This window comes from Podarcis melisellensis, assembly GCF_964234715.1.
Source record: "Podarcis melisellensis genome assembly, chromosome: 6".
Lineage (NCBI taxonomy): Eukaryota > Metazoa > Chordata > Lepidosauria > Squamata > Lacertidae > Podarcis > Podarcis melisellensis.
Genome location: NC_138538.1, coordinates 96,483,866 through 96,555,071, shown reverse-complemented (window position 1 = coordinate 96,555,071; position 71,206 = coordinate 96,483,866). Strand labels below are relative to the sequence as shown.

Genomic DNA, 71,206 nt, shown 5'->3' with positions numbered 1-71,206 from the left:
AGATTGGAAAAATGAGGAACTGATGGATCTAGACACATCAAATAAGTGTTTCAGTTAAACATGTTGTAAATTTAAACAGGGAAATCTGGAAGGGAAAAACAGGACTCCACAGTGCCATATAGGTACAGGTAAAGGTACCCCTGCCCGTACGGGCCAGTCTTGCCAGACTCTAGGGTTGTGCGCTCATCTCACTCTAGAGGCCGGGAGCCAGCGCTGTCCGCAGACACTTCCGGGTCACGTCGCCAGCGTGACAAGCTGCATCTGGCGATCCAGCGCAGCACACGGAACGCCGTTTACCTTCCCGCTGGTAAGCGGTCCCTATTTAGCTACTTGCACTTAGGAGTGCTTTCAAACTGCTAGGTTGGCAGGTGCTGGGACCGAACGACGGGAGCGCACCCCGCCGCGGGGATTCGAACCGCCGACCATGCGATCGGCAAGTCCTAGGCGCTGAGGTTTTACCCACAGCGCCACCCGCGTCCCTATGTCCCTACAGTGCCATATAAATGCATATAAATCACTTTTTCTTTACCAATCTAGCTGAGTCCTAAGAGAACCTTCCATTCCTAGCTGTTGGTATTCCACAGCTATGACACAATACGGGGTGCTTTCATTACCTTGGTAGCACAGTGGCCGTTTTTTGTTAGTACAACGTTCATCATTCCATTTTCCAGATTCCACAGGCCTTTTAATGTATATCTCAACACAGTCCTCTCCAGACCGTCTGTTGTTGGGTTCCCGAGAAGCCCAGTTTTCTGCTTCCTTTGTCAGGATCTTGCCCGTTCCAACCCAGGTCCAAACATTCTTCATCTTCCGGATCCCAATCCAGTAGTACGTGCGGTAGTATGGAATGGTAGCATTGAGATAGGCAATTTCTTCTTTGTTTTGGATTGCTACCAGGTCAGTATAGTGCTGCTGGCAATATCTTCTTGCCATGTCCCAGTTGCTCGGGGGCATCTGCCCATAGTGGTAAGTCCAGGCACCCACAGAAGAAAATATCCCTGCCAGAGCAACAAGGAGCATTAGAAAAAGGCTGCAATTGCAGACAAGCATCCTGAGCACACAAATGGTGATCAATACAGCTGCCCTGTTCTTATTAGAAGCACTAGATAAAAAGTGGAAGCCCCAAGGTCTACCAACAGTAGAAGAATGGCAGATGAAAATGATGGACTTTTTGGAGCTAGCAGACATAACCGGAAGAGTCCGCGACCAGAAAGAGGAGGAACACCACGAAGAATGGAAGAAATTTAATGATTATTTAGTTAAATCTGTTAAGTTAAACTAATTGGAAATAGCTTCCAGATACTTAATGGGCTTAGGATTGTATTCATGTTAACTGATAAAATGTGTATCTGAAGAAGTGTGCATGCACACGAAAGCTCATACCAAGAACTAACTTAGTTGGTCTTTAAGGTGCTACTGGAAGGAATTTTTTTTGTTTTGATAAAATAATGTGTTTAATACCATAAGGAGAAGATTTAAAGATCTTAATGTTCAATTTAAAGTGTATAAAAATTGGGTTTTGGAAAACCGTTATAAGGATCTGCAATGAAATTCAACTAAGGGGAAACGAGGAAGTCGCTTTACAAAGTTAATAACTGTTATTTTCAATAAGGCTATGATTTATGTTTGATATGTTTGTTCGTTTTGTGTTTTTGTTTGTCGTTAATATTGTAAAAACAATTAGAAAAAATTGGAAAAAAGAAAAAAAAATAGAAGCACTAGATAACTTAAAATTAGCAGCCACAGAGGACAAGGCATTCTGCAGAACAGACTCCATGCTCAAAAGGAAGAGGTGGCACTTTTGAACTGATCCTAACAGTTGAAAATCAAACAGAAATTAAAGAGGTGCAATTGAAGGAGGGAGCAGCTAGCCTAGTAGGAGAGACATATTTGGAGTGTAACAAGGACCTTCTACTGGTGGAGGGAATTGTTAATCTTTTCTCCTGGAAACCCCATTAAGAACTGCTTTGGACAAAGAACTTAGCAAAATTACATTAGTCAATAAGTATTTTCTTCAAAAGGGTTTACATGGGCTAGATTGGAACTTCTTACGGTTTTGTGCCACCTGCAATATTTTCCTGTTGTGACTATACCAGGAGATTCTTCTTGGCGTGGTCTTACAGGGCACTTGTTTTAATGGGATTGCCAATGAAGCATTCTAGTTTCCATTTGGAATGGTGAGAACAGCAGAATCCAAGCAGCCTCAAACATATTTCTGCTTGCACAACTCTTCCCATCCCCAGCGTTGCTTCATATCCTTCCTTGGCAAGGTCAAAGCAATAGCAAAATGACATTTTTTCCCCAGTAAAATTTCATAAATACTTACCACAACTAATGATAGTAAACAGCAGCATGTGGTCATCTGTTCCTGTAGACCACAATCTTCTGCTGGTTACACCCTGTTTGAGGATACAGATTTGCTGTTAAAGTGACAACGTGCATACAACTTTAAATGCAAATTCATAAGCCTCCTTATACAATCCAGCCAAAATTGCCTTTCAAGGCTCAAACTATATTAGCAACTGTGCTGTGCAGATGCTTTTGAAAGTCTGTGAGGTGCTACTGTGGCTCAGGAGGGCTTTGCTGATGCAAAGGATTAAGGCAGTTCTCCTCAACCTTTTCCAACTCCGGCCCCTTCCTGCCCCCCCACCCCTGTCAACAGGGGCTATTTAAATGTTCCATATGTAAATAGAACATTTTTTATTTATTTATTTTATAATTTATACAACATACAATTACATAAAAATTTATACTTTTATGTGTTTCTCTCTCAATGTTGCCCCTGTGCCTGATGACCAGAAACAAGTGCTGTGAATGCTGCTGGCGCTGATGTTTCTTTGCAAGGAGTGATCATAGAGTTACAGAGCAACAGAGCAGCCAAAGTAACTTTCTGTCAAGAAAAACACCATTTTTGGATAAAGAGTACAATACAGTGGTACCTCGGGTTAATTCGTTCTGGAGGTCCATTCTTAACCTGAAACTGTTCTTAACCTGAAGCACCACTTTAGCTAATGGGGCCTCCTGCTGCTGCCGCGCTGCCGGAGCACAATTTCTGTTCTCATCCTGAAGCAAAGTTCTTAACCTGAGGTACTATTTCTGGATTGAGCTTACCCCAAACCCAAGAGAGCATTCACTCGTAAAGGCACAGAAGCAGTCAGATGCCAGGTGCCAGAGTGCCTGCTTGAAGAGCGAGGTCCCCTGTGCTACTCCACACAAGTAGGCCAAGCTCAGGCAGCCCAGATGGCCTCCCGCTGTGGTCAGGCTGAGGCTCTGGGGCACATGGCCAAAAGCCTTCAGTTCCTTTTCTTCTACCAGTCAACTGCTATGTTGGTTAGTTGGTGCTTTGATTGCCTTGGATTTGACCTCAGACCATTATTGCATCTCGTCTCTTCTGTTGCCTTTAGACTGTTCCTGGAACCTGCCTTTTTGGACTGTGACCTCACCTGGCCTTTCGGGTTGCCTGTGTATGTGGATTTGGAACTGCTGGCTTGGTTGTAAGTCACTTTGGGTTGCCCTGGGCAAGATAAAGCGACTAATTAATTAATTAATTAATTAATGTACTATCTGAAGCAGGGCTGCTATATACAACTTGGTTACTGTCCAATTCAATGGGAAATGTATGAGCATGGATTCTATGTGTTTCAGTGGGACTTATGAAGGGGACTTTACCATCAGCTCATACCCAAAAAATATTTCTTATATATATGAATATGAAGTGAATAGGGACGCTGTGGGTTAAACCACAGAGCCTAGGGCTTGCCGATCAGAAGATTGGCAGTTCAAATCCCTGCGATGGGGTGACCTCCCGTTGCTCGGTCCCTGCTCCTGCCAACCTAGCAGTTCGAAAGCATGTCAAATTGCAAGTAGATAAATAGGTACCACTCCAGCGGGAAGGTAAATGGCGTTTCCATGCACTGCTCTGGTTCGCCAGAAGTGGCTTAGTCATGCTGGCCACATGACCAGGAAGCTGTACGCCAGCTCCCTCAGCCAATAAAGTGAGATGAGCACCACAACCCCAGAGTCGGCCATGACTGGACCTAATGGTCAGGGGTCCCATTACCTTTACTATATGAAGTAATATACCGTACATAATTTCTTTTATTCATACAAATCATAATGTAAGATTTTTAGATGATGGCTTCAGCTGCAACTGCATACTAAAACATAGACAAAATTAGCCATTTGCATGTAATTTTAATTGTTGCTAATAAAATCTCAATAGGTTTTTCCTTGTTTAACTTAAATCAGAATTGGTTCTGGCATGTCATTTCCACAAACTGTATATTCTATGCACTTAATCCAGTAAAAATCAGGCTGTCCTATTAAAATTTGACACCCAAATTAGGCATAAATAAACTGGCCAACTCCTTTTAAAGCAATTTAGCTGTGACCTTTATACTGTAGTAGTGTATTATTTGAATGCAGTTTTTCTGAAGAACAACCTTTGTATTAAAAAACACCACACTATATTTTTACTGGAATTTTCAATACAGGAGAAAACTGGCATACATGGCAACAGGTCATCAAAAAAGTAAAAAACAGATTAAATCCATTGAAATAAAGTATGTATAAGGAATAACAAAAAAGGAATTCAGTATATGCTAAATAAAATAATAAGGAGTTTACCTTGTCGTAATTATGCCAAGCAAATCATTAGATTTAGTAAACTGAATTACAACTTTTGCAACTTCCCCATCGGGTTCTTCATTTGTGGACGTGATCCCTGAATTGTATGTACAGCACTAGACTTCTAAATCATAGTCCCACAATTTCTGCTCCGAGGGCTTTGGCATGCTGAAGCAACATTATTATTGTGAACAATGTTCATTCACTGTTCATTCAATTCCCCACCCCCCCACCCCCAACCTTCCCCCAATTTTCCTTGTTTGGACTTGGGGGCTTCACAGCTCCCAGCCCCATTCACAGTTTCTGAGTTTTTCACATTTTTTTCCACATTCACTTCTGCACCCAATCACCCTGCCTATAAGAGACTAGTTGTAGGCACGCTTCCGGGGGGGGGGGGGTTCCTTTTGCCTTGAGGTCATGGTCACCAGTGGAGAAGCCACTCTCCCCAACACTTTTGTGTTCCATTACTACACCAAAGATAGAGGTAATCTACAGAGGAAGCTCAGAGCATACTCAGCTGTCCCTTATTCCTCAATTCTATGGATTTGCCCCATATCCATGAAGAAACTGCACCTACCACGTTTAATGCTGACCCTTCTGGTTTCTCCTTTCTGTGCTCCTTCGTATGTGGATAGGCATGAGGATTAAACACCTCCTTCCTCCCCGCAGCCTTCTTGTGCCAGGCGAACACTTCCTCTAAAGCAGACTGAAGCTGATTGCATCCTTTTCCTATTGCCTGCTTTCACTGTGCTGTCCTGTCACAACCACATGCGTTAACTCCTTGTCAGCTGTTGGTTTGGGCATGTAGCAGTGCCCTTCTTGGATGCTGGGATACGGCAACAAAAATAGTAGCGCCGCAGCAGAAGCAGCAAGAAACTGGAAGTAGTAAGGGGCATCTATTTCAGGTGGCAAGATTGAATCCCCCCCAAAAAAAGCAAATGTACTTCTTGCTAGTAGAGTGGGCACCATCCAAAATCAGATTTGGGGTGAAATATATGTGTTGAAATAGGTGCCCCCAAGAAAAATAGGTGCTGCTACACAACCATGCCTCTACCACCACCCCACTGCCACTTGCCCACCCAGCCACTCACACTTTTGCTGCTTCCTCCAGCATTGCTGCTGCTGCTTCCTGTGGCTGTAGGCATGGCCTCCCAGAGGTGCTTTGTTGTGACCGTTTTTACAATCGCCATATCGCCTTCCAGGAAGGTGCCTGATAATTGTAAATAGGTCATGCCAAAGTGCCTCTGTTCTGGTGGGTAAAAAGGTAAAGGGACCCCTGATAATTAAGTCCAATAGCAAACGACTCTACGGTTGCAGCACTCATCTTGCTTTACTGGCTGAGGGAGCCGATGTTTGTCTGCAGACAGTTTTTCTGGGTCATGTGGCCAGCATAACTAAGCCACTTCTGGCAAAACCAGAGCAGTGCACGGAAGCGGCGTTTACCTTCCCGCCGGAACGGTACCTATTTATCTATTTGCACTTTGACATGCTTTCAAACTGCTAGGTTGGCAGGAGCTGGGACTGAACAATGGGAGCTCAACCCGTTGCGGGGATTTGACCTTCTGATCGGCAAGCCCTAGGGTCAGTGGTTTAGACCATCCATGTCCTGTGTTCTGGTGGGACCTTTTTACAATAGTCAGGCACCTTCTTGGAAGGCAATTTGGCAATTGTAAGGGTAGTGCAAAGCGCCTCCAGGAGGCCGTGCCTGCAGCCATGGGAAGTGGCAGAGGAAGCGGCAAAGGTGCAGGTGGGGAGGGAGTGGGTGGGCGGGCAAGAGACAGTGGTGGCAAGATTGGGGGGGGGAGAGATGGCGGTGCAGCGTACTAGTGCGTTAAAAAAAAGCACTGCTTTAAATGGCGCATGCAAAGATACATGTGCCTGCATTGCTTCAGACAATTTTGTCTGCTCCCTTTTGTGCTGCAAGCTGTATTTTTTCTGCCACCTTAATACTGGTCCCACAGGAGGGTGAGTGCCACCAGCACTATACCAGTGGAACACAGCACAAACACCCTCCAGTGTCCAGAGAAAACCTCTTAATTCCATTTTTATTTTATTCTTTGGTAGACTTATAAAAAGGAAAAGAACACACCAATAAATAAATTTTTGAAAGGGGAAATGTTAGGCATGGAGGCATAAAGCATTAAAAAAAGAAAGAAATCAAGCCTCCTTGCTCTCTCCTTTTCTTCCTGCCCAGGGCAGGCCTGCCCTCTGCCTCCTACTCACCTGCTGCCCTCCAGCGGCTGCTATGAGCTGCTCAGCAACAACAGCTGTGGAGAGAGCGTGGCGAGGCAACAGGGTGCTCCCTCGCAGCCGCAGTCGCCGCTGCCACTTGGGACCAGCACCAGCTCCTCCTCCTCCCTGAGCTCAGTGGTGGCAGCACTTACAGAGGAAATGGGGACATTCTGGGAAGAACTCAGAAGCCAGGGTGGCTTTTTTAATTCCAGGACTGTCCCTGGAGAGTCATGACACTTGGAGGGTATGATGTCATATGCTACAAAAGAAGGCCCAAGGAACCCACCTCCTGGAGTCTCTCCAGCCTGGACACCAAATATGTGGCTGTATTAAACCAAGTCTAAAACAAAACACACCACATTTATACACAGCAGCTGGGTTGCATGGATGTTTACCATGGCACATTTATTAACACGGAGATGCATGCCCTAAACAATTTTGGGGAGGGGCAGTGGAATGAGCTGGCGAGCTGTCCCTGGTGCAAGTCCACTGCATATTTGGAGAGTCATATATTTCTCTGATGCATTTGCTCTCAAGGTGGAGCGAACTGTTTTCTGTGGAGAAGTATTTGGTCACCTGAGCTCTGCTGTCATCTACAGTCAGGTTTACTACAGCAGCTAGAATGAAACATGAGTCTTCCTGGCTTTTTCTTTTTCCTATATGTGTCTTTGATTTAATCCACTCCCCCCAAATTTACGCTGCTCGTTCCAATGACAACAGAAGAAACACACACTTCAGCTCTCATTTCCAAAACACTCGTCCCGCCATAGATAGGTCCACCAGCAAACAAAAGGAGGAAGCTCCTTTTCAATCCAGGAGTCCAGAAATGTAAGTAGGCCTTGTGCCAGATTGAATCCAAGCACATTAAGAGAGAAAATATATAATGGTTACTACATGTTTCCAAGTAAGCTACAATAAGGACCATCAGGGGCATTAAAAACAACCAGAAAACAGCACAAACATGTTCCCATATAACTAGTTACCTTAGCAGTACAAGTTGTGCCTCTTCACCTGAACTGATGGCCGGCTATTTCAGGGCTCCCCATTTTAGCAGATTCTTCGTTTAATCCCTTCTCTTTCTTCCTCTTTATAAACTTTATTTAAACAATAAAAACCAGTGGTTGCATTATTTCAGGGGTCTGAGGGTGAGTGCTCATTTGCTGATAAGCACAAATAATGCTCACATTTTCAGTTAAGTACTCACTTTTGGTAACCAGTCTACTGTGGTGTGTCTACTTCTCCAATAAAACAACTCTGTTGACTCAGTTTGCAACCTAGTAGAAGCTTTTGGCCTCTTTATGGCCTCTGACATTCTTAAGGCCTCATGGCCTTGCCCATTCCGTACTAGACAAAAGTGCTAGAACTGGGTCAGGGCAATGATAGTAGAAACAGTGCCTGAAATTGTCCCCAAATCCTCTATCCAGAAAGTCTGGACTTTGGGGCATTCTGATCACAAAAGTAATAGGATTCCAAACATGCCAACATTGGGAGGACTACTGCTAGTTCATCCTGTCAAATCTCCAGGATTTATAGTACAAATGGTGCACCAATTTAAATGTGTCTCTACTTTTGCCAAGGTAGTCTTAAAATGTTGTCTTCTGCCAAAGACTCTCTTCCAGTTGTAGGCTTCTATTGAGCATTTAATATCTGCTTCCCATGGGGTCCAACATTTTTGTTATTTTTGCTTTCCTTCGTGACTCTGGGATCACCCATCCTCTATTGATGCTATTATACAAGCCTTCCCTAACTCTACTCCTCCCATGCCCTCCAAACTGGTTCAAGGAAGAGGTTGGGTGAACCCTTGGAAGAGCAACGCTGAGGGGAGGGGAGTGCAGATCATTCTATCAGACAAGCAGAAATACTTGTGTTGACAGAGCAATCTGTCACTGAATTCCTCCCTAATAAAACAGCTAAACAGAATTCCACAATCTGGGAGCCACCACGTGAAAGTTCCTATCTCTCATGCTCACCATCTGGGTTGATTTCACAAGTTGATAGAAGGCAAGGCCTCTGAGGCACATCTTAATTCCTGGGCAGTTTTGTATGGGATCAAGTAGACTTTCTTTTTTTATATAATATTTTTATTGATTTTCCAACACATATTAAACACAATACAATACACTATACAAAGACAAACAAACACATAAACACACACAGATATAATTTCAAAACCTTCTTTTCGTAAACATTGCTTCTCCGACTTCCCCATACCTCTCCTTTCTGCATCCCTATTTCCAAATTTCTTTCAGCAAATCCTCACTTAATTTAACTAATTACTCTTTTCCCCCCTTCTCTCTTACCTAATCATTTACAGCTGTAATCCTCTTTTTTCTCTAACCTCGACATTTTAGCACTCATTAATTTTATAATCATTCTTAAGATAAACTTTAAATTTCTTCCAATCTTCCTCCACCGTCTCTTTTCCTTGGTCACGGATTCTGCCAGTCATCTCGGCCAGCCCCATGTAGTTGATCACCTTCGTCTGCCATTCTTCCAGAGTGGGTAGTTCTTGTGTCTTCCAATACTTTGCTATAAGTACCCTTGCTGCTGTAGTAGCATACATAAAAAAAGTCCTATCTCTCTTTGACACCAATTGGCCGACCATGCCCAGGAGAAAAGCCTCTGGTTTCTTATGAAAGGTACATTTAAGTACCTTCTTCATTTCATTATAGATCATTTCCCAGAAGGCCTTAATCCTCGGGCATGTCCACCAAAGGTGATAGAAGGTACCTTCAGTTTCATTACATTTCCAACATTTGTTATTGGGCAAGTGATAAATTTTTGCAAGCTTGACTGGGGTCATGTACCACCTGTAAATCATTTTCATGATATTCTCTCTTAAGGCATTACTTGCCGTAAACTTTATACCGGTGGTCCATAACTGTTCCCAGTCAGCAAACATAATATTATGACCAATGTCTTGTGCCCACTTAATCATTGCTGATTTAACTGTTTCTTCTTGTGTATTCCATTTCAGCAACAAATTATACATTCTTGACAAATTCTTAGTATTGGAATCTAACAATTCTGTTTCTAGTTTTGATCTCTCCACCTGGAAGCCAATTTTCCTGTCTTGTTTATATACCTCCATTATTTGATAATAATGGAGCCAATCTCGTACTTTAAACTTCAGTTTCTCATAACTCTGTAATTTCACTTTTTCACCCTCTTGTTCTAAGATTTCACAGTATTTTGGCCATTTAGATTCCATATTAAGTTTTTTCGCCTCCTTGGCTTCCATTGGCAGGATCAAGTAGACTTTCAAGTAACTCTGTCCCAAACTATACTAGATAATACTAAGATATGGAAAGAAGCCAGTAATGTTGAAACATTTAATAGTGTATATTAGTGGATTAATATATATTACTTTATTTTTAGATGAGGCATGCTATTAACTCACTAATAAGTGAATACTACCTCTAAGAAAAAAATTAGGTAGTATTTGACACATAAAAGATTGCATTGTATATAATTATATCCAGGAGCAGAATACAGATTTTGGAAGTTCAGATATGTGAGGACAGATATAGCACACATTTTCTGGGAAAGTGTTTTGGAAAATATTAATGAAATGACGGGATATAATTTAACCTATGACCTGCTTGTTACTTTATTTGGATATGTGAAGGCTGAAATTCCCCAAACGGATATGATTATTCATTTATTAATGGCTGCTGGAATTTCAAATGGAAACTTTTGGGGAAAATGGCTGATGGAGGTCTGGGATCTGTAGTCCTCTAGTCCCTGTAACAGACTTTGATAGGTAAGTCATTGCTGAAGGCAATATTGGTGACATAATTTAATAATTTTAAAAAAGGGTGGATCCTGCGTAGGGGGGTGTAAGTTTGCCAACACCATTTTCCAAAATGGCCACCATATGGTTTAACATATATCTTTGGGGTGTAACTTTTGGCGTGTTTAAATAAACACTAGTACAACACAAGGTGAAATCAACATTGCACTCTTCTATCTGTGCAAGCCTTCCAGCTTGCCAGATAGAGTGATACCCCCGGTCTTGCCCCAAGAACCATTCTGGGGGTTCTCCTGACTGCTCCAGATCCGGGGGGAGGAGAGGGGGACACAAGCAGAAGTCATTGCATTTGTTGTTGTTGTTGTTGGTTGTTGTTGTTGTTTGTTGTTGTTATGCCACTCATCTGATTGGGTTGCCCTACCCACTCTGGCTGGCTCCCAACAAAAATAGTAAAAACACAATACAACACCACACACTAAAAACTTCTCTGAACAGGGCTGCCTTCAGATGTCTGTTAAAAATCACAAACTGTCCAGTTGAAATCTGCTGGGATTACCCAAAAGGCCTGCTGCTTGGTTCCCTATAACCTCACCTTTCTCAGTGAGGGAACCACCAGAAGGACCTTCGAGCTGGATCTCAGTGTCAGTGCTGGACGATGGAGGTGGAGACACTCCTTCAGGTATACAGGGCTGGAGCCATTTAGGGCTTTAAAGGTTAGCACCAACACTTTGAATTGTGCTCAGAAACCTACCTGGAGCCAGTGTAGATCTTTTAGGATTAATGTTACATGGTCCTGGTGGCCGGTCCCAGTCACCATTCTGGCAACCACATTCTGAATTACTTGTAGTTTCCGAGTCACCTTCAAAGGTAGCCACAGAGAGCGCGTTGCAGTTGTCCAAGCAGAAGATAACCAGAGCATGTACCGTACTGGCAAGACAAGGCTCAGGTAGGTAGGGTCTCAGCCTGCATACCAGGTGGAGCTGGTAGACACAGAATTAACTTCCACCTCCATGGACAGTTGTGAGTCCAAAATGACTCCCAGGCTACGCACCTGGTCTTTCAAGGGCACAGTTACTCCATTCAGGACCCCACACCTGCCCACCCTCTGTTCTCCAGAAACAGTACTTCTGTCTTGTCAGGATACAACTTCAATCCATTTGCCTCCATCCATCCTCCAACCACTGATGGGACTGGTAAGGTGAATTCCATCCATTATAGTTTATTATTGTAATATAATAATGCCAACAGTGGCCAAAACGTTAAAAAAAATTACTGTATCTCCAGGAGAGTATCCTCTACAAGATGGCAGTGAATTGTAAATGGCTGAACACTTTACACAGAAGACACTGCCAAGGGTGTGGGCATATGCCAATAACACCCACCAATGGCATGCAGCCCCAGAAGGCTACCTATAATGGGATGTGACATTTGGGCTGAAAAAAGTTCCCTATTCCTGATTTGCAGCATGTTGAACCCAAACAAACACTGGACCATAATGGACACTGTGGGGAAGCTGCATTTTACTTTTGATAGCCCAGTGCTCATTTTACGGTGCACACTTCCAGTTCCTTATTCTTTTCTTCGTATTGCTACATGCCACCCCCCCCCACCCCCCAGTATCGGAGTGGTGCAAGATTCCAAGCATTGTAGGCACTTACCCAGAAGACAGTTTGGTCTCCTCAGAAGCAGAGAAAGTGGAGACTGTGGTGTCTTTAGGATATATGGTTTATTTATACATATATACACCCCTGAGCCTACATAAGGACTTGCTTCTTCCCAGGGGGGGCAAAAATCATGCTTCTCCAGCTCAAACACACACAGCTCTGCCTATTGTGCTTCTCACTGCAAGCCAGATGAGGGAGGGGCCCACCCACCATTTGCCCTCTGGCACAAGCCACTTACCTTAAAAACCAAGACTTAGGGGCCATTAACTCGCATGAAGCTGGCCTGGCTTTTCCAACAAGTGAATTCTCCATTAGATTTTAACCTTTGCTGGATCCAGAAATTAGAAGGGACTCAGGCATACAGCACCCCCCCTCCTCAAAAAACCCACATCACAATATTATTGGCATGGGGCACCATGCTTGACCATATTCCTGTGCTCAAACAAAGCACATAATTCACTGCCATTTTGTAAAGGACACTCTCCTGGGGGTATAAGTATGTGGATGAAACTGAGCTCTGTCTTGGAAGCCTATGGGATTTAAATTCCCACTTTTAACAGTTTAAAAGGGTTGCAGCGATCCCTTTGTGTGCTCGCACTGACTTGAATGGGACAGCATGTGTATAAGAATTCAGACTGAGCACACTTGTATTTGTAATTGGTGGAGCTTACAGTCTGAAGCATCCACAGTTTGAACCATGCGTGTCCTCTTAAAAGTAAGTTCCACTGGGGCAGCTCAAGCCAGCCCCACCCTTTCCCTCTATTCCATCAGCAGTGCACATACATAAGAGTTGCAGGGGTGGGGGAGTCCAGGTAAGCCCCACCCCACATAATCAATCACAAAATGTGGCACACATGCACCATTTGAGTGGCAATGCCCATCAATTTTGTAAGGGCCCTGGGCCCCTCAAACAGTTTGGGGGAGCTGAAGGGACCCCAGCCCCTAGGAATTGGCTCCTATGTCCTCTCTGCAACCCTGTGAGGTGACTGAGCCTGAGAGGAGATAGTGATTGGCTCAGGGTAACCAAGTATGCTTCATGCCCAATTCTGGATCTCCCCAGCCCTAGTCTCATGCTCCACTGGGACAAGTGTCAGAACCTCCAAGTGTCCCTATTTTCCAGAGACGTCCCTGATTTAGAGAAGTCGTGCTGGTTTCTGATTTGACCCTGGAATGTCCCGCTTTTCTTTTGTTGTTGTTGTTTACTTTGGCCACCTCATGAGAAGAGAAGACTCCCTGGAAAAGACTCTGATGTTGGGAAAGATGGAGGGCACAAGGAGAAGGGGATGACATAGGATGAGATGGTTGGATAGTGTTCTCGAAGCTACCAGCATGAGTTTGACCAAACTGCGGGAGACAGTGGAAGGCAGGAGTGCCTGGCGTGCTCTGGTTCATGGGGTCACACTTTTCCTGAGGATGTCCCTATTTTCATTGGAGAAATATGAAGTGTCTCTTCTGAAAATGTCCTTATATTGCCTTCTCTGTTAAGCATTTTGTCGCTGCAACTATGACAATTAGAATGTTCCTCCTTTTTCAAGAGTCTACAGCATGCACTGGATTACAATATGGAAGCAAACATGTTCAGCCCTGACATGGTCTGGCCTTGCAATAAACTAGTATATATAATAGAAAAGAGTAGTATGGATCTGGATTTCAAGGTCATGGGAACAAAGTTTGTTATCATTGTACTGCAAGGTTTGCAGAATCATCGCTGCACTGACGGGCTTCCTGTGTGGTTTGCAATACTCTGTTACACCCTGTCCTGCTGCACCACACAAATCACATTTCCTATCCTGAATTTGTGGAGCCCCTTCCCCTGCCATCAGCACAGCTGCCCCACGTCTCCATCCAATCCCAAAGGGAACTCAGCGGGAAGACAAAGGTTTACCTTAAGCACTAAGGCATGGGAGAAGCCAATTTACCTTCCTGAATCACATTGTTCTCCTGGGAACAAAGTAGCAGTTCTCCTGGAACTTTGAGGAATTGAAACTGCAGTATTTGAGCACATGCAACATGTGGGGAACTGCACACATTTCAAGGGACTGAATTTCAAAAAAATGCCTTCCTTGGTTCACGTTGGTGTAACAAGGGAACGATGGGCTTCCTGACACCAGTCCTCTTTGCAACACTAATGTGGAGGCAGTGGGGCAGAGAGCAATCCAGCCTGGGAGTCCAGCATCAGATGCCTTCTCCCAGCCACCAGGGAAACTTCTGCAGCCCTTGTCCTACTGGTGTTGGTAATGGAGATGGAGAGCCAGTATGGTGTTGTGGTTAAGAGCAGTGGACTCGTAATCTGGTGAACCGGGTTCGCTTCCCTGCTCCTCCACCTGCAGCTGCTGGGTGACCTTGGGCCAATCACACTTCTCTGAAGTCTCTCAGCCCCACTCACCTCACAGAGTGTTTGTTGTGGGGGAGGAAGGGAAAGGAGAAGCTTAGCCACTTTAAGACTCCTTTGGGTAGTGATAAAGCTGGATATCAAATCCAAACTACTCTTCTTCTTCTTCCAAGTGGATTTGCTGGACCTGCTCTGGCCAGACCCATGTACAGATTGGAACACAAGTTCCCTACAGAACGCACAGCCCAGATGGAGCCCTGGGGGCGGCCGTGTTTCTTCAGTGCAAAGGGACCACGTATTCTTCGATGCCATCAACCCCAGGAGAACCTTCCGCATTCTTTACATGGCATGCCCAGCAGGTGCCACAGCCCTCAGGCAACCTCACAGTTCCTTTCCGAAATTTGCTTCCTCATATGGATCTTTTTTAAAGGATTTTTCCAGATTTCTTCACAGAAACAGGATGAGATGGAGTCTGGCCCTGACCCATGTGGAAACAGGACAGACTAGAATTTCATGGATATCTATATGCCAAGTTGGGTAGGACTGAAAAGCTGGTGTGCCTGGGCATATTCAGGACATGCGCAGCCTGGGCTGGAAGGAGGCATGGATCTCATGGCACCATGCCCCCAAACCAGGGAGAAAACCCAGCGGCTGCCCCAGGCGGAATAAGCCATTCAAGCAGGACTGTGCCGCGGGTTCTCATCATCCACCAAGGTCGCCACATCCAGGGTTTAGTGTGGGGTCCTTGTCTTCTTCCACCTTTTCTCCTCCAGTCCTTGAGCTGGTCTGGTGAATTCACACACAATGGGAGGGAAATATTTACAGGAAGAAAAAACTGGGAAAGCAGAGAGGAAGAAGTCCAAGGGAGATGCCAGACAGAGGACAGGGTGCTCTCTGTGTGTGCCTTTCTCTCACACAAAAACATTTAGTATTTTACCGTGAGTTTTTCTTTGTTTTCACAGGAGATTTATTGGTCATTTCCAGCAAATGTCTTGCCTCCTCTACTGTCCATCCAAACATGTCTAAATGGCACACAATGATCCCTAATATCTGTAATTTCTCTCCCTCGGGGAGACTGGCAAAACTGAACGCAGAACCAGCATTCAGTCCACTGGTATGTATTTATATCTTTTAGGTTACAATGCCAGGACAAAGCCCAGCTGACACCAGCTTTTTTGGTGAAATGAACCTCCAGCAAGGGAAAGGGAAATAAGGCTGTGGTGTTTAAGTGTCGCCATCTAGCGGCTAAGAGAAGCTTGGCATTTGGACACAGCTGCTTGCTTCCCTCCCAGAACTCCTAGAAATATTTTCCAGGGTGGGGTGAGGATATGATGGGTTTTGTTATGCGGCTTGCCTTGGGTAGCTGTTTTTTGTTTTTGCTTTAATGCAAATAGCTGGTGTGAGGAAGGGGGCCAAGCTGGATTGGGACCATGGTGTGTGGGGGGGGAGGGTTTGTTTGTTGGTTTACATCTTGCCCCCCCCCCCCGATGAACACAGAGCCCTTCTGGGCTTGCTCTTCCCAGTGGGAGGGCCGTGTGCCAAGGGAGGGCCAGCATGGCCCCCCCCCTCCCCCATGCACACTCTTTCTCATATAAACGATTTTCTGCTTGTTAAAATCACATTTTCCCCCTGCTTCAGGGGGAATAATTTTCCTCTTAGCCAGCCTTTTAAATCTTGAGGATATAAAGCAATTGCTAATAATTAAGGGAAGAAAAGGCTGTCAGATAATTTATGGGGGTGTGCAGAGGGAAGGAGTTAACCTACCTACCTTTATTTACCAGTTGCTTCTGAGTTCATCCCATAGTATAAAAAATAATGTAATATAAAAAGAAAAAAGACAGTCACACTTCAGTGTAGGCTTCATTATGTGGCCCCAGAATGGGATGCTCATCCACATCGAAAGAAGTGGGTTTCCAGTGGCACGAGGTCAGTGCATCTAGCTGTTAATCAGAATGCTGGCGGTTCAAGGCCCCCAGGGGCAGCTGTGGGCAGGAGTCTAGCATTGCGGGGGGGGGGGCTGGACCAGATGGCCCTCAGGGTCCCTTCAAACTCTGTGATTCGAAGTGTTGATTGATATCACAAAGGAGATATTTCCAAAGTGGAGTGAAGGTCCCAGTCAGATGCAGCTCCTGGGGTTTGGTATTTTTAACTGATATGTTGTATTGGGTTTTTTTATAGTGGTTGTAAATCTCTTATTTGTAAGACGTTACTCTTACTCGTAAATTAATTAAGCAAACAAACCACTATGTTTCAATGCAGCTGCCATCCACTGAAAGCAGGAAAAAAAACACAAAAGGGGAATGTATTAAATCACCAGCGGATTTGGAGCCATGATCCCCGGCACCAGATGTCTTACACCATGAAGAACTATGGCAGCTTGAAGATGGAGAGATTCAGACTGCAGACTGTTTTAAGAGAAACAAAGAGAGATGGAACTGTAAGGTAGGTTGAGCTGAGAGTGAGCCAGCAAGTTACAGGCCTGATGGCCAAAAAGACACATGGAATATCTCCATAACTTTGTTTTTCCTGGTGTAGAAGAGTCTGAACTGATTGGATCTGTGATGCTGGAGGGGGGTTGCTTAACCCTTTCCTCAATCAGTATCTCACACATCTGGAAGAAAAGATATGGTTCCCACCAATCTTATCCCATACATTGAGGAAAGCAGGTCAGGAAGGATGATATTTACAAATGGCCTGTGGGCAGGGCTGGCTCAGCCATTAGGCAGACTCAGGGGTGCAGAAGCCCTCAAGGCCGCAGCCCTTTGGGCATCCTGTTCCCTCTGGTGGAGAAGCGCCACCACCACCAGCTGAAATTATGCAAGATATCATGTGATCTCACCCAGAATTCGGGCTGATGCTGGCACCACATCTTTGCCAGTGGCAGACACAGGATGGCGGGTGAAGAACCTGCGCTGGTGGCAGCAGATATGGTGACAGTGGCAGTGGCAGCAGCACAGGGCAAGGTGGAACAAAAAGGGCAAGCAGCAAAAAGGGCAAGCAGCAAAAAGGGATGTTGTGCTCCTGCCCTTGGGGAAGGGGTTAACCACTCTTCAGCCCACTGCTCCAATCAGATCTGAAGGAGCCTGCAGTGGGAATGTAGTCAAGGCAAAGAGAATTAAGCCACGCCCCACCTGTGTTGAGTTCCATGGGGACTGTAATCCCAGCCATGTTGGCAGAGTCTTTCAAGCTCCCAGTCATTTCAACGGAAGCGAACTTCCAGTAAAACTGTGCCCACGATTTTCAGGAAAAGAACCAGAGATGTCTGGGAAGAAAGATTGAGAAAGTAGCAGGTTGTATCCAATTAATTTTTACTCAGAGTAGACCCATTGAAATTAACGAGCATGACTAAGTTAGGTCCATAAATTTCAATGCTTCTATTCTGAGTGAAACATGGTTGAGTTGGGCCTTATAATTACATATACAAAGACGCTTCTATGTATCCAAGCTATTTTCTGCAGCCAAATATCTCCCATTTCTCAATGTTGTGGGACTGTTTACAAAGGAGAATAACTAATTGTTGGAGTGGAGAATTTCCATTACACAGTAACTGCAGGAAACCCAGTGGCTAGATTTTGATGTTTTTTACGTATTGTTGCAAGCCACTTTCCTTACAAGGTCACATATTTTGGCTGGCACATTGTTCTACTTTCACCAGACCGTGTAAGGAGAAAATAAATACGCTAGAGATACAGGAATTTTGTCAGGAGTGGCACCCCACCTTATCACCTTGGTTTCTTCATTTCTTTCAACCCAGGCAGTTGGAGCAAGGCTGCAGATTTGCATCTCTTGGCTTAAGAAGGGTGGCGAAGGCTTCTGAGGTCAAAATTTCCATGGAAAGGGGTGACTCACAGAAAGGGATATTCTGAAACAGGGATTGACAGATCATGTGGGATCTCTCCTTTGTTTCCCCCCTAGAACTCCAGGATTCTTACGTGGTCTAGGGAAAGCAGGCAACCCACAGTGATTGCCCTGTTCACAGAAATCTGATAGGAAATGCATAACAATATGTGTTTCATGCACAGGACCTCAGTCACTGATGAGGAATTATTTTTTCCCATTGATTACAGCAGGGATGGGGAACCTCCATCCCATAGGCCTATGATCATTGGCTTGTGGAGCCATTTTGGCCAAGCCATGGCTCACATGCCCTATGCCTGACACAATACCTGACCTCAGGTGTGGGGCAGGTGAAGATGCAGCTGGGCCAAAGGGGGATTGTAGCCAGTGGGGGGCACCAACAAAGCCCTGTGCGCAGTGCTTTCCAAGCACCAAGAATCAACAGGACTTCAGCAGTTCCATGTCTGGTGCTTTGCAATTCCTGGTGGTCAGCTGATCAAGGTTGCTTTATCCCCTTGAATATTTTGGTTGCCCTTTTAAAAACTTCTCTCAACTCTAGAAATATTTCAACAGGTTCCACATCAATTGGGGTGTTAAGTAAATTTTTGCTTGGATGCCTCAAGTAATGCTTATAAAATAAATGGGCAGCATGCAGTTAAAATGCATGAAACTAATGGCCACCAAAGACCTAAGAGCCAAAATTCATGTGACAATAAGTTGAAGAGTCACCATACCAGGCACATTTGGACATCTGGGTCCCCCTGCTCCGGAGCCCTGTTTGAAAACCACAACAATAGAGCTGTGTTTTGGTTGGTTGCTGACTTGATCGCCACTTGATTCCCACCACTTCCTTTAACTCCAGACCAGGCCCAGATCTTGACCCAGGTCTGTTAACCCAGCCATTGGATACACACGAGCCCCCAAATCCCTAACTGGTTCTAGAAGCCACCTCTTCACCCCACCTCTCACTGCAGCCTTGAATAAAAATGTCAGTTTTATGACCACTGTCATATGACTTATTTCCTCTTAGAAAATTGAAGCAAGAATATGGTTGTTTATGTGAGCTGAGCCAAAGAGCTGTGTGACGCTTTGCAGTGGTGGTGGGATTATTTCGTTTCAGACATCAGAGGATGGATGGGTGTTTTGCTTGTGTGGGACACTGCTGTTTCTTTTCCCACTTGGTTCTTGACAGAGGGAGCATGTTTATGTCCCTGCGTTGTTAGCTGAGTGGATGGAATGCGCCCTTCTTGGAAGCTTGGTGTGCCTGATCTCCCACGAGTAAGATATTCCTACTCCGTCTCCATCTTCCCTAACCTGCACTCTTTTGACCTCAACTCCCACTAGGGCCGACTCTGCCATTAGAAGCCCCCAAGGCAGCCCCCCACGGGTGCCTTGCCTGCCCCACAGCCTCTACCAGTGGTGAAGAAATGGCACAAACATTGGCACAGATTTCGAGTGAGGTCACGTCCATCTTGCCTGAAATTGACTCCTCCAGCCACAGCCGATGCGGCAGGGTGTGTGGTGGCAGCAGCGGCAATAGAGCATGTGGTGGAGGCAGAGGTGGCAGCAAACAGGTATGGTAGTGGCAGCGGGAATGTCAGCAGAGCAGCATTTCCCATTCCGCCTCAAGCAGTGAAACTGGAGGTGCCACCCCTAATTCCCATCACCCCTAAATATTGTGGTACGGATGGGAGTTGTAGGCCAAAACCTCAGGAGAGACCAGGTTGGGGCATCTCCTTCTGGCTTATCCCAAGTTGCAAGGCTTAGGTTCTGCACTGATGTTCAGCCTTCGCTTTAGGACCCTCTTCACCAAAAAATATGCCTAGAATGTACTGAGCATGGACTGATGTACCTGATCAACATCCCAAGCCATCAGCCCTGTCCTCCGAAAGGAGCCAGGCTGCCTCGATGTGTGTGCTGCCCGCTAGTTATCAGATCTGCACAGGTTTTAGATAACATCACCTGTCTACATTTACAGGGAGCTGAGAGGAAGGAGGAATGAAGTGCACAAAACAAACATGGTGAAGGATTCAGCATTGCTCTCCACTTTCCCGTATTTTGTGCTCCCCGCTTCTATAACAGCTTAGGCTATAGCAAGGTTATTTCCACGAGCAAGAGGGGAGCCCCAGCTGATGAAAAGTCTCAGCCCGAGTGAAAAACCATTAAGGCAGCAAGCAGGTTTGGCAGCAGAAGGAAGACACCAGGCCAGGCTGCTCTTGGTGACCTAACAAATCTCAAATCTCCCAAGTAAATCGACCCAATAAACAACGACAGCAGCACTCAGCCAGCTGGAGTGGGGCTAGCCAGTGCATTGCACGTAATGTTTCATGTTTCATCTGCCTCCTGTACAGAGGTTGTGGATGTTTGCTTGATCAGTTAGTTCTTTACCCTCAGGGAATGAGTTTGTTCCCTTGAGACTATGGTGGTTGGCCTGGAGAAGCAGATGGACAGAGCCTTCGGGGATGTGATAGCTGAGTTGCTCCCCCAAGGTGGCAGCTGCTCTGCTTTTGTGGAGAATGAGAGACTCGGGAAAAGAGGGCATCAGTCTGTGGGAAATGAATGGGAAATGAATGGGAAATGTCTTAGAAGGGACACTTTTCTTGGGGGACAAGCAGTTACCATCTCATGCCAAGGATATGGAGGGATCCTGGCAGTGCAGGATGGCATTGCTAGGGGCACTGGCACGCAGACTGCCTGGTGACTTGGCTGCCTGGTACAAAGACTACAGATGTTGTGCATCATCTGGGTAGACGGGGCTGGGGATGAGTCAGCGGTCATGTGGGCATCAGTGATGTGGGAAACTAGTCATGCACTTCTAGAAGTGAAATTTAGGTTGCATGTTTAGCTGACTAGCCCTGCAAAGAATCACACAGGCCAAACTTTAAACAAATAGGAAAAAGAATCTCTATTGTATAAACAATTGTAAAGGCACATTTAAGAATCATATTTTTTTTGTCCAAGCCCTGGACACCAAAACCAAAGGGATTTTTATTTCTAGAAAACAGCAGACAAAATTATTGATGCTCCCAAAACATGGAGGGGGGAGGGGAGGCCATGCAAAGCTACAGCTTGTCTAACCAAGCTTAAAACAAATTATCCCTAAGTACTTAAGTACCTCTAGTACTTAAGCTATACTCTAACCCAATTCTTTCCCATACTTTTTTTTTAGGTTATGACAATATTTTTTGAGGCAATGAGTCTCAGGTGCCAATGTAATTTGTGTCAATGGTAATTTGTTTCAAGAAATTTGACTAGACTTTTCCCCAGATGCCTCAGGTCTCCCCTGTGGCACCGGGAATGAATATGGATCTGACCCCATTGCATTTACAGGTCCTTTGTGCCTATGCCATGTCTCTGTTCAAAGTGCCGACCGGCAGTAGCTTGGCAACAAAGCACTTTTCTTGTTTTCCTTGTAGACTTGGTGCCAGAAATGTGCTGTTTCCGTCGTTCTCAGAGAAGATCAGAGCATACGTTGGATAGCAGTTGAGACAGCAGGGCCCCTGGAGAGCTGCTCCTGCCCCTTTGGCCCTGGGGCCTTGAGCCGCAGGTCAGGCAGGCAAGGGAAGCTCCCACCGTTCAGTACAATGGGGCCGTTTTTCTTAATTTCTAGCTGAGAGCAGTCAGTTGTCCCAGTGGGAAATGTGCTGGAGGGGAGAATTCCTAAGAAGCATGACTTCCTCTCCTCCCTGTCCATTTGTTCACTGCCAGTCAAACTGTAGGATTTATTCTGCACACACACTGTAATCCCCCCCCCCCAAGTATCTGTTAATGATATACCTCTGATCATGAATGAAGTCCAGGAGCATGCATAGTACAGGTCAGGACATTTAAATAATGAAGGCTTAGTTCTCACTAGGGCAAGTTCAACCATGAGGAGAACTGAGGCAGGCCCCCACCCCACCCCACCCCTGCCTCCATGGAAGAAGTGGCAGCTCCTGACAGGAGTTATTTGTGAAATTAACACTGCTTGCTCATGTCCACAATTGTTCTGTGGCATCTACAAGACATTGTCATCATCATCAAAATGCCGGGCCGATACTTTCTTTACAATTAACCCAGATTTCCCCTTATCCAATATTCTGTGATTCTATATGTGTGATATAGTTGAGATTCTGGCATTGCAGGGGGTTGGACTAGATGCCTCTCAGGGCCCCTTCCAACTACACAATTCTATGATTCAATAGGTGAAAATGCAGTCACCAATGGTGTGGGGGCTTGTTAGCATTTGGGGGCAGTTTGCCATTTGCTTGATGATTGTTTGGTGGGTGGTCTCTATTGCCAGACCCCAACTTCTGTTCACTACTTGCCAGAGCACAAGCTGCCCATTTTGTTTCCAGTGCCCACTTCCCAGAAATACCAAAGAAAGACCTACCGTATTTTCACTTATTGCCACACACTTGGTTTGGATGAGATATTATTTCAAAGACCTCTGAACGGTATATGTGAGGTTGTCATCGCAGAACATACATCAAGCTTTAAAATAAACAAATAAGCATTAATATAGAGTTATTGAGCAAGATTTATTGATTGCTCTTGCGCTACTCCTCTGTGTTTACTTAACAGAAAAAAACAAGAGAAAATGGATATGTCCCCCCAAAGCAAAAAGAGCGGAAGCTTCTATTTGGCCCACGTGAAAGGATAAGACTGGTAATGTTTGCTCTTGCAGACACAGGTCCAGGAATAGTGAAGAGGTGTAGAAATGCAGGAACATGAACACCTGTGCACATGCCCAGAATGAAATAGGTTGGTGGAGGGCAGGGGAAAGGATTGAAAAGCAGAGCCCATTTTGTCAAGCTGTACCCCGCCCCCGCCCCCCCCCCCCGGTGCAGATGGCAAAGCACACTGAGCTCACCCAAATGGATCTGTCCACGTTGCCACTAACCTTTAAAGCCTTGTCTAGATGCGGGAGTAGCATCACTTTGCAGGTGAATGCAGCAAATCATGGAAGAGGTGGGCTGGAAGTGCAGTTTTTGACCACCACTAGAGGGAAAAAGAAACCCAGTGGTTGTGCTTGTGCTTTGACTTCAAGGGTTCGTAATGGTAGGCTGGTGAATGCAAACATAACTTGCCTCTTTAGTTTTATTATATTAGCCACTTTTCCCCTGAAGGGACTTGCAGAACTTGAATCCAAACAGCAAGGCCTAATGATTTGTAATCTAATTAGCAACGGGGGCTGATTAACCTCCTGCTTCTTTCTTCTGATAGGCAACAGGCATGTCTGGGTAAACATCAGCCAAGCCATGAGTTGCTGGTTTTATTTTATTTTTACTGGAGTGCTGAAGCCTGATGAAAAGTTCTATAGGGATTAAAAGCTTGTTTTAAACATTCTAGGGCAGTGGCGTGGGGGTGGGGGGAGATCAAAGCCTCTATTTTCATATTTTCACTGGATTTTCCCATCTCTTCAGATCAGAAGATCTGGTGCCTTTTCCAGAGTAAGCAGTGCAGCTGAGTACAAGAGCTGTCCGTTTATCTAAGGTGCAAATAAGTGGCTCCAGAACAGATGTCTCCAGGAAGCAAGCTTAGGGTGCAATCCTATATCCACTTACCTGAGACAAATAAGCCCCACGGAACTCAAGAGAGACTAATGTCTGTGTAGACTTGTATAATAGCCACATAGCCACGTCAAGCCACACATTTACAGAAAGGGTTGGACAATCACTGTGTGTTTTTCCTTTATTGCTGTATCTGTCAGCACGTTTGTGTAGCATATCCACTTTGGCTTTGTAAATAACCATTGTAACTTATATGGAACATTAAGTATTAACAGAGCCATACTATGTAACCATTGTGTTTGGCAACAAAAGAAGTTTCTAATACTAAGTTGAATGATGCAGCTAAGGCAATGCAACAACATCCTTTTATAATTATAAATGCCACCAGCCATGGGCAACATTTGTTATCCTTCTGTACTCTTTACACTCTTTCACCTACATGTTTTTATATAGGAAAAATAGGATATTAGCTCATAGTAGTTTAAAGAGAGATGCTGCCTTGAAATGTCAGTAACCGGAACACCTGAGTCGTCATCTGCTTTCTATCTCTCTCACACACACTTGCAATAGGGAAATACTAATGATGCCTTATGCCACAGTTGCTGTAAAGATTACGACAGTATAATGTTACATGCATCACATCAAACACACTAAAGGCACTAATTGAGATTTATTGAGAGCCAATGTGGTGCAGTGGTTAAAGTGTTGGACTAAGGACCTGGAGTCCCTGAGAATAGCTCAGTCAGTAGAGCATGAGACTCTTAATCTCAGGGTCATAAGTCTGAGCCCCACATTGGGCAAAAGGTTCCTGCATTGCAAGGGGCTGGACTAAATGACCCTCATGGTCCCTTCCAACTCTGCAGTTCTGCGATTCTGTGAGACCAGGGTTTGAACTCCACTCAACCAAGAAGCTTGGGGCAGTCACTGCCTCTCAGCCGAACCTCCTTCACAGGGTTGTTGGGCAGATTAACTGAAGAGGAGAAACACCACCTTGAGCTCCTGGGGCAGGGGAAGATGGATATAAACGCCATAAAACAAAACAAAAAACCCAGTTATTAGACAACCGAAGAGCATTGTTGTCAGAGGATGGCAGGCCAGAAGATGAGCAGGTGAAGGAGCCCCTGATGTTATTAGACTCTATCATAAAGGGGTGATGATGGAAAACAAAAGGGCCCCCGCTATGTGCTGAAAGACATCCCCCCTGAAGGGCATCATGGAGCCCAGCAGGCTTGCCTTGTCCCACCACACTCGCATGCCTGACCACTACGGTCCTACCATCCCCATGTTTGGCCAGCATGTTGCAAGGGTTCCAATCAAAAGTTTATATTATTGTTTTAAAAACCACAAGGGAGAGCTCCCATATTACATGTGGCTTAGACGGTAGATAATCCACAATGTATTTTGGCATCTCAAAGATGAACAGATTTGTTGAGGTTTGGGCTCTGCAGAAAAACATCAGAGACCCAACGGCCCTTTCATCCCACCATTGACAATTCTTGCCCTTCTTCCCCACTTGAGAGTAGTACTTCATGGGTCTGGCAAAGAGGCCTCTAGTTGTACCCCTCCCCCCCCCAAAAAAGAACGCACAATAAACCAGCTAGATTTTAAAGTGCTTAAAAGGTAAAGGTAAAGGGACCCTTGACCATTAGGGCCAGTCGTGACCAACTCTGGGGTTGCAGCACTCATCTTGCTTTACTGGCCAAGGGAGCCGGTGTACAGCTTCCGGGTCATGTGGCCAGCATGACTAAGCCACTTCTGGCGAACCAGAGCAGCGCACGGAAATGCCGTTTACCTTCCCGCCAGAGCAGTATCTATTTATCTACTTGCGCTTTGACGTGCTTTCGAACTGCTAGCTTGGCAGGAGCAGGGACCGAGCAATGGGAGCTCACCCCATCGTGGGGATTCGAACCGCCGACCTTCCGATCGGCAAGCCCTAGGCTCTGTGGTTTAACCCACAGCATCACCCGCGCCCCTAAAGTGCTTATTGCCCCCAAATTATTTGCTTTGTATTATGACTGAGTAAGGTGGCCATGTGTCCTACTTTACAGAGGACATTCAGTCCTCTAATTTGAAGGGCTGTCAGAGTCCTCTATTTGAAGGTGCTGTTTATCTGAAAGGCTATCCAGGAGTCGGGGGGGGGGGGAGGGCCTTGAAGTTGACCATCAACAATTCACACCTGGACAGCAAACTAAGCAGGTTCACATGCATTGCTTTTCTAGGTAAACTATAGCAGTCATTTCTAAATTTGCATCTATACATATAAATTACCATATGCAAATATAAACCTCATTTATGTCTTCTAGGTTGGTGAAATGTTTCATCTTTTTAGGGAGGGGAATGCAAAAATAGCCACCATAACAATAAGTATCCCTGTGTGAATCTGGAAGAGCGTTGCTGTCGAATTGTTTGAGCATCCCAGCTCTTCACTGCAGAGAACAGCTGTGGTTTGTAACAGAGACAATTTCCTCAGCCAGACTTCCTACAACAGCTGGCAAACGGTCAAGCCTGAGGTTATGTGGCTGGTGCAGAACAGGCAGACTCCAGGGTCTCTTGCCTTAAATCCCTTTAAGACATCTTTGTTCATTCAGAAATCAAGGTGTTTTGGGAGGATATCCACACAGAATTGGAAAAAATGTTAAAAATATATTTTAATAGTAAACTGGAAGCTTTCTTTTTGGGAATCACAGACTTGGATATTCCTAAAAAGGCTAAAGAGATCTTCTTATATGCTACTACGGTCGCAGCAAAAGTTCTCATTACTGCAAATTGGAAAAGTGATAAAGTCCCGTCAAGATGAGAATGGATTAAAAAATTGGCAGAATACACAGAATTAGATAGCATGTCAGAAAAGATAAAAAATAAACCAAAGTGTTAAAAATATATTTGAAAAATAATATTAGTAGTCTCAGGTCATACGCTGTGTTTGAATAATTTCAGTAGTAGTGTTAAAAATGTGATAAAACTAATGAATGGATTAAGAGATATTGAAATTGAACAAAACTCGTTATGCAATTAATACAGAATCTGTAATAAGGAATAGAAGGGAAGTCGGGTAGATAGAAAAAGACCACTTTTGTTTTATGTCTTGAAGGATATTAGTTGATATATTAATTCTTTTTTTCCATTGGTGGTAATGGAAGTTTATTTTCTTTTTCTGTATGGTGTGTTAATGTGAATGGTAACAGTAAAAATCCTTTTTTTAAAAAAAGACTTCTTAGTTCATTCATTTTCCCACAAAGTCCAATAAACTGATGTCTCTCTCCAGGGAGAAGTGCTGTTGAGAGGCCTTTGGGAGGGACATCCTTATTTTTTCAATGGCTGAAGGAGACAGCAGGCTAAGGTGCAGTTAGAGCTGATGAGGCAGGAAACATGAGGATTCTCTGCAATACACAAACACACACACACACACACACACACACACACACACAGACCCCTCTGTGGTTGTTTTTAACCTTTTCTCTTGCACTGCTTTCCTGATTAAAATCACCCTGCAAAGCTGCTCTTTGCATTGTGGAATTAGATTAGGTGTCTATGTGACACCTATTAGGTTTCCTCCTATTTTGTCAAAGAGTGCCTTTGAGCAGCAATTTTAATCAATAACACGACACAGATAAAGGGTTCAATTCCCTTCCTCTGGAGGTTGTGGTCCCTGTTTAGCATTTTTAATGGTTTTTTTAAAAAACAACAACAACATAGGTTTGACCTTTAGGCATACCTGACCAATGAATGGGTGGATAGAGTTACATCTAGGCAGTTTCACACCACAGGACAGCCCCTCCCCCCATACTCAATGGTGGTATTCAATGATGCCTTACTCAGAGGAGACATATTAAAATTAAAGAACCGAACTGAGTTATGTGCATTAATTTTAATGGGTCTACTCTCAGCAGGATTACCATTGAATACCACCCAATGTGTTGGTGGAAAGGATGCTGTCTGTCCAATATTAGAAACAAGGAACATGCCTGTCATTGTGATGTCCACCGACACAGACATACTCAAATTCTATGGGGTCCTCCTCATCGGATGCTGAGCAATCTTCTTTCAAGGGCAGGGTTTGCTCTCATCTCAACACTCTCCCTCCGTGTAGCCTAACTTAATACTCTGCCCCCAGAAATGGCCGTCATTCGTAGCTGCATAAAGACAATAGTTTTTAAGAATGGTGAGAGTAGGAGAAAGGCATTCCTTCCCAAGGTGTACACATACATATTTTTTTGTCCCACTTACACTTCTGGAAATAAGGTCGAGATGGCGGAGTGGGGTGAGTGTACCCACCAGAAGAGGGATCGTTTTCGAAGTGCCTTCTGCTCTCTGGTAGGAAATATAACACTATTCTCAGTTTCTGGACCATTTTATCTGACCAACCAAAACAGTGGGATGTACTCAGGGACACCAAAGGCAGCAATAGTCAAAATTTCTGATTAGTTTCTTTATTTGCCACCATCTGTCTGCGTACATATTCCCACCCTTTCAAGATAGTAGAATTGTAACAAAGAGACTAAACCCAAAGACCAGCGACTATATTTATGATAAGTAGTGTAAGCAGCATAAAAAATTTTTATTTGTGAGCCTGAAATCTTGCACTAAGCCAAGGATGAGAAACCCATGACCTTCCAGATGTGTTGGACTACAACTCCCATCAGTCCCAATCAGCATGGGCAATGTTAAGAATGAGTTGTAGCCTTACCTGTATCTGGAGTGCCACGGTCCTTCACTAAACTGAGCATGATCCTGTTTGAGAATCTAGCACAATCATAGCCACAAGAAGAGAAATGGGGAAGTCACAAAACGTTCCTATTTATAGAGGTGAGTGATTTATACAAATCTGAAACTTGGAGGCTCTGGAGAAAGTGAAGTCTTGAGTCCTGTGATCTTGCAAAGAGTCACCGTATACCAGACAAGTGTTCTGTGGTTAGTGCAGGTGCTAACATTCCAAAAGGCATTTTCCTAGCAGAACTGCGCAAAAGAAGAAAGGTCACAGAGAGCACTCAGGGACACTTTATTTCATACTGGATAAAAAGCTGAGTAAATAGTTTTAACTAGTCATCTTTAAATTTGCAGTCGTTCAGTCTATGTGCAATCCAAAACACAATCCAAAACACAAATTATAGCATTCTAGAAATATATATGTGAATATATGAATATGAAAAATCCAATGGGAACATCTTCCAGTGAAATGAAAACAAGTCTCAGGAGACTGTAAATCACCTTCATTCCAATGAGGAGAAGTTCTAAGTGGACTTTGCCCATAATTTTTATATATTGTATAAGCCTGCAGATAATAATGGAGAAATATAATGATATCACCAATAACATGTGCATTATTAAATGACAAAAGTAGGATAAAAATCTAACTTAACTGAAAATAAAGCTATCAAAACCCAAACATCTCTGTAGAAGGCTCCCCAAAAGTTAGTGATTTTGTTGGTTTGTTTTTAATTGCATCTTCCCTCCACCTGATTTGCATACCAGAAAGATTAAATAGAGGATGCTGCGCAACTTCACCTTATTAGAAATTCTGGGCTTCTGCCAAGGCTTCTGCGGTATGAAGTGGCTTATAACAATTTGGCTTCACAGGCACATTGTTAAAAATGTGCCTAAAAGGAGATTACTTTTTGCATTTGTTGTGGCAGTGTTGAAGAATAGCAATTCAAGGTAAGCCCCCTAAGCTGGGTAATAAATGCAAATACAGAGTGCCAGAATTCTTGCTTTGGTTTCTAAGGACTTCCTGTGCTGTACAGGGCAATGATGCTTTGCAAAATGGGTGTTCAGTATTTTAATTGGTCTAATCAAGTCAATGGATAACTGCTGATATGGCAAGGTATGAACATGCTCAAAAGCAGAGACCGATCATGTTAATCTCAGCTTTTAAAAAATATGTTTTTAAAAATACATTTTTTAAAATTAAAAAATATTTTTAAAAGCTAAAACTAAAGCATGGTTGGTATTGAATATGGGAAACCCAGGTGCTAGAAAGAGAATGGACCACCTGGTGACATTCTACATAACTGATCATTAGGCAAATGTTTTTCTTTACATTTAACACCTATAGATGTTTAGAGAAACAGAAGGCCTGCCATTTCACAAACAAAGGATCTTTGAGGGTCTTCCAGTGGTTTCACAAGCTTATAGGTTCAGGTCTGAGGCCTTGAATCTGAGGTCGCTTTCCAGACTACCTGAGCATTCAACCTGATTTGTTTGAATAAAGTTTGTAGGGAGGTTAGATGACACAATCTGTTTTCTGAACATTCATTTTGATTTGCTCGTGCGAAGGTTATACAATGTTTTGTCAAGCCATTGTTCTCTCATGCTTTCCAAGGCATTTTCTTGTCACATTCCTTATTGGGCTGTGGATTCTGGAAACCAGTCAACCAATGAACTCACCAGGCAGCCTTGGACCAGAAAATCTTTTTCAGCCTAATCTGCCCCAAAAATATTTGGGAGGATTTGGGAGGGTAATATGGACTCAAAGAGGGACAGGATGAATATGTCATAATAATTTTTTAAAATATTGGATCATTTAGAGGCATCTTGCAAGACACGTTTTGAAGATGTTGAGAAGCACTTGCCTTGAGCATCCATTGGGCTCTAATTGTTTCTCTATCACAGACTGACTAAATTCTTCCTTTGATGAAGCTACTGGGCTCAACCATCCCTGATCCAATTCTGAAATCACTGTTTTCTGCTTGGGACGGGAAAGTGACAGGGGTGTGGGTACTTGTGTTGTTGTTGTTTTGTTGTTGTTGTTGTTGTTGCTGTCATCGTTGTCATAGCCCCTGTTTCTCTCTTACTCATCTTTCTTCAACAATAGGCAGCAAAAAAAACTAGTTGAAACCTGCTTTAAAATATTAGTAAGAAATGCTTAGAATTTGGACAGTGTGACAGTACTGTCACACTGTCCAAATTCTAAGCATTTCTGCACAGAATCCGCCATACCACAACTGATTTGGGTATTCTCCAAGTCACCCAGAATGCACTGCAATCCTGATAAAATTGCTCCCTAACCAGAATGCTTATGGTTTGTTTCAGCCAAGCAAACCATGAGCAGTAGGCCAAGAGCAAACCTTGGCTGATGCACATGGTTTGTTGCAAGAGAAACATGACAACTTAGTCTCTTGCTTCTTTCCCAGCAAGGACAGAGAAGCAGAGAAGTACAGCAATATGTTTCCAGTAGTGTGTGCAAGCATGCTGCTTGTTCACAGACCATAATTTGTTTTTAATTATGGCTTAAATTGATGTGTGAACCAGGTCTATACTGAGAAATCGGGGGGGGGGGGAATAAAATCCTCATTCTCACGCTGTAATGGTTCTTTAGATGTTTGCCTGAGGCTAAACAATAAAAACAAATTGATTTGTTTTCTTTCTCCTGGGAAGCCTGACCCTTCAGCCATGTGCTATATTTTTATATTTTCAGCATGGAAACAATTTTTAGAAGTTATTTTTCTTACTCTTCTGAAAACAGGTTTGTCAAGCCTTTGTTTATTTCATGGTATGTCACATGCTGTCTTGTTAAGCTCTCTTTCCAGGACCCGAGAGAGCAGGCTGCTAGTTTAAACATGTTGACAAGCTCTTTATAATTTCAGAGGGAGAGAAACAGAACAGGTTCAGCCTAAGCTGTAACCATGCAGGCTGCCTCATCCATCATGGGCTGGGAAATCTGCCTCTAGGGGGAGAGGAATCTTGACAGCTTGTTCTGTTATCAGCATCTCAAGGAAATGTGTGTTCCCAAAAATGGTCCCTGGGGATTAGTCAGCCTTTCCCACATAGTTCCCCACAAACAAGTGCATATAACACCAGGGGATAACTGATGGATCACCACAAAGCATGGGCTAAAACCAAGGTTGATCAATCACTCATTGTCATATCATTTCCCAGAAAAATAAGATTTTTTAACCAAGTTAGATTAGTTATTGCCTGGAATTTCCCTTCATGATGACTTTTTTTCTTTAAAGACTGCATCGTATGTCTTTATAATTTAGAAGAAAATAATTTGTTTATTGAGAAATTTAAGAAAACTGGGAATGATGGTTCTAGTCCAGCACTTATTTGTAGTATATGTAAAACTATTTAACTGCATTGTAATGAAATAGCCTGGTGGTGCCAGATGAAGTTGAATGAGGCAGCAGGTGGAGACTGGCTGTGCCTGGAGCCTGATGCATATGGAGGGTGGAACAAAAGGCAAAAAAAAAGCGTGTTCTTATACCTGACTCCGAGATTTTAGCCTTTTCGCCTAGAAGACCTGGTGAATGGGGCTAAAACCCTGAAACTTTAAGTCAAGCCCTTAGAAAGGATAACTCTGTTTATTAAGGTTGCTTATACACACTTCATACATTGCAGTCATTAGTTTGCTTCCCCCTTCTGTATCCGTATAGAAGTAATAGGATTGGATTGGTGCCTAATCCCACAGGACGTTCTACCCTGTCTGTAAAGGGACATAACTAGTGACTTACTGCTACCAGGAAAAAGATGGAGTTAGGGCTGGCTAGAAATGAGCATCTGTTCATAGGATGTCAGCACATCTTGAAATTGGAGTGAGACCAAAGACTTTCTTCATGACAGGCAAGCTGTAATAAGATATTTTATTTGGCCAAGGCTGGTTTAAGTAGTGGAGTGGCTATGTACATTCAGTGGGAAATGGTTCTAACCTTACCTTGAAATAGAATATTAGTGACCCAATTAGGTCTGTCCTGTGGAGTCTGACCAACAAGAATGTAATGAACCAATTCTTTATACAGAAAAGCAATCTATCCTCCTGCTAGAGCTGTCTAAATTTTATATTTTCTTTTCATCTTGAACTTAAAAGAGTTTGGCAGCCTGCTTTTTATTGTGCCTTCTTTTTTCTTTTTCTTTTTAGCATTTAGGATTAATTCCCCCATCTTGATAATTGCCCAGATCACAGAGTTTTCAAAAATAAGGGGCAAATGAGTCATTTAGATATCATGAACTGGTCAATGGCAGAAGGGGTTTTATTTTTATTTTTTTAAAAATTGGTTTTCTGTGGGAAAAGGTGAATCTGGATTAACAGTAGGGTAGTTCTCGCATGCTGTATAGCTGAGTCATTCAGGGTATCTCTCTAGCTATGCATCCACAGGCTGGGATTGCAAGATGGTGCTTAGCACTGCTACCTTTTCTCTTCATTTGGGTTCAGATGCATTTCTATTTCCATGCAGTTCACAGAAAGCAAAAATCTAGATAGCTTATAATTAGAATACAAGTAACACTAATTTTGAGGTTAAATACCGCTTTGGCAAGCCTGCTCCCAAGAGAATGAAAAGACAAGACTTTGCTACAGGTATTTTCATCACAATTCAGAAAAGAATACTTCTGGAACATTACATATGCTCCTGCGCATGGGCTGTGCACTGGCACTGGGAATTATGTAGGTCCATTACAGTTATTATAACCTCACTAAAGCTAACATAAGAAATGGAAGTAAATAAGAGGCCTGGGTTGCTAAAAACAAGCCACACTGTTTAGGCTGGAATGGTGAGATTTATTTACCTCTTTGCCTCCATTTCCAAGAGTTTTAGTGTGTTTTAGTAGCTGCTACTTGGGGTGGGTATTTTGAAAATGATTTAATTGCACATCCCTTCCCTCAACTCCAGCAGAACATGCTGGAGCGACATCAGTTGCTGACCGAAAAACTATCACTTTCTCTTCAGCCTTCTTCACAGTAGAGCAGGCTTTGGTGTAACTTATGATCCACCAAGCTGCACGTAGCCCACAAGAAGCTTGACAAACCTCTTGGCTTTCCTGCCTAATTCCCACATCCCCATGTCAACATATAGACCGTTATTGCAAGCTGAGTTTTTATACCATCAGTTTCATATGGCAAATGCGTGTTTGAATGCTCCCTTAATTGGCAAAGAGCTGTAATTTTCTGTCATATTCCTTGTTTGCTTTACTGAGGCATGCTAAGTGCCTGCTCTCACCCGATAACAATATATCTGAATAACATTCCCTGGATGAAATTGCAGTAATAAAATGACCTAGTGGATAACAAACTTTTGACGTGGGAGTATGTGAATATGATCTCAGTGAAAGAATTAAGTAAAAAGGCACAAGAGAGCGAATGTTATTTTTGTGGGCTGATGTGCATCCTTTTCCTTTCTTATCTTCCTTATATAGCTGAGTCATGCTGTATCCTCATGGCTACTAGAAATGACAGGATGACCTATGCAGGTCCAAACCTATTTTCTATAGTAATAGTCCTCAACCTTTTCCGACCAGGGACCCACCCTTAGCCCAAGCAGGCAACTGGAGACCCACTTTTTATTGTCACACCATATATTTGAATGGTGGTATTGCTGCTGCTACCAACCAATAGGTCCAGCCTCAAGTCACCAGTGGGTCCCAATACACCTGTTCAAGACCCCACAACCTCCTTATCTTTGATTAGACACAGACATGCGATGGATAGGTGATGGGATAATAAATACAAGTAGCATAGGTTTCAACAGTTGACATCTGTTGTATTTTAGGTAGGTGTGCCCATCTAATTACTTTTACTTTTTTGTAACATTGATATTCATGGAGAAGAACAGAAATTTCAGAAATTGTAATATGAAATCATCTGGAACAACAGAGACCCCAAAACAGTGTGGGCAAGACTTTTAACAACACAGCCTTTGAACTCTAGAAGCTTGAAATATATATATCCTGTATATATAAAGCAAAACAACTACGCAGATGACTAGCAAACGCTGGCTACTGATAACTGGAGTAAGGAAGTAAGAACGCTGCTTGGGGTGGGAGTAGCAGTTCCCCGCACAGCTCTGCCACGTTGCTACTTTACTAATTCCTGATATATGTTGGAACGCACAAATCTGGGCAGAGAATCCTTCTCCATCAGCATAAAGATTCTCTTCTGGGCCAGGTCAAAAGTGCTCACAGATGGCTCCACCAGGTTCTTCATGGTCACAGATTTGGTGAAATGGTCAATGTTCACCTAGGTAAGAAGGAGGGGGGGAAGTGATTATCTGTGGAAATTGAACCAATCCTGTTCCTTCACAGTGTTATTTAAAGCAAGCGAGCTACTAAAAATATGTTTTGCACTTGGATTTATGGCAGAATTGCCAACATGCCTCTCCCATGCAAACTAGTCAGGTGGGTGGGATGCAAATTAAATATAAATAAATAAATGCAAAAATAAATAAATAAATGTTTGTAACAATGGCAAACATGAAACCAGGAATATCAGAAATTAATCTGGGCCATAATGCAGTCAGCATCTAGAACACAAATGCAAAAATAATTAAAAATTTATTTGCATTGTAGATTGTGAATTTTTGCTATAAATACCAGTTATGAAGCTACCTCATTCTGAGTCAGTCTTTTGGATTTTCAGGTAGAGCATTTTCTGAACCCTGCCACATGAGATCCTTTTAGCAGGATCTGCTAAAAGATCCTTTTTGCATGCAAAGCAGTTGGCTGACTATTGAGCTCTCGGCTCTTCCCTAGAATCAGTGCATGAGTCTTGGTTGTGGGCTGTATGTGGCAGATGTATATTGCATGATGACCAGGAAGCAATACTTTAACTGTCACTGCAACATCAAATCATTATGATATACAGTCAGGTGATAGTTTAGAGAATTGTCTCGTGGTTTGGGGGATAATATCGTAAGATCATTCCACCAGAGACAACTCTTAGCATACAGCAAACTTATGAACTCCTTTCAATGCAAATAACTGACCTCTTTGGGAGCCTCACTTTGGATAAATTCCTCATAGATCTTCTTGGCCTTTTCAGTCATTTTAGCAGGCAACTTGATTTTCTTATAGTCTTCACAAGCAATCCAGAACTCAATGTTCTCCTCGCTGAACTCGGATTGGAGGAAGGTCCTGAAGCTAGCAAGACCGTCTGCGCAGGGAAAAATTGGGGAAAGGTCATCATTTAAAATAATGGATTCACCATAATCCTTTCAAATAAGAGAGAACATTGGCTTCCGACATGGAAAATGCAGATTCCCCTAGTCAACATCTGTATCGCTTTTCTTCCATCGTACCTACAAATTGTATCAGAACGATGTATTTCTACCCCAACTTCTTATTCCAGTTCCATTTTCTCTCGTTTGAATCTATCACATAATAATAAGTAGTCTTTGGAGGAGGATAATGTAGCAGGATTCTAGCAAGCCATACTAAGGGACTATTAGACACAGAAGCTCCAGTTCACATGAAGGCAGGCTATATGGGAGAGGGAGGAATTTGTTGTGCTCCTTATGAATGGAGACAATGGCATTTAAATCACTATATCCTTAGAGTCTAATTGCTCTAACTAACTTGTGGCTGCAATTCAACTTCTGCACATGCCACATGCCTATGAATTGCTTGAAGCATACTGGGTTTTCCCCTCTGTCATATTGCCTTACTACCAACAGCTTTATTACCTGGATTCCTCCATGTCTCTAGTTTGTGGCACAGTACCATTCAGTTTTCATCCAAAGCCCTTGTGCAGTGTCATTATTGTTAAATACTTATGATTGCACTTCTACCTCGTCATTCCCAAGGAATGATTTAACCTGCTCACACTCACAACCTGCAAGGACTCTAACATTGCTAGAATAGGTCTCCCAGTAGTGGGAGACCCTGCAGCAAACTCACATGGATTTTGCAGGAGTTTCTCCAGAGAGTTGCGCCACAGCCAAGCCTCCTCTGGTGATGGTCTGAAAAGATGAGAGGGGGAGATATTTAGGCACACCCATTAAAGTCAGTGAAAACAGTCACTGGTAAAATATAGCAGAATTTGTCGGTGTTTGAAGGCATCACAGTGGAGAAGGATTGGGAATAATCACTTAGCATTTTGACTTTATTCTTGTTCAAAGCACTTCACACACATAATTTAACTACAGCCCTGGAAGGAAGATTGATGTTATCCTCCCTATACGACATATGAGCAGATTGATGTGCAGATGAGTAGTGACTCGCATAAGTTCAGCAACTGAGTTTATGCCAGAAGGGAGAGTCAAACTAGGGACCTATTTGTTTGCAGCTCAACTAGATGAGGCAATGGAGATCTAGGCTGACATCTCCGTTCTCTTGTTTGTTTGTTTGTTTATGTAAAAAACAGACCTAGGGAACGAGATTTGGAATTAGGTAAAACCTATGGGTGCGCAGACTCCATACTTCCTCAGGCTCCAGGTTTGAGTGATGCTGCAAACTTGAGGTACCAACTCCCATCCGTCTCAGCCAGCATGGCCAACAGGGACAATGGAGTCCTACAGATTCCCACCACTGGCTGCCATACGTCCTGACTTTCCTGGACATATCTGGAGTACTGCAGTCAGAAGCAGTGTCCAGGCAGAAATTGCTAAAAGGTCCAGGAAAATCCGGATGTATGGCATGTCGGCAGTGTTTTTGGCGATCTTCCTTAAAAATAGCTCAAAAACTTCTTTTTTTGTGAATTTGCCCAAAAAGCTCACCACCTTCAAAAACAAAGCTTAACTTTCCATCCAGATTTATTTTCACAGTTTGAAATATGGCAACCCTAAATTCAGCTGCTTTAAACTGGTCCTGTTATCTTTCTCTCCCAAGGTCATTCTGCCTATAACAGGGGTCTGCAACCTTTAAGACAAAAAGAGCCTCTTGGACCCGTTTCTGAAGAAAAAAAACCTGGGAGCTGCAAAACTCATCATTATAAAAATAACTTTTTTGTCACTTTTTTATTATTTCTTTGTTTGACCCCTCAGAATTACTCCTCCTCATAGAAATAAACATTAAATTAACAAGTTACCTTTTTTGTGTGTGTGTGTGTGTGTGTGTTCTTCACTCCCCTTCAAAACAGTGACCAGCGTACATGCCCCCTTTCAATGCAGTGACCAGCGTACATGCCCCTTACAATCTGGCGGGCAGGAAGGTGACGTCGGGACGGTGCGTGACTACCGCACGCACCGCCCCCATGCGACGTCACGGCCAGTACAGCGCCCGCCACAGTGGGGAGTGTCGGGGCGCACAATGCGCCTCCTCCCCTCGCTAGTATCCACCCCGGAGCCACGGCAAAGGTGTAAAAGAGCCACATGCGGCTCCGGAGCCGTGGGTTAAAGACCCCTGGCCTATAAGAACAAAAGAGCCTGTTTTCACTTTCTCTTTTTCCTTCTTGGTTCTCTCTACTTTGTTCCTTGGTGGTAATCTGTATACAGTATTATATTTAAGTGCTAAGTTTTTAGCCTTATTGTCATAGCTGTCAAATTTTCCCTTTTCTTGGGAGGAATCCTATTTGGAATAAGGGAATTTCCCTTAAAAAATGGGAAACGTTGACAGCTATGCTTATTGTAAGTGTAAGTTAAGGTTTTGCTGCAACTTGATTTGTGACTGTTATGCTCATTTGCCTTCAGTAAATAATACTGGATGGAGCTGGTTGTGTCTGAATCTTTTTTGGAACCCTGCATCGAGTTTAAACATTCTTACTCTGCTAACTATTGTTGTGACTTGCTCTGGATCGTTATGGAGCAAAACCATGACAATCACACCAAACATTTCCCCTCTCATGGCAGCCAGTGTGCTGGAGTGAGGCTTGAGGAAAGACACTTTATGATCCCACATTCTATGAGCGAGGGAGAAGGAATTCTACATGGGGTAGCAGTATTGGGCCATAGTCCTGTCTTGAGTATCACACACAGTTCCTCCCTGAGGCCTTGAAGGGCTCCTACATTGCTTCCAATGTTCCATTTTTAACATCCCCAGTTTATTTTCTGTGGAACTAGGCAGAAACAGTCTGGAGCAGAGTGGGGAATGATCCATCTCCATCCGTATCCCTTGAGTATTCATTCATTCATTCATTCTCAAAAGTTCTCTGAAGGCTGAACTCTTTCCTCTGCTCTGGCTGTGGCTTTGGGGTCTGCTTCTGTCCCTCCCAGAGATCCAGCATCAGTTCCCACGCCCTCCTAAGGGATGTAGTCAATGACCCCCTTTGTCTCAGGCAAGACATGCCAGAGGGTTCTCACAGCAATGAAATGGATAATAATGATCTGATTTTACTCTTCATGGATAATAATGATCTGATTTTACTCTTCAGGGCTTCAAATTAAGAGTTTATCGACACTTCTTATTGTCTCACTGCTTTCCCCTGGAGAAAACCACACTTTAGCGCTCAATTGGAGCAAATATTGTGTTTGTTCTGATTTAAAGCTAAAGCGCAGGTTTTCCCCAGCAAAGGGAAAACCGATCAAATCTGTGTTTTCTGGGCACCGGACAAGCGGAAGTGTGGACAAGCCCTCAGTGATTAGTTTAAGAGAAAAGCAGCATCAGCCATGTATGGGGTGGGGTGTGTGTGTGTGTGTGTGTGGATGCAAGCTGGCAACATCACTCAAGAGGGAGGGAGAAGAAGAGGAGCCACTGTGGCATAAACCTGCCTGGTTCAGAGAGGTGGTGCATATCTAGAGCATTTCAAGGCAAACAACCACCAGTGTGGTCCATGAATGGAGAGCTGGAGGCTGGACATGGATCTGGGAATCCCAGACCAAATAAATATGAGTTCTGGGTTGCCACTTCTGCCATGGATTAAATTTGTAGCCTGGGCAAATAAGCCAGTCAGTTACATTCTCTCTCCTCCCTGCTTCTTCCTGTCTCTCTCAGCTTCAGTTCCCCATATGTAAAATTAAAATGTTGGCAAGCACCTTATAGTCAGCATAGTAGTATATTTGTAAAGCACTCTTAATTGCATAAAGGTAAATACTGTTAGGACTCCCACCAGGGTGTACACAGATGTAATCAAGCTGCATTATCCCTGGTTTTGTCAGATACACAAATTTCCCTGTAGGATTGAGCTCATAAAGACACCTCCTCACATTCACTTTTCAGGGTTTTTTTAAAAATGAAGTGTGTATTTTTTCTATATAAAGGTAGCAAAGAAACACCAAGATGCATAAACTTGCAAGATGCTTGAAAAAAATGTTTATTAAAAAAGATAAACAGCATTGTCCGGTGTGTGGAGGAGGGCAGAGGAAATCATGGCTATTTGGAGTGAAAGTAGCCTAATTTCAGGAGTGGAAGAAGGTGGGAGGGAGAGGGAACACAACTCCTGTTTGTACAGATGTCTCTATGTACATCTTAAGGCAGCCCTGTTCAAGGAAGTTTTTAATGTGTGACATTTTAGTGTATTTTTGGTCTCTGTGGAAGCCGCCCAAAGTGGCTGGGGAAACCCAGCCAGATGGGCGGGGTACAAATAATAAATTATTATTATTATATTATTATTATCTATGCTTCTCCAGGGCAAGAGAGTTTGCAAATTTCACTCATGTCCATCCACAGAACTCGCCCAGACTTCAAGCATTGCACCCCATAACAATCTCTGTCAACATCCCACTGGGAAAATTGGGGAAAGAGGGAAGCATTTGCTGGGCCTGCGCAGACCACTGCAGCCCCCACTCACACTGAAGGACACATTCAGGAGTTAAGGCAGCATCCAAAGAAAATGGCAGGTAGCTTTTATGCAGAACACCCTTCACATTCAGCTTGAGAAGGCAGCTGGGCATTGCATGCCAACTGGTGGAGACAAGACCTGGATGAAGGACCCTGCATGTGGGTGACAAGGAGATTGTATGAAGTGAAGCACTCTATCCACCCAATCTCCAAGAAGATTCAGGTGAATGTGCCTTTTGATTTTTCCTTCAGAAAGCACATGCTTCCTCCAAGGCTTAAGACGGTGAAATCCTGGTCTTAAGTGTTTATTTGATTGCAGTGTAAAGGCATGAGGGCCTTTGGAAACAGCCCTGTAGGACTGCTGGCTTAGACTTACCAATTCAGACTGCAATCCCATATAATACTTGTCTGAGGGCAATCCCAGTAGAATTCAGTGGGTCTTACTTCTGAGTAATGTGGGTTCTTTGGCATGAACCCAGAACTAGAAATTATGACAGCAATTCTGAACCACAGAATTTAGGGTTAGGTGTTACATATTAATAAAACTTCAAAAAAACTTGCATAGGGAGAGTATGAGGAAAGACAGAGGTACACAACTATTTTCCCAGCAGAAAAGCAACTGTGGGTTTATGCCCCTGCTGCTTTTCCCTGGAAAACCCACTTTTTGATGATAAATCAGAATCTGCAGAAAACTTGATTAACATTTACTCTAATTCAGTGCGAAAGAGCTGGTTTTAAAGAGGAAAGCTCTGGGGCAAACAAAACAAACAAAAAACCCCGTGCTCAGACATGGAGCTCTAAAGAGTGGACCTCTGCCTGGAAAGAGCAAACGGTAAGTGTGGCTGAGCCCTAGTCTTGCAGTGCTTACATACAGTATTCACCATGTCTTTGCAAGCAAGGAGGCTGGGAAGAAAACCAGAACAACTGGGCAAGACTTCCTAGCACCCCTGCCAGGTTCCATGGGCACCAGCTGCCAATGTATGATAGCAGGACCATCCACTGATAAATCTCCCCCCCTCTCTCACACACACACCCCAAATTGCCAACCCCCCAAAATGCAGCTTCCACACACTAGCAGTGACTGCAGAGAAATGATGGGTGTTTTTTACCTAACTGGTTTTTCACAGTAAGAAGAAATCCAAATAAAATGTAAAAAAAAAAAGTATAAGTTGACATTTTGATGTTGTCTGAATGCCGCAAAGGGTCAGTCCTGATTCCACAATAGACCTCCATCTGGAAGCACCCTAAGGCTCCATTCTGATCTGGAGAGATAAGCTTCTGCTTCCCACGCGCTGCCTTCACAGTGAGAATCGGGCTCCCCGGTCAGCTACAGAAAAACAAGCTATGCAGCTGCCTGTCTGTGTCTGTGTATTTAAGCATGCCGCTACTTTGGCAGTAATTAATGGGGGGGGGGTCTGCATGATTCACAAAATCAGAAATTAAAAATAGCAAATAGTAAAAATAAGCAAACTTTTATTCCAGTAGGAATAATAGAAAACAGAATGCTTTCCTCCTTCCAGAAACTCAGAGGAGCCGCTGGCTGACAAGATGAGACTGCTGTTTCCATTATCAGGACAAGATGAAGCACATCGCCTAATTTGTTCTTAATGATTTTGAAAAGGAAAAGTGCACAATCTATCTAATTTCTGTCTCTAATGATTGTTCAAACTAGGCCAATAACAGCCATGCAGATCACAATGCAATCTTCAGATCAGTCTATCTGCAGAACCTTCGTTAGGAGTAATTGGAAACAGATTCAGGGCCAAAAAGCCAATATACAGTAGTTTCTCTTCTCCCACGGAGGCCACCCTTCTCCGTAACAAAAGCAGATGCTACTGGGGTTCATTTTGTTCCAATTCCTGGAACTGATTTATCTTCAGGACAGATGGGAGACTGTTTTCCTTCAGATAAAACTGACAGTGATTAATGCTGTGGATCTGCAGGCAGCAATGCCACCAGGGACCCAAGGCCAGCATAAATGGAGCCGTCCACCACCAGGATGCCTCCCAGCAGCTGATACCATTAACTATTGTTTGCACACTTCCTATAAAACTCTTATTCTTCTAAACCTGCTAATATACATCTGAAGTTTTATTAACTGACAAGCTGTGAAAGCCATGGGATCAACTTTCAAGCTGATTTTATTTCCCCTTTTGTAAAATGAAGTTTAATTCCCTCATATATCACAGGGGCATTTAATTTCCTGTTTAAACACTTATTTCTAAGCCCTGTTAATGCCTGCATTAATGTGCAATGTCATCACAATTCTGGTGACAGACAGCTCTACCTCTCTTTTCCACATATAAATCCCAGGAAGGCTGTGGAACTCCTGGACAGGTGTCTAGAGCAGTGTTTCCCAACCTTTTTTGGGCAAAGGCACACTTGTTTCATGAAAAAAATCTTGAGGCACACCACCATGCCAGATGGGGAAAGGTCACTTTTTACTTATGTAAAAAAAAATAAAAAAATAGTAACAGCATAGAAGGTAGAGAAGGTAGGACTCGAACCAGTGGATTCACGTTACAATAAAGATTTTGACTAAACATGGGAAAGAACTTTCTGCTATTAAGGGCTGTTCAACAGGGGAATGGTCTCCCTCGGGAGGTTTTTCCCTTCTTGGAGGTTTTTAAGCAGAGGTGGGATGTCTGTCTGCCATGGATGCTATGGCTGAGATACCTGCACTGCAGGGGTTGTACAGTACTGGATAGCCCTGGGGATCCCTTCCAACTCTACGATTCTATTAGGATCCCTTTTATAAAAGAGAGAACTTTAATGGCACGGCCATTATTTATTTCGGCTTCTCCCAACGGGGCCACGAAGGATCAGAAAAGCTGAAGAAGAGACCCTTCCTCAGAGGAGGCGGGAGACCACCGGACCCGCCGAGGAGGGGAATCCGGCCGCCTTTCCCTCCAGAGCTTCGCCTTTTGCCCCGGCCAAGTTGCGCCAAGGGCGCCTTGCGGGCTCTGCGTGGCTTCAGGCGGAGCCTAGGAGCCACTTCCCAGCCTGGAGGGCAGGCTGTGCGCGGACCCCGCCACTCTCGGGGCGCGACCCAGACCCGGCTGCCTTCCACGGCCAGCAGAGGTAGGCCGCCGGCTTCTAACCCGGCGGAACTGGGGCGTCCCGGGCGCAGCGCCGCGCTCCCCACTCCTCCCGCCCCGCCCCCTTCTCCCGGGTGCCCCCTCCCTCCTTTGTTCTCCGGAGCCCTGCCTCCCCCTCTGCCCCAGCTCGCCTATTGGCTCATGCAGCCGCCACTCAGGTGGGGGCCCGCTTTGGCCCCGCTCCCCGGCCGCCGAGAGAGAGTGGGAGCGTGCGGGGCGGGGCTGGGCGGCCGGGCGTCTCCTTCCCTGCACTGCTTCGGCCGCGTCTGCAGCTGCCGCGGGACCAGGCGGGAGGCCAGTCATGCCCAGACACTGCCAGCCGCTCGGAAGGAGCCGTCGCTCCGCCGGGCAGCGCCTGCCTGCACGCCCCTCGCTCCCTGCGCCGGGGATGGCGGGGGTGCCGGGCGCAAGGCAGCGCCGGGGCTGCTGGGCAAGCGGCAGATGCTGATGCAGTTTGGGGAATTCCTGTCACAGGGAGCAAGGCAGAAGCGGATGACGGGGCACGTTCCCCGGGGGAGCGGGGCCGGAGGATTAGCCCGACTCGCCCGCCTCCCTCCCACGGCACACTAGGCAACGTCCGGCGGCACACTAGTGTGCCGCGGAACACCGGTTGGGAAACACTGGTCTAGAGGATGTTTTGGGACTAAGATGAAGAAAGAGGTACTAAGTCTTCAGTTGATCCTGGATGGAGTTGTGTTCTGAAAGACCACGTTTACAGCTTGGGGCAGGGGGAATTGTCTGTGGAAGCACAGAGCCAGGAATGCTTTCACCAGCCCATGCCACTACGCCAGTTGTTTCCTACACGGGGAAAGCTGATCTAGTCTTGGTTATGCAAGCAGTTGTTGCATTCAGACTAGACTACGGCAATGCACTCAGAATGTGGAGCTTCTGTTGAAAATGACTTGGAAACTTCAACTTGTACAGTACAGAAAGAGTCTGCTCATTGTGACTAGGTGGTCAGAACACGTTACACTGACTCTGTACCAGTTGCACTGATTCTGGCCCCAGTTCCCAAGCTGACCATACATAATTTGAGACCACATTGCATGAGACCACCTGTGCCTGTACAAACCTGCCTGTGCCTTCAGTTTGGCAAGGGAGGCCCAGATTGTTGGTCTGCCTAAGATTGGTTGAAGGACAGGGACTTTTCAGTGGTGGCTGGACTCTGGAATTCCCTCTCAAGGGGTATATAGCTGGCTTGACCCCTTCAGTCTTGTTGTTGCAAAATGCTTTGAAGATCTATTTGCTCCAAGTGACTTTTTAAGTCATGGATGCCCTGCTAACTGGCTGCTGTGGTTTGTGCTATTTGATGTTGACTCGTTTTATTTTAAAATGTTGCTTACCTTTGGATTTTGTCATTTTCAAAGTTCAAAGAGGCTGACAAGGGTATTAAAATGAATAATAAGCTTCAAATGTTTTGCAAAAGTTCACCCAACCACACTTTCAAAAGTAACATTGCTAGAAAATGGCCTTCAGCGAAACGGAAAAACGGAAACAGCAGAAAACAGGGTCACAGAGTGGACCAATTATTGTACCCTTACTTCTGGACCTTTGCTGGCTTTTCCGGCTTCTCTGGGTAAGGGATAATCAAGTCAATAGCCGAGTCAGGCTTCTGGAGCAGTGTGCCCAACTTCGTCTTGATCTCCTTGGCTCTGGAGGGAGAGATATATGAAATATATATATATATGTAAGTGTAGCTGACATTGTATTCAATAAATGCTAGTCTGAGGCAGTTGAATACATTTGTCGTAACTTATAAGAGGTAGTACTTCAAGTTCCTTCTACATTTGTTCGATTCAGTTGCAAAGAGCAGATTTTCCCAGGGAAAGTGACAGGGCAAATGGAAAACCACTCTGACCTATGCTTAGAAAGCACAGGACAAGCGAGAAATCTCTTGGATCCGTGCTGTCTGGGCATGGGGCAAGGGGAAGTGTGGACGAGCCCTCAGTTGAAGTGACTTTAAACCATTCCTCCTCACCTTATCCTGATTGCATAAGCCATCTCCCCTTTTATCCTGGGTATCATCCAGTCTACTGGCCACATTCACACCATGCCTTTAAAAGACTCTTATTCCATTTTAATAGTTGTATCTTCCCCCAAATAAAAGTTTTGGAAGAAGAAGAGTTTGGATTTGATATCCCGCTTTATCACTACCCTAACATTCTCCTTTCCCTTCCTCCCCCACAACAAACACTCTGTGAGGTGAGTGGGGCTGAGAGACTGCAGAGAAGTGGGACTGGCCCAAGGTCACCCAGCAGCTGCAGGTGGAGGAGACGCCAACCCGGTTCCCCAGATTACGAGTCTACTGCTCTTAACCACTACACCACACTGGCTCTCAAAGAGTCCTGGGAAGTGTAGTTTTGTAAGGGTGCTGGAAATTGTAGCATGGTGAGAGGGGTCTCCTAACTACTCTCAGCATCCATACATTTCCCTCCTACCACTGCCTAGATGTAGAAGAAGGTTTCTGCACATGCTGTAGAGGGAAGTGAGATGGGGTTCGTCCACTTGGGAAGGCAGGAGAAGGAATACTCTGATCCTAAACCTCCACTGCCTTGTGGAATATCTACATGAGAAAAAAAGGCTAAGGAGTAAACCCTACACAAATTCATAGTGGAGTCCCTAAGGCAGGTGGATGACACCTTGTACGCCTCCTTCCAGCAACTCCTCCAGCTAAGCTGGTGCCAAATATATTGCTCTCCTTTCCTTTCAGCCACATCAGCAAGGCTGAGAGGGGGGGTCTTGTTGTCTGGGCAGCCCAGGACCCCCCCACACACACTGCTCACGCTTGTGCCACTTGGGTGCTGCTAATGCAGCGGTTTGACCTCACTCCTGATGGTGCCCTCCGTTGTCTCTCGAGATGGACAGGTGCCAACAATTACTACTTGTGGTGGTGGGAAGTTATTTCCCACAATGTATTTTTTGCAACCATTAAAGCTGAATGTTGGGAGATTCAGGACAACAAAAGAAAGAAATTTCTTCTCACAGCACATACTGTAAGTAAACCATGCCACTCGCTTCAGCAAGATGTCATGTCACCCATGTCAACAGCTTTAAAAGGGGATTAGATAGATTCCTGGAGGAGCAGCAGCAGCAACAACAACAACAACAACAACAACAACAACAAAGGCTTTTGATAGTTATAGCTACTAATCATGGTAGCTTTATACTATTTCCAGGCTATCTCTGAATGCCAGTTCCTGGGGAGCCTGAGCGCCCCATGTCATGCTTGCAGGCTTCCCAAAGGCATCTGGTTGGTCACTGTAGGATATAAGATACTATATTAACATTTATGCCCCGCCCATCTGGCTAGCCACTCTGGGTGGCTTCCAACAAAATATTAAAATACAGTGGTCTGTTAAACATTAAAAGCTTCCCTAAACAGGGCTGCCTTCAGTGAGATGGGCTTTTGGTACCACTGAGCTGGGCTCTTCTTTTATTCCTACAGGGAGCGCAGGATGCCCATGGAGGCTACCCTATGCAGCAGATGGAGAGAGGCTATGACTGAGCCAAACTTCCCCAGTGAGCTCCATAGAAAGCAGGAATGAAACCTGTATCTCCCTGGTTTGTGAAAAGCACACTAGACACGGCACCACAATGATTCTGCGATCTATAGAACTCAGGCAATGGATGAGGGTGGGCAAGGGAACCACTGGGAGAATGAGGAAGGGGGTATAAGCTGCTATATCCTGTATTGGTAGCTCAGGTAATTTGAAAGCCTCAGTTACAGATAGGTAGCCGTGTTGGTCTGCCATAGTCAAAACAAAAAAAATTCCTTCCAGTAGCACCTTAAAGACCAACTAAGTCAGTTCTTGGTATGAGCTTTCGTGTGCATGCACACTTCTTCAGAAGCTCATACCAAGAACTGACTTAGTTGGTCTTTAAGGTGCTACTGGAAGGATTTTTTTTTTGTTTTGAAAGCCTCATTAATTTAAAAGTATATCAAATGACACAGGGGCTGCCTGGCCTGCTTTGCCACCTGAGGCAAAATATGAAAGTGCCATCATGTGTGCCCGGCCCCCACCTCCACGCCAAAGCCTTGTTTCACATGGCTGTGGCTTTGGGTGAGACCTCGTAAGCAGTCCAGGAGATTTAGCAGGGCTCTTGCGATATCTCACTGGAAGCCACCACACCACTTCTCCTCACTTCTCCTGTGGCGACAGCTGTGTTGTGCACAATCCACAGAGCCCAAAGTGGACTGCTTCCTATTGCCTTATTAAAAGGCCGTCCCTGCACAGTGTTCTTTCCTTTTCCTTTCTTTCCATTTCTCTCTTTCTTTTCCTTTCTCCATAGGCAGGAAATTTCAAGAGTTCTGAAGACTGACCGTTATGTTCTTGGCTTTTTGGACCCTGGAGTCAAAATCTTACTCATCCATCTCTTTGGAGGACGTCAACAGATGCTAAGGCTATTTCCATAATCAGTGGTTCCAAGAAATGTATTCACTTGACCTGGGAAAAGCCTTTTTCACAGGCCAAAGGGTGGCTAAGTCCCCATGCTCTCTTTTGACCGAGGTGTCTCTTGAGTAAGGATACTCTCATTAGAAATGCAGACTGAGAGTGGATGCAAACGGAACACCCCACCCCACCCCCAATATGAGAAAGAATACTCTGTATTCTGGGAGTCCCTGAGCCTAGAAATAAACACAAGCACACTAGTTGCTTTAGAAACTTCAAATAAAACATACTTTTTGGTATGCAAGGTTTAAGCATGCAAGAATAGCAGCTTTTTTTGCTTTTTGGGGGGGGGGTGTATATTTTATGGTTGTGCCAGACTAAGGGAGGTTCTCGCAGGCTCATCCTCTCAAAACAAAGGGAAAACTGCTTTGAATCTTCCAATGGGTAACTAAAGCCTGTTTAAGTTCTGGACAAATTTCACCAGAAGTGGTTTTCCCTTTCACCAAAGTTTCCTCAGGTTATCAAATGAATCTCCTATACCAAAGCAAAGGCCTCTTGGATAAGCAGAACTCCTCTGCAATTAATGCAGATTAAAAACCATAAGCAGGAGCAGCTCTGAAAACGTCTTTGGAAAGACAGAACTTAGGGATGTTGCCTTCCTGTGCTTCTGACATCTACTGATACCACACACAACTGGGTGTCCAATGAAGCATCGACTCAGACGGGTACATTTCCTGCTGGCCCATCCCCAGAAAGTTAGCCAAGGAGACTGCACCCAGTTTGGGCCCTGTTCTATCTGCACAGCAGTTGCTCAGTCAGTTTTATAAATAACTATTTTATAAATAAGTATTGTCCTATCTCTATGCACCTGCTGAATTTCTGCTTAGATCAGAACTCACTGGCAATCCGCATCTCAGGTGACAACAGGACCACAGCCCAAAAGTCATGTGGGAGCAAGCCAGACAGGATGGGAGCGAGAGGCAAGGAGCATTATTAGTTCAAACAAGCAAGCAGATTCTAGACACTGTAACCCCTGTACAGAAGGACAGTGAGCGGGTGCTCAGTCCAGCAATGTCTTCTCATGAGGGCGGCGGGGGGGACGGGACTCCAGCCTGTGGGCCAAACTTGGCCCGCCAGGGGTTCATATTTGGCCCACGAAGTCTTTTACCCAAAGCATGCCCTCCTGCCCCAACCCTACACCAGGTGTGGGGCAGGTAGAGATGTGGCTGCCAGAAGGTCAAATTCCCACGAGAAGGCCAAACTAAACATGAGGTTAATCACAAGAATGTAGTAAACATACACACCAAGTTTAAGTGACTGCTGTGAGGTGGTAGAAGCAGGATTAGGATTCTGGTGGATGTGGAGGAGGGTTCAATATTTATCTGTTATCTGAGTAGTTTATGATCCTTCTTTCCCAGCTGCATTTAACTTAAAAACAAGCATCTGTCAGTGTCTTGTCATTATTTGGCACTGTGGCGCTGCAATTAATTCTGTGTGTGCTAGACACTTCTAAATTCCTGGAACCAGTAAGTGTTAGAATTGAATCAAAGGCTTCTAATTCCAGGAAATTGCTAGACCACTATAAGCCCTGGATTCAGCAAAGTGTTAAAATCTAATCAAACCCTTGGGTGTTAAACTGAGTGATACTGCATTAATCCCTCAATTTAGCAAGTGTTAAAAGTGTTAATTAAGCCAGGCTAGCCTGCAGGTTGACAAGCCATTAAGACAAAGCACAAAGAGACTTTGCGTGGGACAGCAAATAGGTGGGGCCCCTCCCTCAACAGATAAAGCCAGGGTTTGGAGAGTGGGGAGCTATGTGAGCTAGAGAGAGGAGTTTTGTGATCAAGAAACAAAGCAGCGAATAGGAGAGGCAGAGCAATGTTTGAGAGCAGTGGTGGAGGTCTGTCTGAATCCAAGGCTGCAGCTATGGGAGAAGCAAGACCCTCTTGGGGTGCTGATGCTGTGAACCCCTCCATCGTAGGTTCAGGTTGTATATATGTGTAAATCAACCATATGTGATAAAGACACCACTGTCTCCATTGTGCCCATTCCCAAAAGTAAACATGAACCCTGTGTCAGTGTGCCTGGGGTGGCATGTCACAACGCATTTACCCCAGGGGAGGAACTCGGACCTTATTTTGGTACACAGCCTGTGGAACAAGTAACAATGGCCGAAGCTGGCAACCCGTGAGAGTCTGAGTCTTGCATGCCCCTTTCTCACACCATCCAGCCCAGTCACAGAAATAAGATTAACAGTTTATTGTAAATCAGCAATGCTAAGTTGGTGCTGCTGCACACATGATGAAATAACTATTAAGTGTCCAGAACAAAAACCAAACGGTAAAAGAAGATAAGAAAATGTGGTTGTGAAAACAAACCACATCTAGTTGTATTACCAAGGGTCCAGTTTTTCCAAAAGCAACTATGGAAAAAATCCATTAAAACATAAAAAGAAATCAATTAATCCCATGCCATGCCATGATCAGGAAGAGATCCAAAAGGAGGTGTGTTTGTTTGGCTCTGCAAAATAAAATGGCATTCACAATAAAGGGAATTGTTGGCTTATTCACCATTTTGAGGTTGTATTTGCACCAGCTGGTTTCCTGGGACATATTCTAGGAAGCGCTGGTGCCTTTCCCTTTCCACTCGTGTTGAAATTGCCTATGGCCAGGGCTTTTTTCAGCCAGAACTCACCGGAACTCAGTTCCGACTCCTCTCAGGTAGGCACCTTTGCCATTCTAAGAGAACGAGGGAGGTGTTCATGGTGAGTTCTGGCACCTCTTTTTCTAGAAAAATAGCACAGGCCACAACTACTAACACTTGTAGGCTTTGTGAAACTATCTTTCTCCTGACAGGGATTTGAGTGACCAGTACTGTACAGTGGTAACTCAGGTTACAGACGCTTAAGGTTACAGACTCCGCTAACCCAGAAATTAGGCCCCATTAGCTAAAGTGGTGCTTCAGGTTAAGAACAGTTTCAGGTTAAGAAACTGGACCTCCAGAATGAATTAAGTTCTTAACCCGAGTTGCCACTTTAGTGTAAAACTGTAGAAAGGAGACATATATGTACAAGCAGCAGATCCCAAAGTCATTTAGACCGTCCCCACAAAAAATAAAATAAAAAATCAAGAGGATTTTTTTCCTTTTTAAGTTGGGACCTCTGTGGTTTTTCATTGGTTAAGTCTTCATGTTCTCATATTATCTTTGGCTTGCTATTCTGTTTCATCAGATGAAAACAAGGCTTTTTCTTTGATGGATAGTTCTTGTCTTGTGTCTTTCCACACGGATTTGGGCCCCTGCCCTTGTTGTTTTATTCTTTGATCACGATGCCTCTGTTGTCACGGCCTGTGGCTAATAAAACTCATGGACAGCACCCATTTCTTTTCTTTCATCACATCACCAGGCACACCGAAGCATTGCGCCCAGAGATGCTGTCAAGCAAAGCTGGAATTGAAGGATGGCGGACACAGCAAAGCAGCAGGTGTTGACGCAGAGCAGGTGTGGGACGGGCACAGGAGAGAAGCCAGGATTCGGCTCAAGCAACAGGAACATTTGGCCATAAGGGCAGCTCACTGACATGGCAAACTGGGTTTTGGGCTATGTGACTTCACACTGCCGGTTAGGGTTTCCACATTTTAGTACTGCATTCTCCCGGAGCCCAAGCCAGAATCTTTTTCCTCTGGCAGCTGATCAACAAGCAGGAGTCATCGCCTGTTCCTCTGCTTTTATTTTCTTTTTCAAAGGAAGAATAAGCTACATGTGCCTGAGCACATTATGTTTATCACAATTCATCAGAGAAATGCTGGAGAGTTTGCTGCTAACCAATGGAAGCAATTGTTCCCCTCATGCAACCTGTCCCGTCCCCAGTCCGCTGCTGCCCCAATCTTCCAGCTTATCTCACTCACACATTTACACTCTTTTCTTTCTGAAGTCCTTGTCTCTGCCAGCCCTTTAGCAATATCAAAACAGTAGTGAAACACAGCAAATAACATGCCTTATGAAGCCTTAAGCGACTCAGGACCGCAATACTGTTTCTTCCCATATGAACTGAGACCATCCCCTAGGCCCTTCTTTGTGTGCCTCCTCCATGAGAGGTCCGGCAACATGAGAATGGGCCTTTTTTGTGGTGTCTCCCCACTTACGCTCTCCCAGAGAGGCTCGCCTGGCACCTTCATTCTACATCTTTAGGTGCCAGGCAAAAACGTTCCTCTTCAACCAGGCCTTTGACCTTTAACTATCTATGGCCTTTCAGAAGTGGGTGGGATGTTTCTTATGTACTGGGGTTTTTCCTGCCCCGCTTAGTTTTAATGCATTTAAATGGGTTTTGCTTGCTTGTTTTTGTTTTGAGTTGTCTTGGGCAAGATAAAGTGACAAACAAATGTAATAAATATTACTACGACGAGAAGTCAGTCCCGTTAAGCAAAGATTGATGCTAATGTTCATTAAAAACATGCTGTTTGCTGATCCAGTTCATTTCATTTCTTCCTATTGAGCAAGGCTCAGGGATGACTGATTAAAAGCTTTTTATTGCTGATTGAAGACCGTTTCTAAATTGCCATATTGTCACTTCTAGCGCCTGTGAATTGTAGAAGCAGCTGGGGGGTGGAGGACTTTTCATTGCTGATTTCCTCCTCTTTAATCTTTTCATTTTCACACAGTGAAATAACACTAATGCTATATAAAAAATAAAAAATTAAAAATCAACGGAAGATAAATAATTCTACACTACCAAGGAAAATAAATGATCACTCTGTGGCAGTTACTGAAAAGTTGTTCAAACAGTAAAAAAAAAAAAGACAAATATAATCAGTAGCCCACCCCACCCCACCCCGTCATGTTCTACAGAAAACAGGCTGAACTAGCTAACAGGATGCTTTTAATTAAAGACACAGGAGCCCTGGAAACTCTCAATGCCCCTTTGCCTGGCCACACTTGAGAAGTTAGTGCCGTGATTGTTTTCAGACAACCTCCATCCCCTGCTCAACAATCACATATGAAACAGAGGTAGAAAGATAACAGAGAAAATGCTGAAATGCAAGATTGTAATGTAATCTGAATTCTCTATAAAAAGGGAAAGAATGGCAAACTGGAGAAGCGTGTGTGCATGGAGATGCAGCTTCTGCCTCCTCCTTTCACTCCCCCCCCCATGTTGTCGTCCGTGTTTTTTCCGCCATCTTTGTTTCTCACCACTTTCTCTCCTTTGTTCCTCTCGCTGGGCGTCCCCTCCTGCCTGATGCACCCCAGGCCCAGTGCAATATGAGAAAGGGCCAGCACTGCCATGAAGAATTTGTCATAGGGGAGGTGTGTAAATAAGTGCTGTTGAAAAGTCAAAAGCTGTGTTTTGCTAGGAATGATTGCTAAGGTGTCCAAAGTCTCAAGAAAAAGCTACAGAATTAGTTTACTGTCTTCCGTATTATGTAGAGCAGCTTTCCCATGTAGTACCTTCCTTTTTAAAAACCCATTGACACCCAACAAATCCTGAAAGGTGTGCACTTTTACTAAGAAATCCAAGCTAGCACCAGCAGTACATGACAAACCCAAGAAGGGGCTGCACACGGCATGCTTGGTGATTGCCCTCCTCCTACAATCCAAATATAGCTTGACCCCACTCCTGAGTAATAAAACACGGACATCCTGGGTTTAAAGAATGACCAGTAGCCCATTGCCTTGCTTGTGGTGACAAGCTAGAAACAAGAGAGTCACTACTAAACAAGAAGACCTGCAACAAAATGTTGCAGTGTGGTGTGCACTCTCTGCTCAGCCCTCCAGGCAGTCAGAATGTCAGCTTTCCATCCTTTTTTCAAAATACTCCATTCCACGTGCTCTCAGAAAGAGGAGAGAGATATTTCTCTTTCCACTCCCACCAACAGACACCTAGCGGGGATGTTTAGGGTTTGGTTTTGTTGTTTTGCTTCATTAGGTGTCCCGCTTCTGCAAAAAAACACCCCCCAGCCCTCTGATACTTCTCCCTTGGGTAGGGATGGTGCCATTTTGGCTACTTAAGGATATACTTGTGCTGCAATTCTGCCATGTCTACTCAGAAGTAAGTCCCATTAACTTGATGGGGCTCACTCCCAGGTAAGTGAGGTTGACTGCAGCTTTAGCTATGAACATATAGAATCCTTAGCACTTAGAATACTGAAAGAACTTCATTCATGATTGCAATAATCTTTATGATGACCTGTGCAAGCAGTTATCAGGATGACTGCAGGTACAATTCCTGTGCAGAAATTATCCGTTTAGCCGGGCTTGATGGTTTGGGTTCACCCAGAGGGGTAAACTCTTGGAAAAGGAAACCTTGTAAGAAAGCAGCAAATCTGGAAACCTTCAGGCCTCCAAAGTGTTTCATCAAGAGACAAAGACGCTTCTTTGTTTTTGTTTTAAGTTAGGATCTCTACGGTTATTATCAGCTGCTTATAAAATAAATGTTTATACCGTTATCTCATCTGTTATTTGGTTTAATGGAAATCCTAATGTATTCATTTCAGTATTGTTATCCTGATATTTCAGATGGCCAACTGAGGCTTAAAGGAGCACAGTATATTTCCAAAGGCCACTATCATTCAGCTCATGCCTTAGGGCTAAATTAAAAGCAGGCCATGTGCAGAATGGGACATATATCAAATCCATATAAAGTAGAACTTGTGTGTGTGTGAATGAGAATTAAAATGCATTAAAGATGAACAGAGTAAGAGCTAAGCCTTCTCCCCACCTACAGTCCCTCTCAAGAAAACTCCTATTAAGACATTTTTTCCCTCCCAGTATGGGTTTAAAAATGGAAATAAATCCTACTGGGATAAAAACAAGTTTTTAAAAGGTAGTTTGGGTGGGGAAGCATAGACGGTGGAGAACTCAGCTCACTCTCCTCATTCTTGCTTTGCCTTAACAGAACCTTCTATGGCATTCTTCAAAATAAGAAATTCTTCTGAAAAAGCGTGCATGCACACGAAAGCTCATACCAAGAACTAACTTAGTTGGTCTTTAAGGTGCTACTGGAAGGAATTTTTTTTGTTTTGACTATGGCAGACCAACACGGCTACCTATCTGTAATTCAAAATAAGAGTTCACCTCTATAAATCCAAAATTTAATTAGCTTTCTGGTTCCATACATGCATAATAGAAAACAAATTAACTCAGTTAATTATACTTTTCTGTTCTGTTAAGCCACTTTATTTCTTTACTGTGTTGGTGAAACTCATTTTATACCATCCTGACCCCACCGTCACAGTCCGCCTGGCACTTCTCCTGCACAATCTGCACCAAAATGAATGAGAGCAGGAGACCATCCTAACATGCTAGGGATATATTTTCTGTCTTCAATGTACGCTAACTCTCATTCTGAGAAAAGGCTGCTGTGTTCCTTTTCAGCCCATCAACCCATTAATTTTCCTGTTTAAAGAGACAAACTGGTTCTCTCACCTCTCCAGACATGTGTGGGGCAAGGCAGCTAGTCCTTTGCACATCTTGCCGTGTGGTTAGTGTGTCCTTGATGCCAGACAGATTGTGTGAGGGGAGGCTGAGACTCCGTCTGGAACGCGGCAGCCGGCTTCCTTTCAGAAATATATAGCGGCTGCCTTGAATCCCAGCCAGGCCCTTTGGCCAATCACGTCCCATGTGGTGATTCTGAGCGAAGGAGCATTAGCCGGACAGGCACAGACCTCAAAGAGGAGGCAAAGAGGGGACCTTCCTTTTTGCATTTCCCAAGTTAGCTGCTTTTGACTCAAGACTGCTTAAGCAAGCATGGACAGCATTTAGCCTTGCAAATTATGGACGACCCAGTCCTTCTCCGAATCTGTGGGGTGAAGTCAGTAAAATCCTGAAGGATTTATTTACAGTTCTAATATAATCATAGCTTTCCATTAGTCTCTCTCTCACACACACACACACGAATAAATATGCAAATAATCAAATAAAAGGGGAACAGGAAAGGGGAAGAGAACTGGACAGGGAGGCAGATAAAGACAATATAAACAAGGTTTTATAAATCGGATTGATATAACGTGCATGATCTGGGACCTTTGTTCTAAATTTCACTGTTGCTGTAATTTATGCCTTCCAAGTAGAGCAATTAGTGCCCCAGAACCATTGATTGTTGTAGAGCATCTGTATTTGCTTTTCTTTTAGGTGTGCGGTGTTTTATGAAGTATTTCCTTAAAATCTGCATTATGTGAACTGGCTTACAATGGAAAAAACCTTGAAATAATTTGTGAAACAATCCACCCCGTGAGCAGCTGGCACCCTGACAAATCCATGTACCCCACGGCCCATTTCTAAGGTGCAGGCCTCTTTCAGCTCAGCTTGCAAGGCCAGCCCCTGCCGTTCCCTTCTCTAGCAAGGGAGGGAAGGTGGCCGGGAAGCAGTGGCTTAGAGAGCTCCCTTCTTTCTCACTATGGCAGGCTATAGAGAAGCGCTGAAGTAAGGTGGTTCTCTGTCTCAGGGGCTGCCTAGGGGCAGAGGAGAAGGGGTGACTGCCATTGCCAAACTCCTAGGGGGCTGAGGTCCCTTCGCCCGCCCGCCCCCAAGTTGATGGGCATCGCTATTCAAATGGGGGGTGCGCTGTGGCATGGGGCTTACCTGGCACCCCTGCTTAGCTTTCTTCTTTTTTCTACGCATCTTAAAAGTTACAAAACTGAGGGCATTCCAGTGAAACCAAATGTTTTTACATTCATTTGAATGTTCTTAATAAACCTAGACATGCAAACCTTGACAGCTACCACTAGTAATTACAACCATTTTGCATTCCTGTTCTGTTCTCTTGTGTTCTGCTGCTAGAGGGCATAGAATCAAACCCAGGGATGATAGTGCAGGCACAATTGCATGACCACTGGCCCCTTCAGCGTGAAAGGTGTGCAGCCTTAGCTGCTGCCAGATGTGGTAAAGCAGAACACCACTCCGGCAAGAGCCAATGTACACCAAGCAGTTCCCTTCCCCACCCTGGCATATCCACCCATCATTTGAGGCCCTTATTTGTGTGCCCCCTCCAAGGGTACACTTGGTACACTTTGTACCAAGGGAGGTACAAAGGGTGACAACACAAGAATGGACCTTCTCTGTGGCGACTCCCTGTTTCTAGAGTGCTCTCTCCAGGGAGACACACATGGTGCCATCACTATCGACTTTAGGCGCTAGTCAAAAACATTCTTACTCATCCAGACCTTATCTTTTAGTGGGGTGGGATAGAAATGGATCTGAGATGATTAGATAGATAGATAGATGATAGATAGATGATAGAGAGAGATCTAAGTCCAGTCAAAGGCGACTATGGGGTGTGGTGCTCATCTTGCTTCAGGCCAAGGGACCCGGCATTTGTCTGCAGACAGCTTTCCAGGTCATGTGGCTAGCATGACTAAACTGCTTCTGGCACAACGGGACACCGTGACAGAAACCAGAGCATACGGAAATGCCATTTATTTTTTGTAAGTTGCTTTGAGTGCGCGAGAGTGGCGAATAAATAAATAAATAGAATAAATAATCAGTCTTTCCCAATACCAGACACTCCAGCTTGCCCCACCCTCTGGCACCAGCAAGTACAGCGCTAACACCTGCAGCAGGGAAGTTTTCAGGGGCCAGCCACAGGCATGAAGGCTGAAGGTGGTCACCATGCACACACATCTATCCCCATCAGCAAACCAAGGCACTGCCAAGTGGGAGCATTTAGGAGCAACTCTGTCAAGTGCTTGAGACACACTCACCATTTCAGAAGATGACCACAGAAGACCCACCACCTACAACAGCAGACATGTGCTCAGTCATGAGAGAAAAAACACTTGGGTTCCCATACAGTAGTGTGTTTTTCCCAGGAGAGAGGGGTGCAGCCTTTTAGCAGACCCTGAGTCTAGGATACATCGTTTTTGTGTCCTCCTTTTCACATCAGAAGAAAGAAAATTTATACTAGTCTTACTGGACATAGAATCCAAAGTAGCACTGGAGATCTAGCATGGCTCAGGTCCCGGTTCAAACTCCAGTTTAGCCATGCTATCAAACAAACAAAGCCTGTGTAGGGGGCTTGTTCAAAGAGCTTCATGCACGTTAGCGGGTAATCCTTACAATAGCCTGAAAGGCAAGTTGGTTAACATCCCCATATTGCAAATAGAGGGTTCAGTGTGTAGCTTGCTTCAGGCCACCCAGCGTATTCATTGCTGAGGTCGGATTTGAACCAGGAACATTTTCATTTGTAACTCAGTCACAGAATCACAGAACTGTAGAGTTGGAAGGGACCCTGAGGATCATCTAGTCCAACCCTCTGCAGTGCAGGAATCTTTTGCCCAATGTGGGACTCAAACCCATGACCCTGAGATTAAGAGTCTCATGCTCTACTGACTGAGCTATCCCAGGTTAAATCTATTAGCTACTACACGACACCAGTGCAATTGGATTTCAACAAGTCATTATTACCAAGCTTCAAATTCCCACCTGTTTAATGGGGATCAAGAGCAAAACTTTTAATTCTATGCATGTGTACTGAGAATTAAGCTGCACTGAACATAGTGGCACTTACTTCTGAGCTAACATACACAAGGTTTGGGCTGAAAGGCTGATGGAAGCATGTTCCATTGAAATCAGTGAGACTTGCTTGCAAATAAATCTAACAATAGGGCTGAAAGGCAACATGGCTAATTTGGGGCAGTCTGGCACATTTGGGGTTGATTTTTCTTTGGCTTTATGAACTCTCTATGCTTAAATTACTTTTCAGCAACACTGTAATGAAAAATTCATGTTCAAGGGAATGCATTGGTGATTTGCCACTCTGACAGTAGCTAGTACTTGTTTTACTTGTTTCATTTGAAACAAAAAAAATGAGATAAAAAGATTCTCTTTTATGAGAATTGTCTTACAGCCAATTTTATTAATGTGGATCAATATTTTCCCCTTTTGTCATACATTATATAAACCCAACACAAAAGCTCTTTGCTATGTACAAAGCTCTTTGCTATAGTTGCAAAGGCAGCCCAGGGCAGCGGCTCAAACTGCAGCCCTAAAACTTGGCAACTCTAAGAACCAGCCTCTGTCAATCTCTGGCCACAATCCTTCATTCCATGAAGGGAATAATAACAGGAACAGGTTCTCCACAGCAAACAATGTTACTTTCCTTTTCCACAGTGACACAGAACTATTTTTGGAATGACTGCCGTGCACTGTGATTAAAAGAGGGTGCCGGAGCAAAGCATAAGCATCGCTGAGGCACGGCTCTTTTATCCTTTCTAGAAGCAAGCACAAAGCACTCTGGTTTCTCAAGTAATATTTCCATAGGAAAGAAGTCCACATTTCCACTTGGGAAAGCTGGCACAATAATGCAAGTCCTGTGATCCCAAAGTCAAAATGCCCAACCGGCAGGTCCAGGAGATACCAGCCCAGCCGATCGTCAGCACTGGCCACTGCTTCTGCCTCAGCATGTCAGGAGTCCTTCCTTTGCAGCCAGCCGCTGCCGATGGATCTTGTCCTGCTGCAGCTCCTCGTGGTTTGGGTGCCAGAGCTTCAAGATGATCCTTTCAATATTGAGGGCATAGACTGTGTGTGCAGGAACCACTTCTCGGTGGACCTACAGGTTACATATGAGGAAATTTTGTTAGCAACATATTCTCAACGTAAAAGGCCTAAAATGTCCAACTGGAACTAATTGTGTGTTTCTTATTCTTAGTGCTGCATACGCTACATAATCCCCAGTCCAAGGGACAAAGAGTGTTTGATGCATGTGCCAATTAATTTTTCAAGATATACATCCTTCCTTTTGGGAAGGGCAGAATGTGTGCTCTGCACACAGAAGGTCCTGGGTTCAGTCCCCAGCATCTACAGTTAGGGCTGCGAGGGGCCCCTGTCAGAAATCCTGGACTTCTGCTGTCAGTCACAGTAGACAGCACTGAGTTAGATGGAATGATAGTCTGACTCAGAATAGGGCGGCTTCCTATGTTCCTAGCATACAGTTTGGGAATTACTGTACCAAGAACGGTAAGGGGAATATGACCACATGTTACATGCATAGCTAAAAAGTGAATTGTTGCCCTGTCCAATAATGTTTGCGATTCATAGAAAGATGGCTTGATAAGTGTATGTAAGATCAGAAGTACATAGAGTGGGGACTGGGCCTGTTTGCCTAAATTTTGGGAGCTTCAGTAGGAAATTAAATTTAGTTCGCTGGAAAATCTAAAACAGTTGCTGGGTTAACAGCTAGATACAACCTGGAAGTTTATGTAGTGCATATGCACTTATACAGAAAAGAGCATTTCCTTCCTACAGTCCCAAGGTTACTTATGTTGGGGTTTTGCCAGAAAACACTCTCTCCAAGCCAAGCTAGCTAGCAGAATAAGGAAGTTACCTGCAGAGCTTCGAAGAGGTCATACATGTTGACTGGTGGCAGAGTTGCTGGAGAGGTGTCCCCAGAACATGCCAGGAGTAGAGCTGCTTGCTGCTCAGCATCGTCAGGAGGTGGGTGGGAAGCAAGGTTTTGACCAGGAGGGGGAGCTAAGCATGTGGGAGGGCTAGAAAAAGAGAAATAGGGAGGAAAAGAGGAAAGAATGAAAAACGGTAGTTTCATATTCTAAAGTTCTGTCCTGCACCACATTAAAATAGGTACTTTCTTACCACTCAGTTAAGTTGTTGTAAGCAATAACACTATTCTTCAGATAAGGCTGTGGGTTCACATTGCTTCCAAAGGCATACTTGAAGTGACCATCTCTGAGACGGTAGGCCTTTCTCCTTGATATTATAGATGCAAGGATATCCTTAAGATGCTTCTGCAGAGACAGAACTCATATTTACTGCTCATGATGAGTACCAAGAACAATTTCCAATTCCCGTCCTGTGATTATTACATTGTAAATACTTTGCACGACACCCAAGCCTGAAACCGGAACACCCACTGGTCAGGCTGCAGAGCTTTATGCCAAAGAAATTGCAGACTGAATTGTTACCCAGAAACAATCCAGGGAATCAATGCATGTCATTAGCATAGCCACACATCAGCCTGATCCAAATCTACACAACTTATCTTCTAAGAAGATGACCCTGGCAGACTTAGTGTCAGGACCCCCACTCTAAGCAGCAACAGGGACTCTGACTCATAACTCATATGAGGAGGGATGGCCAGAGTTATTGGACTGGCGGCACTGGAACTAGAGCTGCTGGAAACTGACATAAGCCTCTTAGGAACTTTTGCTAATTCATGTTTGCCGTGTTCCACTATAAAGGCAGGGAGGAGCAGAAGAAATAGTGGCCCCAAGGTTAACATCAAAAGCAGATAATAGACTAGGGGAGATGTATCCCCATCTTAACTTCCCCAACTTCACTCCCTCACAATATGTACAACTAAGAGCTAAAAAAAAAAAAGAGAGAGAAAGCAAAAAGGTTGAGATGCTTAGAAATCCAAGGCACGGAGTCAGATTTTCATCAGAACCAGATATGGCTTTGTTTTCTTTCATTCAGCACTTAAGCCAGTATTAAATGCTTTATAAAGTCCAAGTTTGTATGCCAGCAGTTACAGAAAAATCTCAGCCTGCCTTACTCATACTCTGAGAAATAACACCAAAAGTGCTATCATATATGCTTGCAAAGGCTGGTTTTGTTTTGTTTTTTGTTTTGTTTTGTGGGTATCTGTTTTGTTTATTTCTATAGTGATAGCTAGTTTTAATTCCATACCATACACAAAATAAGACGTTTTCTGCCTGCAGCAAAACCAGGGCCACATTTTTCCTTCTGTGTTATCTCACCTCCACAGCATAGACAACAACTGTCACTGCCTCTTCAGTGACATTATCCAGTCCGTGCTCATAAGCAGTGACAATCATCCTTCCCTCCAGCTGGCCCCAAGTGGGAAGCATCATTGTATGTGAACAGAGCTTCAGATCATCATCTTCTTGGGGGTCCTTGGCCACAAACTGCTGAGCTCCAGATAATGGATTCTGAGGCTGGAATCGGTGCTGTTAAGTATAACAATACATTTCATCTGTCTAGGCTAAAACACTGAGCGAGATTAAATAATGCTCCATTTGGACACATAACCTGCCACTTTCTTAAGACTTCAGAGAGATAAGAGAAATTAAACACATTATTTTATCATAGCAGCCCCCTAAACTGCAATCCTATACATGAAGAAAGCCCTACAGAGTTCAACAGTACACACTCTGGGATAAGTGCATATAGGACTGAACTCTTAAGGATATAGATCACATCTGCAGCTCCACAGAAATACACAAAAACAGGGTGGTATCCAACTTCTTACTGGGCATTTCACAATTATTCCTACCCAGTTTATTTATGTATGCATTCTTATCATGTTTTTGCAATTTTATCACTAGCATGTACGTTTATACAGTCATACCTCATGTTACGTCTGCTTCATGTTACGTTCTTTCAGGTTATGTCCCACGGCAACCTGGAAGTACCGGAAAGGGTTACTTCTGGGTTTTGCCGCTTGCGTATGCGCAGGCGCGCAAAATGACGTCATGCACATGCGCAGAAGCAACGAATCGCAACCTGCGCATGCGTAGACATGCCGCTGCGGGTTGCGCTCTTTTGCGAACGGGCCTCCGGAACAGATCCCGTTCGCAACCAGAGGTACCACTGTACATGAGTTTAGTCTATTCAGCTATTCAGTCTATTGTGTAACTAATTCTCAAAGCAATCTTCTTCTGTCTAAGCCACTTTTATATATTTGCACATTAAATAAACTTCTTAGTTGCAAGTTGTGAAAGACAGGAGGCCTCTTGAGCATTTTTTTTCCATTTATTTGAGTATAAGATAGAACTCTACCAATTTTAACCATATGGGTGGTTATGCTGATTTTATTAATGTAAGCAATTTGTAGGCTACTTTTAGTGTTTGTTTTTAAAAAAGGAATTAATAAAACAAAAAATTGTAATGTTTCTCCTTTTGAATTGAACATAATTCCCTTCACGTAGCCTCTATAGTTGAGAGCACATTCTTTGCACCAAAAGCAGAGAATATTGTTTCTCATTAATCTCACTTGCACTTTGCAGAGTCCCTATCTTCATGCTTGTGGAGAAGAGATTGATAATATTAAAACTGTATCAGAAGACACCTCAAACACCAGAAGGGGCAAAGCATGACTTGGCATGTTGGTGGTGCGTCCTTAATACCCATACATCTTTAGAACTGCTGCTAATAATGACATCTACTGGCTCCCTAAGCTATTCTGCTCTTCTCCTTCCCTTTTCCTCCTTCATCCAAGCTCATGCAAAAGCCTTTGAAATTACGTTATGCAAATCTGCCTGTTCTTTAAGGTTGGCTGTTGCATCTCTCTTATGTGTGCCACTGACGGCCTTCTGAGGGCTTCTGCTGCAGTGGCACCTCATATGTAGAACTCCCTGCCCCAAGAGGTTATCTTCCCCTTTATTTGTGTTCTGCCAGCAACTGAAAACTTTCCTTTTAAAACAAGCTTTTATTTATTTTATTTCATACAATTTCTACACCACCTGATTGTAAAATAATCTCAAAATGGTTTACAAAAAAGATAAATAAGAAAAGTTAACAACAATTATTTAAGACTATCCTAAACTTTTAAAATAACAATATACAAAAAACAGATTAAAACTCACATCAATTTCCTAAGCATCTGGATAGGATTGTCTTAAAAAAATGTTTTAGCAAGTACCCAAAAGAGTGCAGTGAAAGCACCTGCCTGATATCAATAGGCAGGGAGTTCCAGAGAGAAGGTGCCGCCACACTAAAAGACTGAGTTCTTACAAATGCAGAATGGTTCTGAAGTGGCACCTATACCAGGGCCTGTTCCACTTTTGATTTTATTGCTACTCAACTGTATCAGTTGCTGGTGCTGCTCTTTTGGTGTTTGCTTTCAGCTGCTGTTTCTGGCTTCATAATTTGTATTCTAATAGTTGGGTCATTGTTGCTTTTGTATGCCATTTTGAGCAACTCCTTTAGGAATGGCAAAAAAGTGAGGTATTCATACTTTTAAAAAATAAATCTAAGAAGTCTGCCAAGTAACAGTTGGCCAAAATTCCAGTCCCAGGTCGAGTTCTTCCCTTTGCTCTCCCAACATCATTATCTGAAACATTTCCACACTGCTAAACCACCTCAGTGGCTACCACTAGTGGAGGTGTGGAAATGTACAGCGTAGGGATATGCCTGGTGAACTGTACTAAAGGTTTTGGAGAGTGTGTCGGGAACTTGAGCTGGGGCTGCTATTTATGATAGCAGCTCTGCATTTTTTATCATGTTGGTTTCCAACATCTAGGCTTAGTTTTCCTCTTTCTAATGCATGGAAGAATGGACAAACTTACATCAAACTTCTGCCGAACGGAGGAAAACTTTTTCTTCCCCTTGGGCTTCCCTGGTTTTGTTGCAGAACCTCCTGTCCATGGCAAAGAGCCAGCACCCTCTGGAAATGGAAAAGAAGAAAACAGTAAGTCTTAGATTTGGTAAGGATCTAAACCTCCATTGCACCCTGTCCAATTTAAATATCCTGGTCATCACAGTCTATCACAAGTGCCAGAGGTTGCTTATGCTCTACTCCAGCAACCTCAGCTTCCCAAACCACAGTTTCCACTTTTCTGGGCTGAGCTATTTTCTGCTACTCACACCCAGCATCACACTCATGTCTCTGAACCACAGTCAATATATTTTATAGTGTGCTCTCTGGAGCAAAAGGACTCCTTTTTATTATGTGTTTATACATTACTTACATCAGTGGGGCACTTAACTGGTTGTGATACTGAAGAATGGCATACATTGCAGCATAAAGTTTGAAGTGCAGCACAAAGTTTGGCAAAATGAGGAACACAGCAGGGTTTCCCTGATGAGAGTACAACTGCTAGAAAGCTGGGGTGAGGAGAACCAGGGGAAGAACAAGACCACCAGGGCTCCCAACAGGACCATATTGTGGCAAGAACTCCATGGACATGGAAGAGCAATGATTACACAGAGACAGAACATGAATCTCAGTGACACTTGATAAATAAGAGTGTGCTGCTTCAGGGCATAACAAAAGCATTTTTGAAGAGAGATAAAAATAGGCCCCCTTGACTTATGATAATCTGTCGTGAGTCAAAGAAGAGCAAATTGTCATCTTCTCTTGCAAGCTCCAAACTGTATTTTAATCACTTTCACAATAAGTCTTCTACCTTACTCCCTGAAGGACTTCTGGAGAATGTTCTGTGTGTGGCAGCTCACAAATCTACCCAATTAGACAGAATCATGGCAAGTCTTTTTTCCCAACACATTCGGGATCAGACTTGTACTTCTGAAATGGAATTCTGAAAAACATTTAACACTGCAGTCTCAAGCACACTTACTTTCATTTCAAGTAAATGTGCTTATGAATGCGTTGCTTCCACTATCCTGACTTTACTGTTTAAGTTATGCTCAACATAAGGTTTATTTAATCTTAAGACAAGCAAAATATGGGCATTTCAACCTGTTCCTACAAATTAGGTATGCTGCTCAGACCTATTAGTCCCACTGTACAGGGTTATGATGAAGCTGGCAGACTGCTCACAATTAGCTCAAAGAGAAATCAACCCAGATGGTTTGCACTTGTCATGTGTGGGGCTGATGAGAGGATGAAAGTCTCCAGTTTCTTCTGGGGGCTTTTAAGCCTGAGTCATAGAAAGGGAGGAAGAGGAGGATAAAGAGATTTGGTGAGCAATCTACCTGCATCCCCAGGTGAGGAGGCCTGAGAAAAAGGCAGGAAAAAGTACAGGTACCCAAAGATCTGAGGGTATGATCACAGTACAATGATCACAGCTGCAATCGTGGGTAGAGGAGGAACTGTTGGCCTTCCAACCAGTCAATCAAGTTTGATATCACCTTTGCCTATTTGCAGATATTTATGGTGAGGCAGCCTAAGGAAGCATTCTAGGAATAGCTACAACTGTCCTATTTAAAAGAGGACTCCCTGGAAAAGACCCTGATGTTGGGAAAGATTGAGGGCACAAGGAGAAGGGTTGAGATGGTTGGACAGTGTTCTCGAAGCTACAAACATGAGTCTGACCAAACTGCGGGAGGCAGTGGAAGACAGGAGTGCCTGGCGTGCTCTGGCCCATGGGGTCACGAAGAGTTGGACACGGCTAAACGGCTAAACAACAACAACGTCCTATTTAAAAAACCACAGAGAGAAAATGAATGCTGCTTCTGTGTGCTTCATTCCAACTCCAGTGCCAAGGCTTAATATGAAAACTTCAGGATCCCCTCCTCTATTCATATGTGCCCCACTTTCCTGGGTCTATTCATTCTGCAGTACACATCTGCTACTGAAGTTACTTATCAATAGCATCCTTAAGATCCATGCCAATGTCATTTACAATAATGAAATATATATATATTTCCAGGTTTCAAAAAAAGCTATTTTGGGAAGGAAGCAGCTCTATTGGTTTCTGAGAAGTACCGTATTGGCCCGAATATAAGCAGCACCTGAATATAAACCGTACCTTTAAAAATGGAGGCTGGGAAAGAAAAAAAAGAACATATACCCAAATATAAACCGCTCCATTCCTTGCTGCTCCTGGCTGCATAAGGGGGGGGGAGCTGTGCTGCGTTGCCGGTGGCCTTTCCCCTTCCTCGCTCTCTCCCTTCCCGACCTGGGGGGAGAGGATGGGGGACTGCACGTGGGGTGGGCACCACTTTGCCACACTCCTGGCGCTGTTTGCCCTGCGCTCCTGGCTGCATACCATAAGGTTGCGAATATAAGCCGCAATTTAACTTTTCAGGGTAAGAATTTTGGAAACAAGTGAGGCTTATATTCAGGCCAATATGTTAAAACAGACTCAGCATGCATCTAACCATACTAAAATGAATATTAGAATTGCTGCTGAAGTAAACACACTACAGCTCTTTCTCCTAAAGTCCAGGTGCATGAGCATTTTAACAGTCGACTTACCAGGTGCAGAAACCAAGATCTGGCATCGTGTGAGAATAGCCAACAGGAAGTCATTGTGAGAATGGACTGCCAAAAGAAAAGAAGTCCACATAAAGATGTCAGCAAGCCATCTTACAAGAAAACATGCACTTGCCTCAGCATCATATAGTGGCATGGAAGATGCCCCTTGAGTCTACACAGCAAGTACAGAACTAGATACAGAACTAGAGGTGCTTGAGCAATGCCTGATGCAATCTCCAAAACCAAAGGGGTGGCTAAACATTGTCTTCATTGATCATGGTGCCGTTTCAGTGCCCTATAGTTCAACCCACCCCATGGCCTGCTCATTTCATTACTGTATAGTATTCATTACTGTATAGTATTGCAGCTACCCCCAAGTTCAGCACGAGATTCATGGAAGCCACATAGGGCAACTCACATATAGTTTTCTTACCATTGTCTTGTGTCAGGAGCCTCCGCGCTTCTAGGTCGAATTCTTCTTTGCTGATCTTTTGCTTAAACCACAGCTTCAAATTAGCCCAGTATCTGTGAAATATATAAATAATGTACCCTCAATCCTAGCCTTCGCTTCTCAACAATCTACTCTTTCCCTCTTCAACCCTTTAGGAGAGACTACCACGCAGTTTCATACATTAGAGCAGTGGTGGCCAAACTTGGCCCTCCAGCTGTTTGGGGACTACAATTCCCATCATCCCTGACCACTGGTCCTGTTAGTTAGGGACGATGGGAGCTGCAGTCCAAAAACAGCTGGAGGGCCAAGTTTGGCCGCCACTGCATTAGAGGAACCTCAGGGGTTATTTAGTCCAAAGACGAGCAGAACTTCAGAGTTAATAAATTTAAGGAACAATTTGACCATCAGGACTCTCTGTTGAATATGAGAGCCTGGAAACAGAACATAGAACTATGGAAAATTATGTAACTGCAATACTCAATCTGAAAATAATAATGTCGAATTTTACACCTCAAGTTCCTGGCTCCAGCATAATCCTACGTGTACTAATTACACAATCCAAAGAAAGCAGCTGGAAATTGCCATGGAAGTGATTCAGTTTATGCTGGCTTTTTTCAGTGTTTCCCCTGGGGTAATTAAAAATTGTGTTCTTTGCAATTATAGCATGGTTATATTAAGGGCTTTCTTTCTTTTTTAAGAAAAAGAGGTACTGGAACTTGTTGGCCATTTTTTAGGGGGAGGACGTCTCTTCTTCGCCTGCTTGCCCCACCGCCATGGGAGAAAAATAAAACAGGTAGGTGGTCTTTCAACAACTGGTCTACATTACAAGCCATTGCTGACTTTGTCACAACTGCCTCTCCCCCACCCCACCGTCATGTACTGCCCCCCTAAAAAATAATAATTCTGGACATTTCAATTCAGTGAAGGGCTGGTACATCTCTGCCCTAGTAATTCTTGTCTGTTCTGTTTTAAATATATTTTAAGCTGCAACAAGAAAAGTTGTGCTGGCCACATGACCAGGAAACTCTGTCTGCAGACGAATGCCAGCAGGAAGATCAAGGCAATTAACCAGCAACCAGTTTAAATTGGTGTTAAACAATATTAGCTGAAACACAAAATATTACATAAAGAAGCTTACATATCCAATTAAAATATATTTACAAATTTTCCCTTATCTTCCCCTTAATTGTCTCTTACTGCACGTTTCTATATCAGTCCTACTAATGTTTTAATTTGTTTACAGTGTATCTTCAAATAGTTCAATACATTTCCCCATTCTATTTTTAAAAGAAGAGAAGAGTGGTCCTTGAGCTTTGGGCACCTGAGGTGAACTACAAAATGCTCCTCCGCAGATGCAGCCATTTCTGCCACTGTGGCAGTGGGCAATGCATTCCTTGGAGGCCACATCTGCTACCCTTGCAGATCCTGCCACCTGAGGTGGTCACCTCACCTTGCCTCATGGCTGGGCCGGCCCTACAAGGTTTATATTCTCTCCAGAACAGGGCACTGTGCTCTTATTTAGATATTCCTATTCTATTAGACAAGCCTACCCAGATGTTTAGGGATGCAGGTGGTCCTGTGGGTTAAACCACTGAGTCTACGGCTTGCCGATCTGAAGGTCAGCAGTTCAAATCCCAGCGACGGGGTGAGCTCCTGTTGCTCGGTCCCAGCTCCTGCCAACCTAGCAGTTTGAAAGCACATCAAAGTGCTAGTAGATAAATAGGTACCGCTCTGGCGGGAAGGTAAAGGGCGTTTTCGTGCGCTGCTCTGGTTCGCCAGAAGCGGCTGAGTCCTGCTGGCCACATGACCCGGAAGCTGTACGCTCGGCCAATAAAGCGAGATGAGCACCGCAATCCCAGAGTCGGCCACGACTGGACCTAATGATGAGGGGTCCCTTTACCTTTACCCTTACCCAGATGTTTAGAAAGTTTGTGTGAGTTTCACAGTCTATTCCATTTTGGTTCTCTGCCTCCCTCTCTCTCTCTCTGGGTGTGTTTTTTAATTAGGGTTGTAAAAAAGAGTAAGTGCTGATTTTTATTGTTGTCATCTTTTTTTGTCAAACCACCTTGAGAGGTCCCTCCACGTGCACCTGCTTGCCCCCTTGCAGGTGCCCATAAGCCCCATTCCGCATGTGTGGGACCCCGATCGCGGAGTGTGGCGGCGAGCCTTTGGAACTCCCTGCCTCTGGAGACCGAGCAGGCTGCGCTCTTCTGCACCTGCTCAAAACACACCTGCTTGGGCAAGGTTAGACCCAAGTGTGTGGAAATGCTGAAGTGAATTTTGATCCATTCTGCTGGCATTTTCACTTTTAAGTAAGCCGGCTTGTGAACTTCCCACGAACTCATTCTCTTTTCCGTAGACCGCGGGGAGGTTTGGTTCGTTTGCTTTTCGTACGGTGGAGAGATATATAAATGTTATGAAATAAATCAAACGAGAACGCTCTTTCCGCTCGACGCCACTTCGATGCCGGCAGCGAGGTATCGGCGAGGAGAGATTCGGGGCTCCGGAACAAAGAAATGAGAATGCGGGGAGGCGCCCCCCGAAGCGAAGTGGGCTCGGGGGCCGCGGAAGGACTCGGGCAGTAGCCGCCCGCCCGGCCACCCAGCCACCCCCCTATTTGTGAGCCGCCCCGGCAACGCCCGCCCCGCGGGTGCGAGGGACAAATCGAGGCCGGCGCTCGGGCACGGCCTACTAGGCCCCTCGCGCAGGGCGCGGCGGCTAAGCGGCCGGAGGGGCCGAGAGACAGAAGGCGAAAGGGCCCCGCTCCTCACTCACTGCTTGACGTTCTCGCCCAAGGCCTCGCTCAGGTTCTTCTTGGCCGCCTCCAGCTCGCTCACGTAGGTCGCCATGGCTCCGGGCGCCGCCCGCCCGCCCGCCCGCTCCGCTTGGGCCGGCCGGCCCCGGCGCGCCAACCTCAGAGACGATCCTTGACGGGTTCCTTTTGCTTTTTGGTTTCGCAGCTCCCGGCCGTAATTCCTCCGCTCCTCTCGCGCTCCCAGAGTGACTGCCTAGTATAGAATCCGAGAATCGTAGAGCTGGGAGGGACTCGAGGGTCATCTAGACCAACCCCCTGCCATGCAGGAATCTCAGCAAAAGCCTCCCTAGCTGCTTAATGAGCCTCCAGAGGAGGAGAGTTTCCCACCTTCCTAGGAGTCATAAAGTGGAGGGAAGCTGGGTGCTGAGGAAAAGCTAAACTAGGGTTCGGGGCTGCTCTTCTTGGATGTAGCCATCTCAATTAACCGGAATATGTTCTTAAGTCACAGCTGCTAATAGGGAGAAGGGCAAAATTCAGATCATATTGCAGGGACAGCCACAAAGTAATTTTATCTAGCAACTGGCAGACAGCTTTTAATCAAAATGCGGCAGAAAACATTCCCACTCCTAAGAAACACCTTTATGATTTTTAAGAGATAAGAACCACTAAACACTTCAATGTTACATTGCTCTTTGTGATGTGCACAGCCCCAACCGGCCCGAGCGCATGTGCGCCATAAGCAAAAAGCTCTTACCTTTAGGCGGTGCCAACAATTCCCTACAACCTGAGCACCTCTGGTTGGGGAAAACACATTTCTAGCCCCTGAAGCAGATTAGAGCTGACCCTAAAAATATCAAAGCTGGCCAGCTCTGCATTTCAGCCAAGGGACTTCATATTTTGACATAATTTTAATCTGTTTTAGTGTTTTAACTTAAATATGTTTTAAAGTATGGTTGTGATTTTTTTTCTTGCTTTATCTTTTCATAAACCATTTTGAGGGGTTTTTTTTTACCACTAAGTGGTGTAAAATTTTATGACTATATGCCACCCTTCATCCATGCAACACAGAACTGAACTTACAGATCAGATAATAATAATAATAATAATAATAATAATAATAATAATGAATAGTAATAATTTATTATTCATACCCTGCTCATCTGGCTGGGTTTCCCCAGCCACTCTGGGCAGCTTCCAATCAAATATTAAAAGCACAATACAGCATTAAACATTAAAAGCTTCCCTAAACAGGTCTGCCTTCTTTTAAAAGTTAGGATAGTTGCTTATTTCCTTGACATCTGATGGGAGGGCATTCCACAGGGCCCTCTGCCTGGTTCCCTTTAACCTCACTTCTCACAGCGAGGGAACCGC

The 71,206-nt window shown here is 44.3% G+C and overlaps 3 protein-coding genes and 1 long non-coding RNA gene across 5 annotated transcripts in view; 1 reads left to right on the top strand and 3 right to left on the bottom strand.

The window, feature by feature from the left end:
• Positions 1–5,359, bottom strand: part of LOC309371941 (P-selectin-like) — a 28,952-nt gene extending 23,593 nt beyond the window's left edge. For both annotated transcript variants that reach the window (XM_081915075.1, XM_081915076.1), the window contains exons 1-3: positions 5,204–5,359; positions 2,327–2,399; positions 615–998 (exon numbers count right to left, since the gene is read on the bottom strand). In XM_081915075.1, the coding sequence (XP_081771201.1) occupies positions 615–998; positions 2,327–2,354 (412 nt within the window). In that variant the 5' untranslated portion in view covers positions 2,355–2,399; positions 5,204–5,359. The remainder of the gene's footprint in view (positions 1–614; positions 999–2,326; positions 2,400–5,203) is intronic.
• A 22,438-nt stretch (positions 5,360–27,797) lies between these two features.
• LOC309372022 lies at positions 27,798–33,137 on the top strand. The gene is made up of 2 exons (XR_014169369.1): positions 27,798–30,818; positions 30,859–33,137. It is a non-coding gene; the product is annotated as an uncharacterized lncRNA (long non-coding RNA).
• Positions 28,918–55,361, bottom strand: LOC309372002 (regulator of G-protein signaling 5-like). The gene is made up of 5 exons (XM_081915199.1): positions 55,202–55,361; positions 44,933–45,043; positions 36,538–36,599; positions 35,628–35,794; positions 28,918–34,882 (listed from the first exon to the last, which is right to left on the bottom strand). Exons 1-5 carry the CDS (start codon positions 55,243–55,245, stop codon positions 34,721–34,723), a joined length of 546 nt encoding a protein of 181 aa, XP_081771325.1. The 5' UTR covers positions 55,246–55,361; the 3' UTR covers positions 28,918–34,720.
• A 3,247-nt stretch (positions 55,362–58,608) lies between these two features.
• TADA1 (transcriptional adaptor 1) lies at positions 58,609–70,112 on the bottom strand. Its single transcript, XM_081915153.1, has 8 exons — positions 69,856–70,112; positions 67,063–67,154; positions 66,630–66,695; positions 64,036–64,133; positions 61,486–61,695; positions 60,362–60,513; positions 60,096–60,258; positions 58,609–59,321 (listed from the first exon to the last, which is right to left on the bottom strand). Exons 1-8 carry the CDS (start codon positions 69,927–69,929, stop codon positions 59,169–59,171), a joined length of 1,008 nt encoding a protein of 335 aa, XP_081771279.1. The 5' UTR covers positions 69,930–70,112; the 3' UTR covers positions 58,609–59,168.
• Positions 70,113–71,206: the final 1,094 nt, after the last annotated feature.

What these genes read in the sequence shown, in the direction of transcription:
- LOC309372002 (XM_081915199.1), bottom strand. Translation starts at nt 55,245, where the DNA reads ATGTGCAAAGGACTAGCTGCCTTGCCCCACACATGTCTGGAGAG. An exon ending in CCCCACACATGTCTGGAGAG is followed by an intron (nt 45,044 to 55,201) that starts GTGAGAGAACCA and finishes CTCTCCCTCCAG; the next exon opens with AGCCAAGGAGATCAAGACGA. An exon ending in GAAACTCCTGCAAAATCCAT is followed by an intron (nt 35,795 to 36,537) that starts GTGAGTTTGCTG and finishes TTCCCTGCGCAG; the next exon opens with ACGGTCTTGCTAGCTTCAGG.
- TADA1 (XM_081915153.1), bottom strand. Translation starts at nt 69,929, where the DNA reads ATGGCGACCTACGTGAGCGAGCTGGAGGCGGCCAAGAAGAACCTGAGC. An exon ending in TTGGGCGAGAACGTCAAGCA is followed by an intron (nt 67,155 to 69,855) that starts GTGAGTGAGGAG and finishes TATATTTCACAG; the next exon opens with ATACTGGGCTAATTTGAAGC. An exon ending in GATCTTGGTTTCTGCACCTG is followed by an intron (nt 64,134 to 66,629) that starts GTAAGTCGACTG and finishes TTCCATTTCCAG; the next exon opens with AGGGTGCTGGCTCTTTGCCA.